The 70,951-nt window shown below is 42.1% G+C and overlaps 6 protein-coding genes and 1 pseudogene across 6 annotated transcripts; 3 read left to right on the forward strand and 4 right to left on the reverse strand.

The window, feature by feature from the left end:
• Positions 1 to 7,010: 7,010 nt before the first annotated feature.
• Positions 7,011 to 7,846, reverse strand: LOC129532194 (small cysteine and glycine repeat-containing protein 9-like). Its single transcript, XM_055380597.1, has one exon. The coding sequence runs from the start codon at positions 7,803 to 7,805 to the stop codon at positions 7,512 to 7,514; it is 294 nt and encodes a 97-aa protein (XP_055236572.1). The 5' UTR covers positions 7,806 to 7,846; the 3' UTR covers positions 7,011 to 7,511.
• An 11,384-nt stretch (positions 7,847 to 19,230) lies between these two features.
• On the forward strand, positions 19,231 to 19,977 carry LOC129532101 (small cysteine and glycine repeat-containing protein 2). The gene has a single exon (XM_055380223.1). The coding sequence runs from the start codon at positions 19,231 to 19,233 to the stop codon at positions 19,567 to 19,569; it is 339 nt and encodes a 112-aa protein (XP_055236198.1). The 3' UTR covers positions 19,570 to 19,977.
• A 9,101-nt stretch (positions 19,978 to 29,078) lies between these two features.
• Positions 29,079 to 29,772, forward strand: LOC129532195 (small cysteine and glycine repeat-containing protein 2-like). Its single transcript, XM_055380598.1, has one exon. It carries the CDS (start codon positions 29,080 to 29,082, stop codon positions 29,395 to 29,397), a length of 318 nt encoding a protein of 105 aa, XP_055236573.1. The 5' UTR covers position 29,079; the 3' UTR covers positions 29,398 to 29,772.
• A 608-nt stretch (positions 29,773 to 30,380) lies between these two features.
• Positions 30,381 to 53,586, reverse strand: LOC101135007 (folate transporter-like protein C2orf83). Its single transcript, XM_004033298.5, has 3 exons — positions 53,235 to 53,586; positions 48,705 to 48,777; positions 30,381 to 31,941 (listed from the first exon to the last, which is right to left on the reverse strand). The coding sequence occupies exons 1-3, from the start codon at positions 53,349 to 53,351 to the stop codon at positions 31,709 to 31,711; spliced, it is 423 nt and encodes a 140-aa protein (XP_004033346.4). The 5' UTR covers positions 53,352 to 53,586; the 3' UTR covers positions 30,381 to 31,708.
• On the reverse strand, positions 34,502 to 35,162 carry LOC129532196 (small cysteine and glycine repeat-containing protein 3). Its single transcript, XM_055380599.1, has one exon. It carries the CDS (start codon positions 35,133 to 35,135, stop codon positions 34,833 to 34,835), a length of 303 nt encoding a protein of 100 aa, XP_055236574.1. The 5' UTR covers positions 35,136 to 35,162; the 3' UTR covers positions 34,502 to 34,832.
• Positions 37,795 to 38,119, forward strand: LOC129532197 (small cysteine and glycine repeat-containing protein 4). The gene has a single exon (XM_055380600.1). The coding sequence runs from the start codon at positions 37,795 to 37,797 to the stop codon at positions 38,086 to 38,088; it is 294 nt and encodes a 97-aa protein (XP_055236575.1). The 3' UTR covers positions 38,089 to 38,119.
• Positions 53,587 to 67,561: 13,975 nt separating the features above from the next.
• Positions 67,562 to 70,951, reverse strand: part of LOC109025871 (thiamine transporter 2-like) — a 3,851-nt pseudogene continuing 461 nt past the window's right edge.

Below are 70,951 nucleotides of genomic sequence, written 5' to 3' on the forward strand. Positions count from 1 at the left end.
TGTTTTAGACATTGTGCCTTTTTTTTAAGAAAGTTTTAACTCAAAATATTCCTGTAAGATTCAATTGTGCTTTTGGTTTGTAGCTTTGCAGCTTTGCTGCTTTGTTTTGGGAGTTTTCTGTGTAGAATGTCTTAGGCCATAAACTTAGTGACACAGCTGTATTTTGTGCTTTAGTGAGAAGGGAAGTGTTAGGTCTTCTGTCTCTGGCCCATATACCTTACATAATACACTGTTCGATACCCATCATCACTGGCCTTGTAAATGGCTTTAAATGGATTCTTGGTGATGTGACCACCTGATGTCATCCTCTGGAAAGAGGGTGAAGTCATTCACTCATCAAATATTTATTGATGCCATATACTGTGAAAGGACCTGGGAATTCAAAAAAAACACATGGTTTCTGCCCTCAAGAACTTCAAGGTCTTGTAAATAGGCATGTGTGTTACAGTGCCAATGTGGCAGGAAGATTAGCTATACCATTTTACATTCCTACTAACAATGTATGAGTGATCGACCCAGTTTGTCTGCATCCTCACCAAAATTTGGTGTTGTCACTATGTTTTAAATTTTAGCCTTTCTGATAGCTGTGTGGTGGTATCTCATTGTGGTTTTAATTTGCATTTCCCTAACATCTAATGATGTCAGACAACTTTTCATGTGCTTATTTGCCAGCAATATGTCCTCTTTGTAATCATTTTCTCACAGTCTGTAGTTTTTCTTCTCATCCCCTCAACAGGGTCTTTCACAAAATAAACATTTTTAATTTTGGTAAGATCCATTCTATCGATTTTTCCTGTTATGGTTCTTGCTTTTGGTGTTAAGTCTAAGAACCACTCACCTAGCCCTAGATCCCAAATATTTTCTTCTTTGCTTTTTTGTCTAAAGATTTTCTAGTTTTATATTTAAATCCATGATCAATTTTCAGTTAATTTTTGTATAAGTGTGAAGTTTAGGTTGAGATTCTTTTTTTTTGCCTATGGATGTCCAATTGCTCCAACATTGTCTGTTGAAAAGACAATCCTTCTTCTATTGAATTGTTTTTGTTCCTTTGGTAAAAAAAAAAAAAAAAGGAAAAATATTATCTGGGCACATTTGTGTTGGTCTGTTTCTAGAGTCTTTATTCTGTTCCACTGATCTCTGTGCCTGTCCCTCTTCTTATCCGTACTGTCTTGATCACTGTATGTGAATGATAATCCTGGACTAAGGTAGAGTGATTCTTCTCACTTTATTATTTCTTTTTCAAAAATTGTTTTAGCTATTTTTGAAAGGAAGGTCCTGTGCCTTCTCATACAAGTTTTAGAATAAACTTGTCTATGTCTACAAAAACTCTTGCTAGAAATTGGGAATTGCATTAAACCTGTAGATCAATCTGGGGAGGACTGATATCTTCACTATGTTGAGTCTTCCCCGACCCATGAATGTGATACAGCTCTGCATTTATTGAGGTCTTCTTTGATTTATTTCATCTGTGTTTTGTGATTTTTAGGATACAGATTATGTTTTTGTTTTGTTAGATTTACACTTAAGTATTTCATTTTTTTTGGAGCAATTGTAAGTATTATTGGTTTACATTTGTTTCTGTGTGTTTGTTGTTAATATGCAGTTCATTTTTAGTGCTCCTTTCTGTTTTCAACCTTTTCTTAGGTGGAAGATTGTACCTTTTTTATGAATGTAAAACACTAAGAGGATTGCTAGTCCCAAAATTGTGATTTTTCAAACATGATTCAAATCCTAAATTTCTGGAATCTTCATCTGGGTAAGGATTAGAATACCTCTGCATCCATGGGAGCCCGTGATATTTGGTTGTGGTTCATTGTGAGTTTGTGTGTGTTGGGGAAGAGGGACCATGGCCTCTAGAGAAAGAGATTTTGTTGTTTTTCAGGCAGCCACACTACTCTCTGAGTTAGGTATTTTTGGCTCTTCTGATGTGTCTAGAACGAGACAGCTGGCCTAAAAGAACTTTCATGCAAGCTATATATCTTTCTAAGCTTTTTTACATTCTCTATAAAAAAAGGACTGAATGTACTTACTCTAAGAACATGCTTTATATTTTTTTACTTATTAATTTAAGAACCGATGACAAGGTAAGTAATTTTGGGGTTATCAACACTGATCATTGAGGATAGGACCAGTGTGCAATTTACCAGCAGCTGTGAAGCCAAGAATTGTTCTTGCATTTCTTGTTGTATAATTGACTGACATCATTAGAAGAGTGTTCAATGCCTGGAGTTGTTAGAGTAAACATACTTCCAAACCCCGAATTGGGCATTATAGTTGAGAAAATGAGATCTGAGTTATTATTTGTTCATATTAAAATTGCATATATGTTATGTGTTCAGATATGAGCCTATAGTCCTTTCCTAATTCCACTGAAAGCTAAAAAAAAATTGGGCTTGTCAGATTGATATGGTTTTGGTATTTGTCCTCTCCAAATCTCATGTTGAAGTGTGACCTCCAATGTTGGAGGTGAGGCCTAGTGGGAGGTGTTTGGAATGTGGGGGCTGATCCCTCATAAATGGCTTGGTGCCTTCCCCATGGTAATGAGTTCAGATGAGATCTAATTGTTAAAAAGAGAAAGAGAGAAAGAAAGAGACTGGGCCCTCCCTCTCTCTCTTGCTGTCTCTCTCACCATGTGACATGGCTGCTCCCCCTATGCCTTCCACCATGGATAAAAGCTTTCTGAGACCTCACCAAAAGAGAAGCAGATGATGGTGCCATGCTTGTATAGCCTACAGAACTGTGAGCCAAGTGCTTTTGTTTATAAATACCAGTCCCAGGTATTCCATTATAGCAATGCAAAATGGACTAACACAAAAAATTGGTACCAGGAGCAGGCTGTTGCAATAAAGATACCTAAAGGTGTGCAAGAAGCTTTGGAACTGGGTAATGGGCAGAGGTTAGAAGAATTAGCAGGCTCAGAAAAAGGCAGGAAGATAAGGAAAAGTTTGAAATGTCTTAGAGACTGGTTAAGTGGTTGTGACCAAAATGCTGATAGAAATATGGATAGTGAAGGCCAGGCTGATGAGCTCTCAGGTGGAAATGAGGAATTCACTGGGGACTGGAGTAAAAGATCACCCTTGTTATGTCTTAGCAAAGCACTTGGCTGCATTGTATCCATGCCCTAGTGATTTGTGAGAGGTTGAACTTAGGTGTCATAACGTAGGATATCTGATGGAATTAATTTCTAAGCAGCAGAGCACTCAAGAGGTGGCCTGGCTGCTTCTAACAACCTATGATCAGATTTGGAAACAAATGAATGACTTAAAGTTGGAACTTAAAAGAGAAGCAGAGTGTAAAATTTTGGAAAATTTGCAGCCTAGCTGTGTGGTAAAAAAGGAAAAATTATTTTCAGATTTTCAGGAGAAGAATTCAGGCGGACCATGGAGCAACCATTTGCTAGAGAGATTTTCATGACTAAAAGGTAGCCAGGTGCTAATAGCCAAGACAATGAGAAAAAGGCCTTGAAGACATTTCAGAAGTCTTTGAGGCAGCTCCTCCCATCATAGGCCCAGAGGCTAGGAGGAAAGAATGGTTTCAGGGGTCAGTCCTGGGGCTCCACTGCCCTGTTCAGCCTTGGGACACTGCTTCCCGAATCCTGGCGGCTCTGGCTCCAGCCTCAGCTCAAAGGGTAAATGGTACAGCTCTGGTCACACTGCAGATGGCACAAACTGTAAGCCTTAGTGTCCTTTGCGTGGTGTTAAGCCTGCAGGCATGCAGAATGCAGAGGTTTGGCAGCTTCCACCTAGATTTCAGAGGATGTATGAAAAAGCCTAAGTTCCCAGGCAGAAGCCTGCTGCAGGGGCAGAGCCCTCACAGAGAGGCTCTACTAGGGCAGTGCTGATGGGAAGATTAGAGTTGGAGCCCCGTATTAGGCTATTGCATCACTGTAAAGAAAACCTGAGACTGGGTAATTTATAAAGGACAGTAGTTTAATTGGCTCACAGTTCTGCAGGCTGTACAAGCATGGCACTGGCATCTGTGTGGCTTCTGGGGAGTCCTCAGAAAGCTTTTACTCATGGCAATAGGCAAAGTGGGAGCAGGCATGTCACACTGCAAAAGCAGGAGCAAGAGACAGAGTTGGAGGGGGAGGTGCCACACATTTTTAAACGACTAGATCTCACAGGAACTCACTCACTGTCACAAGAACAGCACCAAGCCATGAAGGATCTGCACTCATGATCCAATCACTTCCCACAATGCCCCACCTCCAACATTGCAGATTACATTTCAACATGAGATTTGGATGGAACAAGTATCTAAACCACATCAAGCCCCCACACAGAGTCCCCGGCAGGGCACTGCCTAGTGGAGCTGTGGGAAGGGGGCCACCACCCTCCAGACCCCAAAATGGTAGTGCTACCAGCAGCTTACACCCTGAGCCTAGAAAAGCCACAGAGTCAATTATGACCCATGAGAATATCCATGGGAGCTGCACTCTGCAAAGCCACAGCGGTGGAGCTGCCCAAGCCTTGGGAGCCCACCCCTTGCACCAGTGTGCCCAGGATATGAGGAGACCTGGAGTCAAACATTATTTTGGAGCTTTAAAGTTTAATGCCTGCTTGCTGTGTTTTGAATTTGTGTCTGGCCTGTTGCCACTTTCTTTTTGCCAGTTTCTCTCTTTTGGAATGGGGATATTTACCCAATGCCTGTACCACTATTATGTCTTGAAAGTAAATAATTTGATTTTGGTCTTACAAGCTCATAGGAGGAAGGAACTTGCCTTAAGTCTCAAATGAGACTTTGGAATTCTGAACTGTTGCTAGAATGAGTTAACACTTTTGGGGACTCTTGGGAAGGGATGATTGTATTTTGCATTGTGAGAAGGACATGAGATTTAGGAGGCAAAGGGCAGAATGATATGGTTTGCGTATTTGTTCCCTCCAAATCTCATGTTGAAGTGTGACCTCCAGTGTTGGAGGGGGGTCTAGTGCGACGTGTTTGGATCATGGAGGCGGATCCCTCATGAATGGCTTGGTGCCTTCCCTACAGTAATGAGTTCACACGAGATCTGGTTGTTAAAAACACCAGACTGTCCCAGGTCTATAAAGGGTTTTGTTGAGCAGATCTTTAGATGTTGTTCTTTGGTCTACAGAGGACAAGAGGAAACACAAAAGCAGGGAAGATTTCAATCATGTGTATGGAAGACTTTTAAGTGGAGGATAATAGTACATTGAAATCGGCTAGCAATGGAGGGCATGGATTTTCTATACCTGGACTCCTTCTAAAGAGAACAGGCACCCTTTATCCTGAATTTTTTAGAAATTCTCCTGTCTAAAGGTAAATGATTAAGTTATTAAAATGTAGGATATATCACAAAATCGGTGTAGATTAATTCTTTCCAATTTCTAAGTCTACTAGGTGTTGCCATTGAATTCTTCAGTTATGTAGATGTTTTCTTTCTGTTTAATTTTTCTAACTTACTATTTATTTTTCTTTTTTTGAGACAGGGTCTCACTGTGTCACCTAGGCTGGAGTGCAGTGGCGTGTTCTCAACTCACTGCAACCTCACCTCCCCGGGTTCAAGCGACTCTCTTGCCCCAGACATCCAAGTAGCTAGGATTACAGGTGTGCGCCACCAAGCCTGGCTAATTTTTATACTTTTAGTAGAGATGGGGTTTCACCATGTTGCCCAGGCTAGTCTTGAACTTTTGAGTTCAAGTGATCCACCCGCCTCTGCTCCCAAAGTGCTGGGATTATAGGCATAAGCCACTGTGCCAGGCCTCTGTTTAACTTATATTCTGTTAGCTACACACGAGGAACAACTTCCTGGGTCATGAACAATCAGGTACTTATATTATATTCTTAGTTTGGATTGGCTAAGTGTAATTTCAGTTTTTATTTGCATGTTGCAGAGAGACTTTAAAAAATCTTCATGCCCTTGCACGTGAATGCATGTAAATAGTATGGTGGATCCTTGATCAACATCTTAGATCCATTTTGTACTTTTGCTTTGTTCTCCTCATGGGAATGAGGTGAAGAATTGCTCTTAGAAACTGGCAAATATAAAATTAAGCCATTATCACCATTTCTAAGATTAATGCTAGAGTAAAAACAAAGAGATTGAAACCTCTACTTCTTCAGGGTGGGCCTAACCTGGGCTGATTAGACTTTGTCAGTACCTGCATGCACATCTGCTCCCAATACGTCTCAACCCATCCCAGCACAGAGCCAATTCTGCATGAGGCAGATACCTGCTGGCCTGACCTGGTTGTGGCCTCTTCTGAAAATCCTTCTCTGTGATAAGTATTTTGTATCCAAGGTCATATACTTCCTTTTTTTTATTTTTATATTTTTTGAGTCGGAATTTTGCTCTGTCACCCAGGCTGGAGTGCAGTGGTGCAATCTTGGCTTACTGCAACCTCCAGCTCCTAGGTTCAAGCAATCCTCCTGAGTAGCTGGGATTACAGGCACCTGCCACCATGCCCACCTAATTTTTCTATTTTTAGTAGAGATGTGATTTCACCATGTTGGCCGGGCTGGTCTCAAACTCCTGACTTCAGGTGATTCACCCACCTCGGCCTCCCAAAGTTTTGGGATTATAGGCGTGAGCCATTGTGCCCAGCCCTAAGGTCATATACTTCTAATTGGGATTAGAAAAGGAAAGATTTAAGGCAGATTTGAAAATGTATTACATTTGTTTTAAGGTTATTTTCAGGGATGGGTTAGGCTGATTTGGGGTAAAGCACCTGCTATTCTTTTGGCATGTCAGCAACCCAAATTGGGTTCATGCTCCCTTGACCTGACCCAATGAGTGGAAGTGAGATGTAGGCAATTTGGGAGTAAATTACATTAACATTGACTCCAAAGAAATGACTGTCACAAACAGTGAGACAGGGAAATTGAAGTTGGGTAAATAAGGCTTCCCTGAGACCTGCTCCACATGCGAAGTGTTTCTGCCCTGGATATTGAGCCCATAATACATTTTAGCACAAGTTTGATCATAAAAGAAATGAATCTCACAGTAGAGGAAATTCTTCCCAACAGGGTTTCTTTATTTAACTTGCGTGAATTTATACAGCACAAAAAAGGTCCTTTTATAGCAAGACAATAAGTAAAAGAGATGGTTAGCCATCAATATATGGTACATTATTCTGTGCATTTAGTTTTTAGCAGTACAGAACTGCTGGATATGAGAATAGAGTAGAAATAGCATGTAATTTACAGCACAGTGAAAAGAAGGCAGGCACTGAAGTTTGTGTTAAGGAATTTCAGAAATACATAAAAAAGTTAGTAACTATGATTTCATTTTCCATTTCTTCAACCATGAATTGTTTGCAGGAGCTGGGCTGTCCCTTGCTTTCATAGTTTTCATTGTTCACATGAATATCACTCAATATTTTGAAATTATAGATTTGTGATGTGACAGAGAGGAGGGTATCAAATCTACAGCCCTTGCGTGACTCCCAGTCACGTGACTCCCAGTGATGGAAAGAGAACCAGGGCGAGGTGGGGGGAAGGCTTACAATGGGCAAGCAAGATGCAGCAAACTCTTCCAGAGGCAGGTGCCCTGCCTAGCAGCAGCATTGCTTTTGGCAGCAGGATTTCTGTTGGCAACAGCCCTTCCCACAGCCGCAGCCACACGAGCTGCAGGTACGGCGGCAGCAGCAGATCACGGGTGTGCTGCAGCAGCCTCCACAGCAGCCGCGGCAGCAGGGGCAGCAGCTGGAGCAGCAGCCCACCCGGTAGTACCTGCAGGTGGTGCAGCTGCCACAGCCACCACCGCAGCCACCACCGCAGCTACCACCACAGCCACCACCACAGCCACCACCGCAGCCACCACAACTTCCACAACCACAGCAACACATGGTGTCAGTAGAGAGGACTCAGGTGAAGTGAGGAGGGAGGATGTGAGAGGTGACGAGGTCTGATGTTTGCCTCTGCACGGGACCCTTAAATACTGCTGCTGGGGCTTGGCACATGACTATAGTCACTTCCTTGTTGTTTTGGCCACTTTCCGTGGCAAACTTTTGTTTCCTGTTTATTACTTCCTCAGGGGTGTACACAACTTGATTTTTATTTCAATTTTAGATAAATTCACTTCTATTTCAAAAACGGAATCAGAACTGACTTTTTTTTTTTCAGAAAACACTGCATTGTTTCAATCTGTCTACCTGAGGGTAAAATTATTTTGGTAGTAGTCAATGGTCTAAGCCAAAGAAATCCAGCTGTTCCTCGTCTTTCGCAAATCAGTAATAGCTGCCCAGAGGAAAGAGTCCTCTTCAAAATGTATCTGTCTTTTACTCTAAGTATATACATTTTATGTGTATTATCCTTAATCACCCTTTATAAAAACCCCAACACATTAGGTATATAGAGTCTTTATTAAAATGAGTTTTGTCATCAAAGAAGCCCAGGAAATGTTGCATATTGTTTCCATTTGGGAAATTCACATTAATATATTAAAGGTAATAGGAAGTCCTGGAGGAAAAGGGAGTCTCAAAAATCAATATTCAACATAAAGAGATTTCATATCAAATAGAAAATGTAATTTAAAAATTACTTTTTGAATGGGTTTACTCCAAACAAGGATTTAGAGAATCCATTTAAAATAGCAACAAAAATAAAATTAAAGTATAATGATATACGACTCCAATGTCATGCAGGATCTTGATGGAAAAAATTTTTAAATTCTACTGAGGGACATAAAAGAAGAAAGAAATAGAGGTTTGTGGATGGAACATCTCAACTGACATCTAAAAGATGTCAGTCCTTTCCAAATACATTCATGAATTCATTGCAATTCTATTAAAAACACTAAGAGATGTACAAACTTTTCTTGTTTTGATTTAACTTGACAGCTGCCCCCAAAATACATTTGACAAAACAAAAGGTCAATAATATCAAATACATGTTTTAAGAGGAATGAGAAGGACAGTTTGCCCTATCAGATGTTGGGACTCCTTCTAAGGCCATGGTCATTAAAACAGTGAGAAATTTTGTTGCTGAGAGAGATAGACTAACGGAGAGGAATAGAGAGCCCAGAAATGGAATCACATAGATTTTGGAATTTGATATATGGCAGAACAGTTACAAATCAGAAGAAAATATTGACTATTCAATATTAGTACTGAAATAACAGGTTATCCGTATGGATAAAAATAACACTAGCATCCTTCTTCACACCATACATAAAAGAAAGTTCCAGATGATTTTTGAGATCTAAAAGTGAAAAGCAAAGCTTGATATTTTAAGAAGACACAATAAATTCTTTTTCTTTTTTTTTTAACTTTTAGGTTCAGGAGTACATGTGCAGGTTTGTTATAGGTAAACTCATGTCATGAGGGTTTGGTTTACAGATTATTTCATTACCTGGGTGCTAAACTTAGTACTCAATAGTTATTTTTTCTGATCCCCTTCCTCCTCCCAGCTTCCACCCTCAAGTAGACTCCAGTGTCTGCTGTTCTTCTATTCATATCCATATGTTCTTATAATTTAGCTCCCCCTTATAAGTGAGAAAAAGCGGTATTTGGTTTTCTGTTCCTGCATTAGCTTGCTAAGGATAATCACCTCCAGCTCCATCCATGCCCCTGCATGATCTTGTTCTTTTTTATGGCTGCATAATATTCCATAATAGTAGACTGGATAAAGAAATTTCTAAATGGATAAATTTCATTATCCAGTCTACCACTGATGGGCATTTAGGTTGATTCCATGTCTTTGCTATAGTGAATAGTGCTGCAATGAACATGTGTGTATGTATCTTTATGGTAGAGTGATTTATATTCCTTTGGGTATGTACCCAGTAATGGGATTGCTGGGTCAAATGGTAGTTTTGTTTTTAGCTCTTTGAGGAATCACCAGACTACTTTCCACAATGGTTGAACTAATTTACACTCCAACCAACAGTATATAAGCATTTCCTTTCCTCTGCATCCTCACCAGCATCTGTTACATTTTGACTTTTTGATAATAGCCATTCTGACTTGTGAGACAGTATCTCATTGTAATTTCGATTTGCATTTCTCTAATGATTAGTGATACTGAGCTTTTCTTCATATGCTTGTTGGCTGCATATATGACTTCTTTTGAAACGTGTCCATTCATTTCCTTTGCCCACTTTTTAATGAGGTTGTTTTTTGCTTGTGCATTTGTTCAAGTTCCTTACAGATGCTGGATATTTGACCTTTGTTAGATGCATAGTTTGCAAATAATTTCTCTCATTCTGTAGGTTTTCTATTTACTCTGTTGATAGTTTCTTTTGTTGCATGGAACCTCTTTAGTTTAATTAGATCCCATTTGTCAATTTTTGCTTTTGTCACAATTGCTTTTGGCATCTTCGGCATGAAATCTTTGCCCATGCAGATGTCCTGAAAGGTACTGCCTAGATTTTCTTTTAGGGTTTTTATAGTTTTGGGTTTCACATTTAAGTCTTTAATCCATCTTGAGTTGATTTTGTTGATTTTTGTATATGGTGTAAGGTAGGGGTCCAGTTTCAATCTTCTGCATATGGCTAGCCAGTTATCCCAGCACCATTTATTGAATAGGGAGTCCTTTCTCTATTGCTTGTTTTTGTCAGCTTTGTCAAAGATCAGATGGTTGTAGGTGAGCAGCATTATTTCTGGGCTCTCTATTCGGTTTCATTGGTCTATGTGTCTGTTTTAGTGCCAGTACCATTCTGTTTTGGTTACTGTAGCCTTGTAACATAGTTTGAAGTTGGGTAACATGTTGCCTCCAGCTTCTTTCTTTTTGCTTAGGATTACTTTGGCTGTTCAGACACTTTTTTGGTTCTATGTGAATTTTAAAATAATTTTTTCTAGTTCTGTAAAGAATGTCATTGGTAGTTTGATAGGAAAGAATTGAATCTGTAAATTTCTTTGGGCAGTATGGCCATTTTAATGATTTTGATTCTTCCTATCTATGAGCATAAGGTGTTTTTCCATGTGTTTGTGTCATCTCTGATTTCTTTGAGAAGTGCTTTGTAATTCTCATTGTAGAACTCTTTCACCTCCCTGGTTAACTGTATTCCTAAGTATTTTATTCTTTTTGTTGCAATTGTGAATGGGATTGCATTCCTGACTTGGCTCTCAGCTTGACTGTTGTTGGTGTATAGGAATGCTGCTGATTTTTGTTCATTGATTTTTGTATCCTAAAGCTTTGCTGAAATTGTTTATCAGCTTAAGGAGCTTTGGGGCAGAGACTGTGGGGTTTTCTAGATGTAGGATTATGTTATCTGCAAACAGGGATAGTCTGACTTCCTCTCTTTCTATTTTGATGCCCTTTATTTATCTTTTTATTATTATTTTTTGAGACGTAGTTTCACTCCTGTTGCCCAGGCTGGAGTGCAATGGCACGATCTCGGCTCACTGCAACCTCCACCTCCCAGGTTCAAGCGATTCTCCTGTCTCAGCCTCCCAAGTAGCTGGGATTACAGGCATTCACCACCATGCCTGGCTAATTTTGTATTTTTAATAGAGATGGGGTTTCTCCTGTTGGTCAGGCTGGTCTCGAACTCCTGACCTCAGGTGCTCTGCCCACCTAGGCCTTCCAAAGTGCTGGGTTGCCTTTATTTATTTCTCTTGCCTGATTGCTCTGTCCAGAACTTGCAATACTATGTTGAATAGGAATGGTGAGAGAGGGCATCCTTGTCTTTTGCCAGTTTTGAAGGGGAATACTTCCAGCTTTTGCCCATTCAGTATAATATTGGCTGTGGGTTTGTCTTAGATGACTCTTATTATTTTGAGATATGTTTCTTCAATACCTAGTTTATTGAGAGTTTTTAATGTGAAAGGATGTTGAATTTTATTAATAGCCTTTTCTGCATCTATTGGGATAATCAAGTGGTTTTTGTCTTTAGTTTTGTTTATGTGATGAATCCCACTTATTGATTTGCATGTGTTGAACCAACATTTTATCCCAGGGATAAAGCCTACTTGATCATGGTGGATAAGCTTTTTGATGTGCTGTGGGATTTGGTTTGCAGTATTTTGTTGAGCATTTCTGCATCTATGTTCATCAAGGATAAATTATTTCTTAGAATAGAGAAATCCAAACAATAAAGAAAAATATGAATTAAATAGAAAATACTTCAAATGAAAGAGAAGAAAACATTTTCACATAAAAACATGCTGAAAATTGGCTGGGCGCAGTGGCTCATGCCTGTAATCCCAGCACTTTGGGAGGCTGAGGTGGGCAGATCACCTGAGGTCAGGTGGGCAGATCACCTGAGGTCAGGAGTTCTAGACTAGCCTGACTAACATGTTGAAACCCCGTTTCTACTAAAAATATAAAAAATTAGCCGGGTGTGGTGGCACATACCTGTAATCCCAGCTACTCGGGCATCTGAGGCAGGAGAATCACTTGAACCCGGGAGGCAGAGGTTTCAGTGAGCCAAGATCGTGCCATTGCACTCCAACCTGGCAAACAAGAGCAAAACTCCATCTCAAAAAAAAACAAAAAGAAAAACAAAAACAAAAAACAAACCAAAAAAATGCTGAAAATAAAGATTAAAATAAACTTTAGCCTAAAGAACAAATTAATTTTAAAAAGAAAACAACTTATTAGAAAAATGAATGAAGAATATGAATTGAGGAGTTATAGAAGACAAAATTCAACACAGAAAGATGCTCAACCTCACTGGTAATCAGAAAAGTGCAAATTGAAACCACACCATGGTTTTAATTTTATACCCACCTGATTATCAAAATGTTCAAGTCTGACAATGCCAAATATTGGTGAGAATGTCAAACAATTGGAATTCTCATACTTTGTTGGGTGGGAGTGTAAATTGCTATAACCAATTCTGAGAGCAATTAAGCAACGTCTGGCTAGGTCAAAGATATGCATTCTCCTGTTTAATCATTTATATCAATATTGGCTGATCGAACCCTATTCTATTCATTGAGTTATAAATCTGTTACTGTCATTATTCTGATACTCAAGTTGTCCCAAATTTTGCCATTGGTAGCACCTTCAAGCTGGTCTGTGGTTTTAAAAAATATCTCCATAATTTTTGAAGTACTAACTTAAATTCTGGCGCAAGATGTTCAAGGTCCCATTTCATCCTTTTCCTGTCCCAGATCTGGAATCAGCCTGTTCTCCAAGGATTCTGGTTCCTTTTATTGGATAGTGATATTTAGAATCCAAGATCTGGGTACTAACTGCACTCATTGCTAGGATTTTTTTTCTGCACCTACAGTCAGTTCTTCTATAACACAACATATGTGCTCCTAAAAATCATGAGACTGTACAAAATTGTGCAATAAAAGCATAGGACTCATGGCTAACACTGAGCTTTGGGAACAGCACTCAAAAAACTTCATCAGTGACTCATTAAAGAAAAGATGGAGAACTTAGTAAAAAGGGTGCACAGTTCTATACATAACATGTGTGTATATATGTGTGTGTGTGTGTATTACAGGATATACATATATCATGTAATAAATGTGGCATTTTACCTGAAGTTTGCTTATGGAAGTGGACATAATAAGGGTTGCAGCTTGTGGTATTGTCAAGTGATAGGAAGGGAGTGGTATCTGAAATGAAACAGAAAGTTGTAACTGTTATGTGCGGATGGGTTTCATTCACAGCACATTGGTGAGCAGGTAGCTAGTAGGTAGTTGTTTGAAGTATGCATGCGTGCATTTTAGCTGGGTGCAGTTTTCTGTATCTACTTGGTATTTCTCTTGGACAAAATCACATATAAGCAAATGCAAAATTTGCATTATGTTCCAGTTGTTTCTCAATACATCAGCCTCCTTGGAACACATTTACATTTTCAAAAACAAGTGTTACACCAGAACTGACTGTATTACATATTAGGAACCGTGCTAGGCATTGGGAATTTGAATAATTGATCCCCTGTATGTTTTCCACTTGGCTTTCTGTTTCAGGGCTTTTCATATTAAGTTCTTATGGTTTGCTTTTGTGTTTGTCTTATTTGATGGACCTTACATGCTTCTTTAGGGCCAGTTTCATCTCTCATTCATCTTACTCTCCCAAGTGCTACACAGTGTCTGAAATGTATAACAGTATCATTAAACTTTTGGTAAATTGATATCAGTAAGGATAATGTATAGTTCCTCCTTTCAAAGAACTACAGTCTGGAATTGTTCTGTCCAATATGGCAGCCACTTACAATGTAGGCTAATTCAGTTCAAATTAATCAAAATTAAATAAAGTAAACAATTTTGTTCTTCAGCTTCATTAGCTACATTTACGTACTCAATAGACACATGTGGTAAGTGGCTACCATATTGGTCAGCTCAGAATAGAACATTTCCATCTTCCCAGAAAGTCCAACTGGGCAGCTCTGGTCCAGATCCAAGTGGATGGAGAATTACAGCTGCCTTATTATTCAGATCATTATCGGAAGACCTGGTGATGACCTGCCTCCTGTCCCCACAGAAAGAAAAAATGACCCTACATGTAGGAAGATATAATTGAAAATATTTGAGACTGGAGGTCTTCTGAAAAATCAGAATTTTAAAAAGGTAGATCCATGTAATAAAGCCTAAAGTATTCAACAAAGAAGTCAATGAGATCTAAAGAAAGTGAAATTCTCCCAAAGACATAACAAGGAAGACTTACTTACCAAGTTTCAAACCTCCCAGAGTCATTTTCTGCAAAGTGGACTGGAGAAGAATAACAGAAGTAGTAGGAGAAAAACAAGGAATTTTGTCTCGTAAAAGTCAACAGATGAGAATGTGTTAAGAAGGATTTGTCAACTGCATAGTGCTGAGAAGTCATCTTGCAACATTGTCAAAGAGCATATTGTGGACTCCGCCGCAGTGGAGGTCACGGGGGATTTGAGTTAGAGCATTTCACATGCAGGGGTTGTCTAGGGAGAAGTGGGGAAGTTTTGGAGGATTTTTGGTGAAGATTCTTATTTTTTATAGTAAGTGAAAAAACAATGACTCAATATATGTACCATAATCCCCAATTTTGTTTTTAAGTAGTGCAGATGGGTGGACATAAAATTCTGGAAAAAAAATAAAAAGTGAAGAATGGTTATTTCCATAAGGTGTGATTGTGGATAATTTTTTTCTTCATATTTCCGTGTATTTTTCAATTTTCTGCAATAAGCATGTATAACTTTCATAGTAGAAAAATATCACTAATTATACTTAAATAGAATTATAGGTAATATTTTGTTTCTTCATATTTTTTATATTTTAAAAGACATGTCAACACATTTTATTATGTATAATCTTTTAAAAGTTTTTTTATTTATTCTTTCTAAGAGAAGGAGTCTTGCTATTTTGCCCAGACTGGCCTAAAATTCCTGGGCTAAAGGGATTCTCCAGCCTCAGCCTTTCAAATAGCTGGGACTACAGACATGCTCCACTGTGCCTGGCTTTTTGTGTATAAGCTTTGAGATGGAGTTGTGCTCTGTTGCCCAGGTTGGAGTGCAGTGGTGTGATCTTGGCTTACTGGAACCTCCACCTTCCAAGTTCAAGCCATTCTCCAGCCATTCTCCTGCCTCATCTTCCCAAGTAGCTGGGACTACAGGTGTGTGCCACCATGCCTGGCTAATTTTTGTATTTTTGGTAGAGACAGAGTTTCGCCATGTTGGCCAGGCTGGTCTCGAACTCCTGGCCTCAAGTGATCTGCCCGCCTTGGCCTCCCAAAGTGTTGGGATTACAGGCGTGAGCCACTGCACCTGGCCGCTGTATATAATCCTATGTGTACTTTGCTGACTCCTCATCCCACATTCCTGCTTCCTCACCCAACACCTATTTTTTAGTGTCACTGTTCTCCTGCCTATCATCTAGAGGGAGGTTTTTTGTTGTTGTTGTTTTCTTGGCTTTTTTTGGACAATGCTTTCTGCAAGTGTGGCTGTCAAGGGGAGGAGAGACAAAGGCAGTAGCTGGAGGGGCACTGGACTCAACAGTGTGCTTTTTTTGCTTGAAGGTAGAAGAAATGCCACTTACAAGGTTTTGATGTGGATGGAAGAATCTGGAAGGTTGGGAGAGTGTTCATTGCTGTGTTTGTAGTGTCTAGGATGGGTGGCACTTCACAGGTGCTCAGCAAATACCCATGGAGTAAGGGAATGAGAGGAAGAGATACCTGAGAAAGGAGATTTAGAAAGCCAGATGGAGGTGGTTTCAAGTGCGCAGGTGCAGGGGCCAGTCTTGGATGGTGGGAGTGGGATCCACACCCACCTCCTCCTCCATGGTTAACCCAAGAAGAGGATGACCGACTGGATTCCAGCACTTTTTTGCACAGTATGGTAGGAAGTGCCTTCTTGGAGTGAAGGGGTTGGAGAAGGCATCCAACATCTGAAGAAAGGGGAGAAGATAGGAAGTAGTCATTGTAGGAAGAGGGCAGGCCAGCTGATGGGAGAAGGGGAGAGCCTGGAGGAGGGCAGGCAGCTCCCTCTGCTGCTGCCATCTGTGGTGGTGATGACAGATCCCAGCCCCCTCTTTATTCTCCTGCCTCCACACCATTGCCTCCTCATTTTCCCACTGTTGCTCTCCCTTCTTTTGTTATAATTTAATGGAGATATGACCAAAACAGAAGGGGGAGAAAAAGAGACAGCTAAGTTTCAATTGGGGTGATTGGGGATTGATGACATTTGAACTGTGTCTTTGAGGAAGGCTTGGGACGTCCCTGCTGGAAGAGGGCCCTTTAAATTAAGGCACAGCCACAAGGGAGGTGGGGGAGGAGGCAAGTTCAGGTTATGGAGATGTGGCTGGCTGGCGTGTTTCTTGTGTGAAAGCAAAAGGTCTGTGTCAGAGGAGCAACCTGGTGCCTGCCCTGCATTTGCTCCCTTACTCCCAAGTGTCCTTTGCTTTGTTGGTTTCGTTCCTGACCAATGGCCTGTCCTTTGGTGAATCTTGCCCCCTTCATTGTTCTTGTCTCTGTCTCATTTCTAAGAGTGTGGTACAGTGTTGAACACGTGGTACCTGCACTGTAGATATTAACTTCTACTAGTAGTCATGATGTTAATTACAAACTTGCCCTTCTCATGCAGCCTTGGGCTACTCTAGAGACTCAGACAGGAGATTAAGCTGCAAAGATAAATTGAAGCTAGATTATTTATTATTATTATTATTATTTGAGATGGAGTCTCGCTCTGTCACCCAGGCTGGAGCACAATGGCATGATCTTGGCTCACTGCAACCTCTGCCTCCCAGGTTCAAGCGATTCTCCTGCCTTAGCCTCTCGACTAGCTGGGACTACAGGACTGCACCACCACGCAGGGCTAATTTTTGTATTTTTGGTAGAGACGGGGTTTCACCATGTTGGCCAGGCTGGTCTCAAACTCCTGTCTTTAAGTGATCCGCCTGCCTCGGCCTCCCAAAGTGTTAGGATTACAGGCATGAGCCACTGCACCTGGCCTGAAGCTGGATTGTTGAGGGCATTTTAATGCCATACTAGTGAGTCTGAATTGTTGAGTAGGAAAGAAATGTTGAACATTAGAATATAGAGCAGCACAAGATAGCTTTTAAAATACAGAAGCACAAAAATTTCATAAAATTGTGTTAACATCATTATACCATATACTGACCATGTATAAGGATTTATACTTCATGAGGTCATAGTTAATAATAGGGACTATTTTAAAGTAGTTTGTTTCCTCAAGGACCAAAATCTTTCCAAGTCTCTGCTCTGGCAGTCTTCAAAGTGTGATCTAAGGACCTCTGGAGGCCCTGAGCTTATTAAGATACTCCTCCTTTTTCCAACTGCATATCTGTGTCAGGCTGGATTTTTACTCCAGCCAAAACACTGTAGGATAATAGATTCATCACAGAAGGAGAATGAGAATCCAGCTGTCTTTGATCAAGACAGACATTAAAGAGATTGGCAAAAATATAAAATAATGGCCACTGTACTCATTAATTCTTTTTTATTTTGGAAAATGGAGTTTTTTTCCAAAATGTATTATGTGTGTGATCATGTAATGGGCTTATATTATTTTAAAATGAATTAATAAACTTTTTAAAAGTCTTAGTGTTAATTTAGAATGCAATAAATATCTATGGATTTAAGCCATATAACAAGGACAATTTGGAGTTCTCAATACTTTTTAGGAGCATAGGGATCCCGAGAGTAATAAGTTTGAGAACCGCTGCTCTAACCTTTCTCTTCTCTTTGGTCAATGTGTGAATGTGCTTTTCCAAATCCACCGTTAAAATCTGAACGTAGGACGTCCTGGGACTCCACACCTGAGAAGTAAATGAAAGCCTTGCTTTCCAGACTGAAAGGAAGTTCGGGGCGGGGTGAGGGGTGCGGAGTGCGGTACTCCCCCTCCCACTTAGAGAGTCACAGAGCACGTGACAAAGGCAAGCCACTGAGGACAGAGTCAAAAAGCCTGTCTGGCTTTATTTAAATTCATTATTTCTCAAAAATAGCCAAACCTTTTTTGTGTGTTGCCTTTTAATGTCCTGTGGAACGAATCTTCTACCAAATGTGTTTTGGGAAGCCTGGCATTGAGTAGTCCCCTTCGTCCTGAGTTCTGAGCAGCATTGCAAGGCCAGATGAGGGCATCTCTGGGGACAGTGGAGCTTCCTGGGGCCTCTGGACCCTTACTTTGGGGTTGCCTTGCTGCCAGCTCTGTCATTAAGGTGGGACCTACAAAGCGTGACTCGTGCGAGAAGAATTCATTAGGAGGCAGAAACCCGAGGACCAGAAGGTACTGAAGCCGGATCTGAGGGCTGTGGGCTTCTCTAATGAGGCTGATCTTGATAATTCCCTAAATGAGCTCACTGTGTGTGCTGAGGGCTCTCCCAGGTAGAATAATCAGACATAGCCACTAACCTAGATGCAGGTGGCCTCTTTGAATTGTGACTTCCAGACCAGTGATAGAAAATAGCAAAGATTGGGAACTTCCTTTATGTTAGCTTCTGTGTTCTCCTTCTACTCAAGTAAACCCTAGGAATCTTTTTTGGAGAGATGTCAAGGGAAATATATGATTCTCCTGGGAAAATATTAGTAAGCAAGGAAACCATCAATGACAGATATATCTCTCTGGCTCATCTATTCAAGACTGGCTGTATTTGAAAATAGGGATAGGTCCTTGGCTGAATATTCCCACTGGATGGAACAGAGGTTAATTTAGCTGAACTGAAGATAAGTGACTTAATGAGATGAAAGTTGCCTAATAGGGACATAAACAGGAGGTTTCCCTGTGGAAACTGAAATAAACAATAACAAGGAAGTGGTCATGTGTCTTCCCTCTCCTCTCCCCAGAGTTGGTACATAAGGGCCTCCCCCAGCAGAAGGAGGCATCAGACCTCCTCACCTCTCCTGAGTCCTCCTCACTTCACCTGAGTCCTCTCTACTGACACCATGGGTTGCTGTGGTTGTGGAGGTTGTGGTGGCTGCGGTGGCCGCTGTGGTGGCTGTGGTGGTGGCTGTGGTGGTGGCTGCGGTGGTGGCTGTGGTGGTGGCTGTGGTGGTGGCTGCGGTGGTGGCTGTGGTGGTGGCTGTGGCAGCTGCACCACCTGCAGGTGCTACCGGGTGGGCTGCTGCTCCAGCTGCTGCCCCTGCTGCCGCGGCTGCTGTGGGGGCTGCTGCAGCACTCCCGTGATCTGCTGCTGCCGCCGCACCTGCAGCTCGTGTGGCTGTGGCTGTGGGAAGGGCTGTTGCCAGCAGAAATGCTGCTGCCAGAAGCAATGCTGCTGCTAGGTGGCCGGCCTGGTTCCACCCCTGCCCAGGAGCTGTGGGAACCCTCGCTGTCTCCTGCTGGCAAGGCTCTGCTTAACCCCATTCTGTCTAATCCTTTTTCTAACCTATCTGTCACCGGCAGATCCCCTTGGCTTCTGCCTCATGTGCCTTGTGCTTTGTCCTTCTGGGATCTTCCTTTGCCCACACATGGCACAAACTTGCCCAGACCACGCAATGTGAAACAAACAGGCAACCGAGCAGCCGGTGATAACCAGATAAAGTCAGAGCCAACCAGGAAACTTAGTATTTTATTATTTTGTAATGTTCAATCTTTCCTAAATAGTCAGTCCTGGATTTCACCATTTTTCTGTTCACTGCCTGTGTGCAATCTTTTCCATTGCTTTTGTCTATATTTGCTCTTTAAAATTTCCCAATAAAATGACTTGGTATGTCACAAAAATCTCTTCATTAGTCATTTTTTTTTTTAGTCGGTTCCTTTGTTGGCTTATCCATCCCTGTGCTATGAGTCCAATTCTGGCCCTCACACTCCTGCAACCTCCTGAAGCTGGCCATGGGCCCAGCCGCTGAACTTGTAGCTGTTTATCAGAGAGGCACAGAGCTCCCTGTGCTGCTGCTGTGACATGATGTCTTACCTGTGGGGTCTGTGTACTCAGACTCTCCCAAGGATTTTCTAGGGTGGGATGAGGGTGGTGCGAATTGATGGTGGTGATAGGTCTCTGTTTCTCCTTGAAATTTATCTAGGAGGCTGGGTGTGGTGGCTCATGTCTGTAGTCCCAGCACTTTGGGAGCCCAAGATGGGCGGATCCCTTGAGACCAGTTGTTTGAGACCAGCCTGGGCAATATAGGAGACCTCATCTCTGAAAAAAAAAAACAAAATCTTAGGTGGGTATGATGAAGTGCTCCTATAGTATCAGCTACTTGGGAGGCTGAGGCAGGAGGATCGCTTGATCTCAGGAGGCTGAAGCTGCAATGAACTGTGACAACATCACTGCACTCCAGCCTGGGTGACAGAGTGAGACACTATCTAAAACAAATTATGTAGGAAATGAAAAATGAGCCCCAAAGGAGGGGGGAATGGATGTAGCCTCTACCTTGCTGTGCTCAGTGGTTTCTGAAAAGACTGGAAAGTGTTTGCTAGGACAAGGAGGTTGAGCACTGTGTGGGGTGGGGCAGTTCCATGTAGCTCATGTCCTTGCCGGTGTTCTCGGCATGGCCTCTGAGACCACTACTAGGCATCAGTAGTCATAAAGACTTGTAAATAAATAAGAAAGTTGGGGCTGGGTGTGGTGGCTCATGCCTGTAATCCCAGCACTTTGGGAGGCTGAGGTGGGAGAATCACCTGAGTCCAGGAGTTTGAGACCAGCCTGGGCAATATAGTGAGACCCTATCTTTACAAATAATCAAAAATTAGCCAAGCATAGTGGTGCACACCTGTAGTCCCAGCTACTTGGGAGGCTGAGGCAGGAGAATTACTTGAGCCCAGGAAGTCGAGGCTATAGTGAGCCATGATCACCAGCAGTCAGCTTGAGCAACAGAGTGAGACCCTGTCTCTAAATAAATAAATAAATAGGAAAGTCATTCTAACCCTGGTTATGGCAACGAAACAGATTCCACTTAGGAGGGAGGTTGGCTACAAAAGCTTAGAAAAGTGTCATGCTCATTCAAGGTGGGAGAAAGAACAAACTCGCCAAACTCGTATTAGATTGGAGCTCACCACAGTGTACCAGGCCCAAGGCAGTTTGCTTGCACTCAAAAATCTTTTTTTGACTAAATGTTCTTCATGATCTAGACTACGCTTTGGCAATTTTTTTTGTGAAGTATCAGATGTAAATATTTTCAGCCTTTCAGGCCACATGATTTGTTGCAACTTGTCAACTCAGCCATTCTACCTTTAAAACAGCCACTGACAACAATTAAATGTGTAAGTGGCTGTGTTCCAAGAAAATATTGTGTACAAAAGCAGGTGGCAGGCCAAAAGTGGGCATCAGTTTGTTGACCCCTGGTCTTGACATTGAACGGTGAAGATGAGTGCAATGTTGCACAGTGGTTAAGAGGGCTGGCTCTGAGGTCAGCCTGCCTGGGCCTGTTTTCCAACTCTCCCATTTAACAGTATATGCTTTGCAAAGTTATTTCAAGAATTAAATCAAATGATACATGTAAAATACCTAGAATTGTGCCTGCAACATTAGAAGACCTCAAAAAGATTTCTACAGAGAACCAGAAAGGTTTAAGCATTGTGGAAGTACTCGTAATATAGATTTGACTTTCTTAGCGACTGGGGGAACACGTTCTCTGTGCTCCAATGTCCTGGTAGACCCTGATCTTGGCAGGACCACGTGGGGCGCCAGAGCTCTTTCAGGGAGTTGGTTCTCCTCTCCTTCCTCAGGGTTCAGCTCAGATCTCATCTCCCTCCATAGACAGGGCCTGCGACTGCTCTCCCAGTGACCAATGGGCCCCTCACATATCTTTAGCAAAACTTTTTCGCTGGGCGCGGTGGCTCATGCCTGTAAGCCCAGCACTTTGGGAGGCCGAGGTGGGCGGATCACAAGGTCAGGAGATCGAGACCATCCTGGCTCACACGGTGAAACTCCCTCTCTACTAAAAATACAAAAAATTAGCCAGGGGTAGTAGCGGGCGCCTGTAGTCCCAGCTACTCGGGAGGCTGAGGCAGGAGAATGGCGTGAACCCGGGAGGCGGATCTTGCAGTGAGCCGAGATCGCGAGGCTGCACTCCAGCCTGGGTGACAGAGCGAGACTCCGTCTCAAAAAAACAAACAAAAAAAAAACCTGTTTGACGTTGGACTAGGAACATCTGCTCAGTCTGCCCTCAGCCTATGAGAACCATTTCCTTTTTCCGTTTCCTCATTTCCCATCTTTATCTTCCCGAGTTCATGCACACACGTGCCGTCATGAAGCTGTCTCAGTCACCTTCGTAGATCATCCCTCTCACTCCCACCCATGCCCAGCGCCCAGCACAACACCTGGCAAAGAAGCCTGCAGCATGGTGTGATTGTTCTGTCGGCAAAGAATAACAGGGCACATGTTCAGCTTGTGTTTCTGTTGTTGACTGTAATCGCTTTGGGGAATTATCTTTATTGTATTCATTACTGTAATATAGTAAGATGAACAAGAATTTCAAGAAGACTGTTGGCATTTGAGAATTTTTAATGGGAATGAAGTTCTCTAAAGCCATCTAACTGACCCATCTCTAGGTTTTCTTTTTTAATTTGATCCTACAAGCTGCTGTCAGATATATCTTCCTGAAATGCTATATATTCATTTTTTATTGTGCTATATAATTCACTTGCAAAAGAAACATCAAAGTCTTCACAGTCTAAAGTTCATAACTACTCTCAAATTTTATTTCCAGCTTAAATATCTATTAACTCCATTGGATAAACTTTCTACTGTAGGTAAATTGCTTTCCTTCCTGTTTCCTGAATAAGTCTTCTATTTTCCCTTAACAACGTGTAGCCTACGTTAAAATTCTAATAATAACTAACATTTATTGAGTGATTACTATGTCCCAAGCCCTATTCTATGTGTTTTATATGTGTTATCACATTTCCATTTCATAGTAACCCTATGATATAGATACTATTTTTCCATCAGGGAATTGAGGTATAAAAAGATCAGGTCACATCTTTCTAGAAGCAGAGGATCAGTTTACATAGGATAATCCCAGACTGCACTGCACCATACCCTCTACCCTCTGCTTCTCCTTCCTCTCCACCTATTCAAGTCCAGTTTTCCATTCAAGAAGGCTCTGCCTTCTTCATAAAACCTCCCTTTCTTCTATCTAATTGGAAGTAATTTGTCTCTTCTCTTGTAAGTCTTGATATTCACCAGCAACTACTTTGAGACAACTCTTATTGGGCTATTAGTTAAATCTTTTTTCTTCCTTACTTTTCCCAATTATTTCTTCTCATCTCTCTTTTTTATGTATTTATTTGAGACCGAGTTTCACTCTTGTTGCCCAGGCTGGAGTGCAATGGAGTTTTACTCTTGCCGCCCAGGCTGGAGTACAATAATGCAATCTCGGTTCACTGCAACCTCTGCCTCCCTGGTTCAAGTGATCCTCCTGCCTTAGCCTCCCGAGTAGCTGGGTTTATAGGCACCCACTTGTATTTTTAGTAGAGACGGGGTTTCATCACGTTGGCCAGACTGGTCTTGAACTTCTGACCTCAGGTGATCCACCCCCCTTGGCCTCCCAAAGTGCTGGGATTACATGCGTGAGCCACCATGCCCGCTATCATCTCTCTCATTAATTTGAAGTAATTTAGACATATATATCTTTATATCACCTGTATTGCCTTGCACATTACAAGGTTTCAGCAAATGCTTGTTGATTAGGTTTGATTTTGCCCAAATGTTTATCTTTCACAATAGGATTACAAGCAGGAAGTTAATGGATAGATGCACTGAATAGCATCCTCTATTTAGGACAGCAACACCTGGTTATATTTAACTGGCATGCTTATGCACTTGAACCATGCTTTATGTAGGAACTTATGCTACTGACTAATAGGTCACATATTTGAATCCCCTGTGGTTTCCAATGACCTGGATTTTACAGGTTGGCTGATTGGGGCTTGGGACCGCTGTGTATCCCCAAGAAGCCGAGCAGAGCTGCCTGCCTGTATGTAGGTGAATCTGAATGTAAATACACTTTGAATGAGTTCTAGTTATTGCCCAATATAATTTTTTTTTCTAATTTTGGTTTAAAAGTTCAAGAAAAGCAAAGAACCTATTAGATGGTATCTGTGATCTGTGTAGGAGTCTAGTCTAGTCTTTGGGTAATTAGTCTTTGGGATTCCTCTTATAATGGAAGGCATTATTGTTAGTATTAAATACGGTGGTGGGCAATATATCCATGCAACAAACCTACACATGTAACCCCTACATCTAAAATTAAAAATATGTGCATGGGGCTGAGGCAGGAGAATCACTTGAACCTGGGAGGCGGAGGTTGCAGTGAGCCGAGATTGTGCCATTGTGCTCCAGCCTGGGCAACAAGAGCAAAACTCTGTCCATATATATACACACACGCACACACACACACACACACACACACAGACACACACATATATATACACACGCAGATACATATATATGTGTGTGTATATATGTATATACACACATATTTATACAACATATAACATATATATTATATATGTATATATATGTGTGGTGGTCCAGGATTCACCAGAATGTTGGAGTGCCCTGAGTCCACATTTCTTCACCCTCTGTCTACCTTTTCTCAACTTAACCCGTCCAATCCATCATCTCTTTGGCTCTGTGAAATGTCCCTAATGGACATCCTTTTGCCACATCCATTGATGTCTATTTTTCCTCTAGGGCAGTGTAGCAGTGTACAGAACCCTTCTTTCCTTTCCTATAAGAAGGAAAGAGAAGCAGATTACTTTTTTTTCTTAAATAAGCGTGCTCTCCCACTACTTACAAAATATAGAAAAAGTACACAGTTACAATGTTCAAGGTACAAACAAATAATTCAATTTTGTTTAGAGAAAACAAGAAACTTTAAATTGTTGTTAATCCATTCGATATTAATTCAGTCAAGAGCAGAGCCTCTGAATGGCAATTTCCACATTACTGTGATACTTGTTCATACCTCATTAATTATCTGAATACCTAGTTTGAAAGTTGGCTGTGGGGGTGGGGAAACCTAATGAAACAATTCTCGCTACTTGACTTGTAATAAATACACTTTCTAGCACGTTCACTGCATGTAGAAATTTACATTTTGACCTAATTGTATGGAGCATTGGTAGGAAAACAGTGAGCAGTTGCAAGTAGGTGATTCCCGACTACTCCTCATATTTCCCTGTCTCCAGTCTTTTTTTTTTTTTGAGATGGAGTTTCACCTAGGCTGGAGTGCAATGGCACAATCTTGGCTCACTGCAACTTCTGCCTCCTGGGTTCAACTGATTCTCCTGCCTCAGCCTCCCAAGTAACTGGGATTACAGGTGCCTGCCACCACGCTTGGCTATTTTTTGTATTTTTAGTAGAGACAGGATTTTGCCATGTTGGCCATGCTGGTCTCAAACCCTGACCTCGGTGATCTGCCTGCCTTGGCCTCCCAAAGTGCTGGGATTATAGGTGTGAGACACCACGCCCAGCCCCCTGTCTCCAATCTTTACTGAAGCCCTTTCCTGTGATAGACAGTCCCTGTCAGAGTTCCTCCAATTCCCCTTCTCCCACAGACACTCAGACTTGATTTATTTTTCCCCACACATCTAAGAAAGTCATTCGGTAGGGTTCTTGTTGCAGGTGCTTTTATTGGAATCTCTTTTCATGCATTTCTTATCAGACCGGGAGCTTGTGGATTCATCTTGTTAGGTCCTCACAGTGCCCTGCGGAGCCACTTTCTCCTAAGAGGAGGACAATCCAACAACTGTTTGTTAAATTGACTACACTGCTCCCTGCAAGTTTATATGATGGGAAAGTATTATGGTGCATCAAAGTAGAGGTTCATGGGCCTCTTTAAGTAAAAACAGACAAATCCTGGAGATTAGAAGGTTGGAAAGAAATGTATACTAGGTGAAGGCATGGAAGAAATGCTTGTTTAATGTGTATTTTACAATATGGTTATTGAAGCAATTTAACTGTTCTGTCTTTAATCTTGAATATTGGAAAAAATTACCAAACATTGGCAGGAAATTATTACATTCCAAAATTTGAGGGAAAAATATGAACCAAAAACTAACTATTTTACACAGGGGCTCATCCTTGAAACATGGTACCTGAAGCCAACTAAGTATAGGCAGGACTTAGAGGGCTGTACAACAGAACCACAGTGCTGAACCACTTCATTATCTTTCTGGATTGAAAAGTAGTACGCAGTTGCACTCTCAAAAAAGTAATCTTTAAGACTTCTTGTACAGTAACTAAAAATTAATCTGAAGAAAGGCCAGTGTTAAAGATCTAGCTCATATGGCTGAGTGCGGTGGCTCATGCCTGTAATCCTAGCACTCTGGGAGGCTGAGGTGGGTGGATTGTCTAAACTCAGGAGTTCAAGACCAGCCTGGGCAACACACTGAAACCCCATCTCTACTAAAGTACAAAAAATTAGCCAGGTGTGGTGGCACGCGCCTGTAGTCCCAGCTACCTGGGAGGCTGAGGCATGAGAATTGCTTGAACATGAGAGGCGGAGATTGCAGTAAGCCAAGATCACACCACTGCACTCCAGCCCCAGTGACAGAGCAAGACTCTAACTTAAAAAAAGATCCAGATCATAATATTATTCCAGGGTATTATTATTCAGAGGTCTCCTGAGAAACGGAACCAGTAGGAAACATGCATAGATAAATGAGATTTATTATGGGAATTGGCTCATGTGATTATGGATGCCAAGAAGTCCCATGATCTGCTCTCTGCCAGGAAAGCCACTGGTGCAATTCAGTCCAAGTCAGAAGGGCTGAGAACAAGGGCAGCCAATGGTGTAAGTCCCAATCAGAGTCCGATTGAAACTCAAGAACCAGGGTGCTGATGTCTGAGAGCAGGAGATGGATGTTCTAGCTTAAGAGGAGGGAGAGAGAATTCCCCTCACTCTATCTTTTGTTCTATTTGGGCCCTTAATGGACTGGATGATGCCTTAGTCCATTTTTTTGTTGCTATAACAGAATACCTGAGACTGGGTAATTTATAAAGAACAGAAATTTATTCTCTTACAGTTTGGCTGGGAAGTCGAAGATTAAAGCACTGGCATCTGGTGAGGCCTTTCTGCAGCTTCCCATGATAGAAGGCAAAAGGGCAAGAGAGAGATAAACTATGTGCCCTCTCTTGGCAGAAGAGCAGAAGAGGGTGAACTCACTCTCACGGGCCCTTTTTTTTTTTTTCTTTTTGAGATGGAGTCTGGCTCTGTCACCCAGGCTGGAGTGCGATCTGGGCTCACTGCAACCTCCAACTCCCAGGTTCAAGTGATTCTCCTGACTCAGCCTCCTGAGTAGCTATTACAGGCACCCACCACCATGCCTGGCTAATTTTTGTACTGTTAGTAGAGATGGGGTTTCACCATGTTGGCCAGGCTGGTCTCGAACTCCTGACCTAAAGCGATCCACCCACCTTGGCCTCCCAAAGTGTTAGGATTACAGGCGTGAGCCACCACACACGGCCTCACAGGCCCCTGTTTATAGTGGTATTAGTTCCTTCATGAGGGCAGAGTCCTCACGATCTAAACACCTCCCATTAGGCCCCACCTTCCAACACTATTGCATTGGGATTATTTCCAACACGTGACTTTTGGGGAGCACGTTCAGACCATAGCAATGCCCACGGTGAAGGTGATCTTCTTTACTCAGTCCACTGATTCAAATGCTAATATCTTTTAGAAATACCCTAACAGACATATCCAGAAATAATGCTTACCAGGTATCTGGACATCCCTTAACCCAGTCAAGTTGACACATAAAATTTACCATCATGCAGGGGAATCAGAGTTCCTCCAACTCTGGGGCCTGCGGGGACCTGAGAGGACTCTTGGGTTCTCCTTGTCTTGTGCTCCTTGGCATGGCCTGGGGTGAGTGATAAGAGCACTATATTCTGAGAACAGATACGCAGGGCTAGAACCTGTAGATTTCATTGATGGCCTTCACTATTCTATTTTTCATTTTCATTTTTCCTTTGACAGGAAAGAGTAGTCTGCATAGGGATGGCCAATTGGAACTAATCATTTCAAGTCAGCATTCCATGGGGGACTGGTCCAGGATCAACCAGGCTCCAGGGGACTGCCAGAAACATGCCTTCAGCATTATCCTCCTTTCTTAACAGGCTGATGATAACAGAAGCCTCTTTGAGTTTGGAAAGTGACTTGGAAACATTCTGCTCAGGATATGCTTTTATCATCTGCACAACACGAAGGATGCCCTGTCATAACCCTTGATAATGCAGGATCCCCTCTTCTCTGAATCAGAGAGTCCTGACTCATGTTACAGGGCTAGCAAATAGCCGAGGAGCTCTGCCTGGGGAAGACAAAATAACATAACCTGAGACCACTCTTTCCTTTTCCATATTCCAAGTGCTCTCCTCCATCTAAAGGGATGTTTTGCAAATTAATAAATAGTTACAAATAACGTTGGAATGAAAAAATCTTTGTCCTGGGCTGATACAATGGAGAAATGTACAATAGCTAAGGGAAATTGTAACCCCACTCTGACTTTTCCAATCACCAAAAAAAAAAAAGGGAGTTGTTAGATGTTTACTGTTCTATATTATAGATGGCTTTAAAAAAACAAGTGAAAGCTAAATTTAGCAAATTGTTGAAGTCAGAAGGACCCATTAAGGAAGTGTACAAAAGGCCACGTGAGATTCTGCTTTGGATATTTGCCAAAGGGAAGTGGCAACAACAGAGAAGTGGCATTGAGTCTTAGGTCAATATTCTCCCCCAGAGTTAGTATATAAGCTCCACCCCCAGCAGAAAGAGGCATCGTATCTCCCTCACCTCTCCTGAGTCCTCTCTTCTCACTTCACCTGAGACCTCTCTACTGACGCCATGGGTTGCTGTGGTTGTGGTGGCTGCGGTGGCCGCTGCAGTGGTGGCTGTGGTGGTGGCTGTGGTGGTGGCTGTGGTGGTGGCTGCGGTGGTGGCTGTGGTGGCTGTGGTGGTGGCTGTGGCAGCTACACCACCTGCAGGTGCTACCGGGTGGGCTGCTGCTCCAGCTGCTGCCCCTGCTGCCGCGGCTGCTGTGGGGGCTGCTGCAGCACACCCGTGATCTGCTGCTGCCGCCGCACCTGCCGCTCATGTGGCTGCGGCTGTGGGAAGGGCTGTTGCCAGCAGAAATGCTGCTGCCAGAAGCAATGCTGCTGTTAGGTGGGCTGGCCTGGCCTCCGTCCTGTGGTAGGATATGCTGGGGACTTTCCTTCACCCCATTCACCTGCCTTACCCATCCTCTGGGTATCCTAGCACTTATGCTCTTGGACTGTAACTTTGCTCCTGTATTCTGGGTTCGTGTATTTTCTGCTTTGGGTGTTTCCAGTCTGCCTACATGAAAAGTTTCCTCTCTGATATCAAGCAGCCAAAACAAAGACACGAGGACAACCTACCTCTTCAGGAAGAGTCCACATCACTGAGCTCAATCAAAGAGGATCATGATTCCCAACAGACTTTTTGATGTATATGATCATTTCATTTCCATTAGTGTGCTTTTCTCTGCTCCTTTTCTACCTTGTATTCCTATTTGTCAATAGCTACTTTCTAAATTTCCTAATAAAATAAAAATATATTATTAAAAGTTTATCTTTGCCTTTTTTTTTGGTTTGAACATATCTCACATTCTAGAAAATCTTAATCTCTCTTAGAAAGCCTTTGGTGAATGGGCAGTGATCGTGGAGCAAGTTAAAGACCCTGAGAGTAGCTTCCTGCCTCTGTTGTTTGTGCCCTCTAGTTACCAAACAGAATACTTGAATGTCCAGCTTCTCTCTACAGTTCGTATTCAATTTTGAGATGTGAGGTTCCTTTAAAAATAGACAAGCTGGGCCAGGCGCAGTGGCTCACATCTGTAATCCCAGCACTTTGGGAGGTCGAGGCGGGCAGATCACCTGAGGTTGGGAGTTCAAGACCAGCCTGGCCAACATGGCAAAACCCCATCTCTACTAAAAATACAAAAAAATTAGCCGGGCGTGGTGGCGCACACCTGTAATCCCAGCTACTCGGGAGGCTGAGGCAGGAGAATCGCTTGAACTCGGGAGACAGAGGTTGTAGTGAGCCGAGATTGTGCTACTGCACTCCAGCCTGGGCCACAGAGCGAGACTCTGTAAAAAAAAAAAAAAAAAAAAAAAGACAAGCTTCCTGAATGCATTCAAAATCCTGTTTTGTTTACAAAGAACTAATTCAAACAAATTCTCAGAAACACACCTATTTGCAAAATGCAGGTGATTACATTTGCTGTAGTTTTCCATCTGCCGGGGCCATTTACTCCTTGCCTGGAGGGCAGAGTCCCATCCTTTCTCAGAAGCCTAATTTTTATCACCTTCCACCACACCATAAGTTCAGCCAACAGTGCACATTTAGAACTGTGGTATTACCGATTTCACTGTCACATTTCCCCAACCACAGAATTAATGCCATCAGGTTGTACTGAATGTGTAGGCATTGGCGAACATTGGATTTGGGATTTATCTTAGCCCTCCTGGATTTCTTGTATCCACCTTCGGCCCCACTTCTTATTTTCAAGTCAATTGCTATTTGCTTTTCTGTCTAAATTAATTTAACTGTGATTGGAGTATTGTTAAGGCTTATGGTTTCTTTCTAATTCATTTCAGATATTACTTAATAACAAACTGTGATTTATGTTTTTGTTCATTTCTTCTATTTTTTTTTTGAATTCATAAGCCTAAGGGGCCTTGAGATTAGAATAATCTAATCTGTGTCCTTTTGCCAGGCGAGTGAGTCCATTTCTGATAGAAAAACCATTTTTGTGTGTATAGGATCTATGGTGTTTTTTATACCTAGAGAGAAAAGTAGATAATAATTAGATAATCCTCAATAATCATATTCACTTGGAAGGTATAAATTGAAAGGCAAATGATGTTTTATGACTCAGACTATGAGTAGTCTATAAAAGCATTAACAATTTTTAGAAGAGACTTCTTTCTGTCGACCAATGCTCATCAAGAGACTCCTAGATATAGGCTGGGCCTGGTGGCTCACACCTGTAATCCCAGCACTTTGGGAGGCTGAGGCGGGCGGATCACTTGAAGTCAAGAGTTTGAGACCAGCCTGGCCAACATGGTGAAACCTCATCTCTACTAAAAATATAAAAATTGGCCAGGCATGGTGGCACGTGCCTTTAATCCCAGCTACTTGGGAGGCTGAGGCACAAGAATCACTTGAACCCAGGAGGTGGAGGTTGCAGTGAGCTGAGATCACGCCGCTGCAGTCCAGCCTGGGCAATGGAGCGAGACTCTGTCTCAAAAAAATAAAATAAAGAAACTCCTAGATATAAAGGCAGGTTTAAGGGGGTAAGACCAGTTCAGAGATGGAGCAAGTCCTGCTGTGGACTGTCTTTGGGATGGGATGCATTGTGCACAAAGAATTATAATCCTAGGCAAAGAGTGGTATTTGCCATGGTATCCCTGTCAGAGGTGGGAAGCTAGTTACCCTGAAACCATCTAGAATGGCTTCAGAGCACCGAATCTTGTGGCTTCTTGTTCTCTGTGGACTTTTCATTACATGCTCCCTCCCTCACACTTGGTCTGTTTAGGGCAGTGCTGGAGAGAGTTTCGGCTGAAGCCTGTGCAGTTGGATGGCAGAGGCCATGGCCCGCAGGGTGAATGAAGGTCAGCCCGCATGTCTGTACAGTAAGTTTCCTCATCCCTGGGTCCCAAGGCTCTAGTTTCTCAGATGGACTTAATACTGAAAAAAGAAAAAAAGATAGTCAGAATTTAAAGAAGATATTTCTGTAGTTCGATTGTGCCCAACAAATTGTTTTCATTTTTCAATCTGCTAGTATTCTCACTTGCTTTGCAAATCCCTATAAGCCCTGCCTATAAATTCCCCTACAGTAAGGGATAGTTGACTACATTTGTGCTAATTATTCAGACAGCCTAAACCAAGACTCCAACTCACAATTGGATTACAGGGAGGTACCTACAGCCACTCCTCTGCGGAGGTGAGATGCAGACAGGTGCCCCCAGTGCACTGCATTGTAAGTTTTGTGCATCTCTCCCAGGTGAGCCCCAGCGTGGTACGTTTAGCCCCTGCCACAGGTTCACCTCCCTGTCCTCCCCTGACTGAGACCCAGTAACATTCAGATGCACTGATGGACACCCTGCACCTCTTGCTCATATATTCCACCCTGACACCCGTGAGCAAGCCTATGGGTCCTTTCTCCCTGTCTGCCTGGCTGAGACCACTCCCCCGGTGCTGTCTCCCATGTGACCCCCTCTTGGCATGCAGTGACTCCATCTCTTTAGGACCTGTGATGGGAATACACTGTTTTCCTGAACCTATCCTTTGTCTCTTCTTTTTATTTATTTATTTATTTAATTTTTGAGATAAAGTCTCGCTCTGTTGCCCAGGCTGGAGTGCAGTGGCACGATCTTGGCTCACTGCAACCTCCACCTCATGGGTTCAAGTAATTCTCTGTCTCAGCTTCCCGAGTAGTTGGAACTACAGGCACATGCCACCGTGCCCAGCTAATTTTTGTATATATATTTTTAGTAGAGTTGGGGTTTCACCATATTGGTCAGGCTGGTCTTGAACTACTGACCTCAGGTGATCCAACCACCTCGGCCTCACAAACTGCTACGATTACAAGCATGAGCCACCGTGCCCAGCCGCCTTTGCCTCTTCTTGTGGCCGTGCCTGACGGACCATCTGACTATCTCATAATATATGTACATATATACACACACAACACAAACCCCATACCAGGCCACCTGGGTTCTTTTTTCACAAATCTATGTCAACATGAGTATTGAGACCCAGCAAATCCTGGCAGACAGCCACGTCTTCTATTTACGCTGACTGGAAACAAACTCACATTTTCAGTGAGTGGGACAGGAGGAGCAAGTGCCTAAGAAGTGTTGGGTCTTGGTGGCTGGAAAAACCACATGTCCCAGAATTCTGCCCATTAGGTTGGTCAACATTACTGGGAAAAGTGACTTGAGGGCTCCTCCCTCAGTGGGGAAAAGCGGATGCCACTTGCCTTAGCGTAAGATGGATGAACTGGCACTTCTCTCCTGACCCCGCGCTTCCAGCTGAGAACCATCACAAGGGAGGGGGCAGTTCTACAGGTGAAGCCTGGGAGGGAAGAATGAGTGAGAGGGTGGAGCCCCAGAGGTAATTCCTAAAGGCTGAGAGTAACTAAGGGGCTTTGGGTAGCCTGAGGGTATTAGAGGCTCAGGGCTCTTGGAGCTGGAAAGGGAATAGAGACAGAGCCAGATGAGTGCCCAAAACCACTTTGTCAACTTAGACTTCAGAGGGCTCATCTCGCACCTGCCTCCAAACCCTCTCTTCTGAATTTCAAGGTGGAAGGAAAACTGTCTTTCTGTGACAGCATCTTCCCCTCTTTGGAAATCTTATTTGACATGGTTATTTGACTTGTGTTCCCTTTGGTTATAACATTCATTTGGTCAGTTCAACCTGTTTAAGCTTCTGTCCAGAGCCAAACTCTGCTTAGAGTAACAAGGAAACACCCTAAGTGGTCCTCGTGGGGCTGGTGCAAGAACCAGCTTCTCCGGGAGACACACCCAAGGAGCTTGGCTTCCCTCGGCCCCCGCCCCACTGCTCACCCAAGCTGGGATTCCCCGCTCTCTGCCTTGTTTCCTTCTCACTTTGCTGCTAAACTAGCCACAATAAATCAAGAATCTGAAGTCTGCAAAGAAAAGGATCAGGGAATCTCTATGAAAAATTAGCAAAATGGGTGTTTGGGGACATTTTTTATTGTGCATGGGGACACTCTCAGTAGGGTGTATGATTATTTTGATTCTAATGCTGATAGTCTCACATTACAACTGAAAGCTAATTTTGTAGTTTGAAGTGGTTGATACCACAGACTTCCATGATACCTAACATGGCTAAGAGCCAAATTTCATCATTGCCCAAAAGTGATCAGGCTCCTGAATGATCATATGACCATTTGGAGTCTGAACAGGTATTTATGAGTCCAGACTTCTGTTTCTAAGACTCTATCAAGAGAGAGATTTGGGGAAAGTTTTGGTTTATGATAATGAAGTATCAGGCTGAGTATGTGCCCCCCAAGTCCCTTCCTTCTTTACAAACCCACAGTGGATTAATCATCCACAAATCTATGTGTCTAGTGTAAAGAATTCATCTAGTTTTTTATTCTTTGATTTATCTTTTGGGATAAAACTCATTTTTCCCCATGGACAGACAGTTTAGAGACTGGAAAGAACAAAAGAGATAGCTCTTTGAGAATGATTTAGTATAATTTATTAAGATAAGTGTTGCTTTGTGTATACAAATATACCCAGGCAGCGGTAAAAACAGCACAGAAATGAAAGCAACCTTAGAGGCATTTCAAGGTCTAACTATCTTCACTCCATTTTGTTGAGGTCATGACTTGAGTTGTAATCAACATAGAAGGCTGCATGGTTGTTATTTTTGTTGGTGATGATGATTGAATGCAGGCAGAATCACAAAAAACTATAGAAATGTGAAATACTCACGGGCAGGTGACAGGTTCAGGTCATGCTTGTGTCCTATTAGTCAGTGGCAGCCAGAATGGGAAAGCTTACCTACAGCAGTTACCTGCAGCAGCTGCCAGAGGCTGAGGGCCCTACCTAACAGCAGCATTGCTTCTGGCTGCAGCACTTCTGCTGGCAACAGCCCTTCCTACAGCCGCAGCCACATGAGCGGCAGGTGCGGCGGTAGCAGCAGATCACGGGTGTGCTGCAACAGCCCCCACAGCAGCCGCGGCAGCAGGGACAGCAGCTGGAGCAGCAGCCCACCCGGTAGCACCTGCAGGTGGTGCAGCTGCCACAGCCACCACCACAGCCACCACCGCAGCCACCACCGCAGCCACCACCGCAGCCACCACAGCCGCCACCACAGCCACCACAACTTCCACAACCACAGCAGCCCATGGTGTCAGTAGACAGGATGCGGATGAAGTGAAGAAGGAGGACTCAGGAGAGGTGAGGAGGTCTGATGCCTCCTTCTCCTGGAGGAGGCCCTTATATACCAACTCTGGAGACAGGAGAGGGAAGGCACATGACCACTTCCTTGTTGTCATTTGACTTGATGTACATGGAAGAATCCCTCCATCTCATATTGACTTTCCTTTCAGACATCTTTGTCTTCACTACATTTTTGGTTTTGTTTATTTTTTTCATAAAACTATATGCCAGTATAAGTTAAAAAGGCCTTAAAGTTCTAGGGAAGCATTCTGGGAGCTGACGTGTGGTGAGGCTGTCCTTAGTAATGACAGCCTTCTCCTCCTTCCTAAGATGCCCTGGGAATACGCACCATGTGCATAGGTCCATGAGTTGTTAGCAGGGCTTACAAACCCCACACAGCACCAGGCAGTCCCTGCACTGAACAGTCTGAGAGCTTCTCAGCGATAGGTACAGTGATATTGAAGGCAGAGTCCCTGACTTCAAAGGGCTTGCAATAGTAAGTAACAACGCAAGCTGGGAGGTGTAAATGGCCACAGATTCAAAGATCACTGCCAAAGTCAGATGCCATCATCCCATTTATTGACCAGTGAAGGCATTGGGGCTGCTCCCTCCCTCCTCATCTGAAGCACATCATTGTGATTTGTCTTCTGCACACCAGGTCTTAATGATTATTTCAAAAGCAGAAATCAGTCCTCTTAGGAGTCTGCATTTTGGTGATGTAATTCTTGGTCTGGTTCACTGTAAACTCCACCTCCCGGTTTTAAGCAATTCTCCTGCCTCAGCCTCCCGAGTAGCTGGGATTACAGGCATGTGCCACCATGCCTGGCTGATTTTTGTATTTTTAGTAGAGACAGAGTTTCACCATGTTGGCCAGGCTGGTCTCGAACTCCTGAGTTCAAGCAATCCTCCTGCCTTGGCCTCCCAAAGTGCTGGGATTACAGGCACGAGGCACTGCGCCCAGCCAGGAATTCATTTTTGTCCTTGATTAGGTGATGTCAATTGATGGCTGAGAGAAAAAAGTCTGTGCTAAATAGCCTGGCCTGGGCTCCCTAGAGAGCAGGCTCTTGGGCTATTGGGAGAGCGCAGGGTGGGAACATCGAGGGACACATGGTCCAGAGGTCAGAGAAGCTTGCTGAGCTGAATGAAGGCCCAGCATGGGGAGGAAAGGAGTTTATGGCTCCAAGGAGAAGCCTGTGGCTGTGGATCATGGTGGAGTGTGAGAATTTGTGACCAACAAGAAGCCTGTAAAAAAGGCAAGAAAAATATGAGTGCAAGCAGGGTCTTCTCCATGCATGCTGAGGTAGAGGCTTCTGGCGATCAGTCAGTGCTCAGCAGACAGCAGTCAGCATCTCTGCTGCAGACGAGATCATCCTCCAACTCATTTTGTAACAGGCTCGCTGCCCAAAGCCTGTTTTCCCAACTTGGTAAAATTGTTCTTCAGAAATTTGAGCAAGAGAAAGTGCTGCCACGTCCCTGTGGCGGATTAGAGTTGTTTATTAATGACCCCAAGCTGTCTCTGTGGTATATGGACTAAACAGAGCATTTTCAACTTGTCAGGGAGTTGCTTGAACTGGGGTTGCGGGGACAGTGGAGCTAGAGAGACGTGAATAGGTTTGAAGTTATTAACGAGGCAGAAGCAACAGAATTTGGTGAAAGACTAGAAATGGAACTAAGAGAAAAGAAAGATTCAAAGATAATTTTTAACATGGATTCGTATCTTGATGGATACGGAGCAGTGGAGGAAAAACACAGTTTTATTTTGGTGGCTAGTTGGTGATCAGGCAGGGAGAATTATGACTTGAGTCTGGAGCATGTGACCATTGGAGGTGTCCCTGAAACTCCAAGGGGAGAAGATGGAATGGAGAGTGGCTATTGATGGATTTTGTAGTCTGCAGGAGAGTCTGAGCTGGAGGCACCCCGTGGAGAAACTAACCAGGGAATATGCATATGGAAATCTACACCATGGGTGTGAATGTGAACACTCTGGGAGGCGGGACAGAGTGAGAAGGGAAGGGAGTGTTGCCTCAAGCCTTATCATAGACAATTGTGAGCGGAAACAAAACAGAAAAAAGAGTCGTTTACTATAAAGATCCCTTCAGAAATATAGTTGGCAAGTGAGCATTTTTGCAAAAATGACATGTTTTATTTGGATGCTCTTATTTACTCTTTTGCATCTCGGGAATTTCCATGAAAGCAGGGTGATTTCCTGGAGAGAAGCCATGGCAGAGAGATGGAAAAGCAGCTGGCAGCCACCTTGGGTTCCGGCTTAACCCGAAGTCTCAAGGATTCAAGTGGTTTCTGAGAAAATGAAGATCCTCTCCTACATGTTAGCATCTCTTGGCTTGCTTTTAATCTGGTTTTAACAGAGACAAGTGAAAATTAGCAAATGTTTTGGGTCAAATATAGTCCATAAGGATGTAAACAAGGAATAGTCCTAGATAACCTTATCATGGAAACTGCAGTAGCAACGACAAGGAAGTGACCACTGGTCATGTGTCCTGGGTCACTCCCTCTTCCTTTCCCCAAGATGGTACATAAGGGTGTCCCCCAGCAGGAGGAGGCATCAGACCTCCTCACCTCTCCTGAGTCCTCTCTGCTCACTTCACCTGAGTCCTCTACTGACACCATGGGTTGCTGTGGTTGTGGAAGTTGTGGTGGCTGTGGTGGCCGCTGCGGTGGTGGCTGTGGTGGTGGCTGCGGTGGTGGCTGCGGTGGTGGCTGTGGCAGCTGCACCACTTGCAGGTGCTACCGGGTGGGCTGCTGCTCCAGCTGCTGCCCCTGCTGCCGCGGCTGCTGTGGGGGCTGCTGCAGCACTCCCGTGATCTGCTATTGCCGCCGCACCTGCGGCTCGTGTGGCTGTGGCTATGGGAAGGGCTGTTGCCAGCAGAAATGCTGCTGCCAGAAGCAATGCTGCTGCTAGGCGGGCCCCCGGCCTCTGGGCAGGGGCTGCAGGTATCTGTCCTGTAGGTAAGACTCCCATCCTTCCCATCCTGTCTGGTCTCCCCCTCCTCTGTGGTCTTGAACTCTGTTGCTGTTTTTCTTTGGTGTTTCATGTCTTTCCGTCTGAAAAGCTTCCAAACTAATAAGAACGATCTCATGGAAAAATATGAGAACAGTGCAGCAGCTGTGAAACTGTCCAGGTCACTGACCTCAGGGAAATGAAATCACAACTCCTCGTGTTTGGTCTGATGGACATGCTCATGGCGATGCAGCTCCGTCTTAGTTCCACTTTTCCCATCGGCATGCGATGCTTCTTTTGTTTCTTTGCTTTTGTGTTCTTAGTTATCACATAACATTGTCCAAATTTCCTAATAAAATAAACTAAGTGCCCATAAAAACTTCTCTTTTTGCCTTTCTTCCACTTGATCACACTGAATTCTGGTTTGTCTGTTCAGAAACTGGAGAGATATTTTATCTTTTTTATCTTGGAACAAAGCCTTTGAAACACTTATGCCCTGGCTCATCCCTGTACTCCCATCACTTTGGGAGGCCAAGGCAGGAAAGTCCAGGAGTTCAAGACCAACCTGGGCAACATGGTGAGTTCCCCCGTCTCTACAAAAAATACAAAAATTAGCCAGGTGTGGTGGTGCGTGCCTGTAGTCTCAGCTACTCGGGAGGCTGGGGCAGGAGGATCACTTGAGCCTAAGAGGTTGAGGCTGCAGTGAGCCGAGATCACGCCACTGCACTACAGTCTGGGTGACCCAGCAAGACCCTGACACACACACACACACACACACACACTAAACAATAACCAAAAAAAAAAAAAAAAGGAAAAAGATGAAAAACACTTGCTATGGCAGCAATGCAGCAAAGGATCATGTAAGAAGCTGTGGCCGGGCCTCTGGGGACCAGCCCTGCTCAGTGACACATCATGTTGCCTCAGAACAAGCCTGCAGTGTGTCTTCCTCCCTGGAGATCCAGGGTCCCTGTTTTTGTTTTTGTTTTTGTTTTTGTTTTGAGATAGAGTCTCACTCTGTTCCTCAGGCTGTAGTGTAGTGGGATGATCTCGGCTCACTGCAACCTCTGCCTCCCAGGTTCGAGTGATTAGCCTGCCTCAGCCTCCCAAGTAGCTGGGACTATAGGCATGAGCCACCATGCCCAGCTGATTTTTGTATTTTTAGTACAGACAAGGTTTCGCCATGCTGGCCAGACTGGTCTCGAACTACTGACCTCAAGTGATCCACCCGCCTCAGCCTCCCAAGGTGCTGGGATTATAGGCATGAGCCACAGGACCCGGCCTGGGGCCCCTGTTTTATTGATGTAAGACGACACAGCCCTTCAGTGATAGACCCACATGCCAAGCTCAGGCGTTGCAATCAAGAACAAATATGGAATTTAATGGTGGGGTAAGCTCAGCTGGGTTTCGCCGGATTTCTTTCATTCATATGTTTCATATTCTTCTTTCTTCTTCCTCCCTTTCTCCTGTGTGTGAGGTTTTCTTCTTTTCCTTTTTTTCCATACACTGCAACATTTTGTGGAAGATATTTGAAACCTTTTATTTATTTATTTATTTTGAGACAGAGTCTTGCTTTGTCACTCAGGCTGGAGTGCAATGGCGTGATCTTGGCTCACTGCAACCTCCGCCTCCCAGGGTCAAGCGATTCTCCTGCTTCAGCCTCCTGAGTAGCTGGGATTACAGGCGCCTGCCCCCATACCTGGCTAATATTTGTTGAAACATTTTAAAACCAAATACATTCGATTGTGGAAAAATTCTCTCAGTGACACCGTCTTCTGTATTACCTTTAGTAAAAGTAAGAAATGAAATCAGGGCCTAATAAAAGAAAGCCGGTGGGAAGGGGGTTTTCAAACTTCTTTGAAGGAGGAAGTCTTTTCTTCAGTGCTTCAATTTAACGAAGAGCATGTTGCTCTTTCCTTTCCCTTCCTTTTTTCTTGTTGATTATTTTCTCCAGCTTCCACACTTTTTCTGACTGTCGAGATTCTATGGTTCTGTTCGCTGAAGAGACTTCAGGCTAAGGAGATTTGGGATCAAGATGGTTTCATGTGTTCACACATTGATGCGGCCTCTGTTCAAAACAGGAAAAAGAAAGTTTGTTTTTGTGTTATATACACAGGATGGATACGTGTATATAACATATAAAAATAAAATAACAACATAGCTGAACTCAAAAACAAGACATCTATTTCTGTGGATCACAGACTGAAAATGTAAAATGCAGGGCTGGAGCTGTGGGCTTGCTGGGTTCTGGGTCACAGGCATGACATGCGTAGGATACAAGAGAGGCCAAACACCTCATGAGAGTGGGGGATCAGAGCCAGTCTCACTTTTGAAGATAGGTGTCAGAGTGGGGCCCCCTTCGTCTTGGAATAAACCTGCTGTCCTTGCTGCCCAGGGCTGTGGATTCTGAACTGCTAACCCCTTATACCAGGTGTCCCCAAACACCAGGCCACGGACCAGGACTCACAGCAGGAGGTGAGAGCGGTGGGCAAGTGAGCGAAGCTTCATCTGTATTTACAGCCGCTCCCCATCGTTCATATTACCACCCAAGCTCCGCCTCCTGTCAGATCAGCAGCCACAGCATTAGCTTCTCATAGGAGCACAAACCCTATTGTGATCTCCACATGTGAGGGATCTAGGTTGTACATACCTTATGAGAATCCAATGCCTATTGATCTGTCACTGTCTCTCATCACCCCCAGATGGGACCATCTATTTGCAGGAAAACAACCTCAGGGCTCCCACTGATTCTACATTACGGTGAGTTGTACAATTATTTAATTATATATTACATTGTAATAATAATAGAAATAAAATTCACAGTAAGTGTAATGTGCTTGAATCATCCTGAAACCATCTCCCCACTTCCCATGGAAAAACTGTCTTCCACAAAACCAGTCCCTGATGCCAAAAAGTTGGGGACCACTGCCTTAGAGAGACTGGAAGATACAGGCACAGTCTTTTTTTTTTTTGAGACAGAGTCTTACTCTGTCACCCAGGCTGGAGTGCAGTGGTGGGATCTCAGCTCACTGCAACCTCTGCTTCCTGAGTTCAGGCGATTCTCCTGTCTCAGCCTCCTGAGCAGCTGGGATTACAGGTGCCTGCCACCACACCTGACTAATTTTTTCTTCTTCTTATTTTTAGTAGAGACGGGGTTTCACCATGTTGGACAGGCTGGTCTCGAACTCCTGATCTCTGGTCATCTGCCTGCCTCGGCCTCCCAAAGTGTTGGAATTACAAACATGAGCCAACACGCCCAGCCCAGACACAGTCTTAGGCTACAGATTGACCTAAATCCTCCGCAGGCTTGAGAATAATCTATTATTATCCCCATTAGCACTACGGGATGGGGCCTGGGGATGGGACAGGAAAAGACAACTGCAAAACTGCTAGATGGGTAGAGGCAGGTGGTGCTGGGTCGGGGTGTGTGTGTGATTGGGATGAGGAGAGAAAGTGAGAGCTATGGAAACAAAAACACCTTGCACTGAAAATTATGACACTCATGGACTTCATCTGCCTCTCATGGCTTCCTGAGCCCGGCTTCTTGATCATGATGAATCTCAGGCTTCTGATGCCCCTTGCTGCCTGCCTATAAGTAATCAACCTGCTTCATGTCATTCATTGTGTGTGTGGGTGTGAGCCTCCCTGGACTCAGAAAAATTGGTAATCAGTGCACAGTGAATTTGCTCCCCAAAACTGACACAGCAGGCAGGGTCCAGTCTGACAGAATCATGGCTTATTGGTGAAGCAGGGGGCAAAACCCCCGAGTACCTGATTGAAGGTGGAGACGTCAGCCTGGGGGCACAAGAGCTGGACGGTACTGCTGGACATGTTATGGGTCAGGAGGGGTTATATGTGGGACTCCTGGATGTGAGTGAGCTGGACATGGACTGAGGCTGCCAGGACGGCACGTGGAAACGAGATTGTGGCACACGGCCCTGATTGTTGGGCACTGATGTGATCCTTCATTCCTGGGGCTGCAGATCTCAGGAAGAGAATGCTCAGATGGACCCTGAGGCACCTGAGAAGGATGTGGTCCTGAGGCATCTGAGCAGGAACCAACCATGCAATGCAGGCCGCCACAGAAGAGGAGACTCTCTAGCTAAAGGACAGGTATGGAGATGGTTCAGAGACGCCTTATGCAGCCTGGTTGATGTGTTTGTTTGATAAAAGGACGTTGCAGACCCGATGTCTCAGGCTAAATGGTATGGTTAGATTGAGGCCAAGGTCTCTGGGTCTCCACTGGAGGTCAATGGCGCTATACTCCAGTCCATACAGAAAGGGAAAGAAGGGGAATTCAGACTTTTCTGGGGTTCTTGGATACTGGAATCCATATGGCAATATTTCCAGGTCCCCTTAGGGGAAAAATTAGCCTGGTGACATTGGGATGTTTGAGGACAAACATGATGACCTGTGGTGCTTATCTGCTTCCAGGTGGGGCCCTCGGGCCATTTTGGGTGCTGGTGACCATGGTTCCTACCACTTCGTGTATTACAAGCACTAACATAGGCTGCTTGTGGCACAGACCATCACTGTGGCCTGAGGGGGTACAGCCCCCTACAGCTAAGAATTTGAGCTGTAATAGTGGAACATATCCACTGCTGCTGGCTACCTAAGCTCCCAAGCCTGATGGATTATTCAACAAATTAGTGCTACAAACTAAGTGAAAGAAAGTACATTACTTGTTTAAATCTACATCAGTCAGGGTTCAACCTGAGATGCAGAACACATAGGAGATATAAATTAAGAAATTAATTTTAAAAAGTTGGCTTCCATGGTGATGGAGGCTGGTAAGGCAGTCCAAAATTCACAGGACAGGCCATCAGAATGGGTGAGCTAGGACTCACAGGCATAGGCTGAAGCTCCCGAACACAGACCAAATCTCCCTTTTCAGAGGAACTTCAGCACTGCTGGTAAGGCCTTTCCCCTGACTGAATCAGGTCTACCCAGATTATTGAATCAGGTCCTCTAGGATTGTATTTAAAATCAACTGATTATGGACTTTAATCACATCTGTAAAACACTAGCATGACCGAGGTTAGTGCTCTTAGATGGTCCCACTCTTTTGGTTTCCATGTTGTTTTGGGGGTGGACTTGAATGTGTTGAAACTGTATTTTGGGTTTCGTTTGCTCACTGAGGCCATGTAGATGGTTTGTTTCAATCTGTTCCATTAAATAATTTGATTGTGCCCAGTTCACTGGCTGATGGATGTGGTTTCGATGGGGCTCATGATGGCCCAGTCTTTCATGGTACCCAGTTTCATCAATTATCAACTCATGGCCAATCTAGTTTCATCAATGACCCAACCATTTACCCTTTCCCCCCATGGGTTAATTTGAATCCTGTATTATATAATTTAATAATATTTATTAATTTAATATTTAATATTTAATAAATATTTCAGTTTGTATTTTTAAAAATAAGGACCCAGAATGTAGACACAAAGATTCAGAAAGACTGTATTACAAGGTAAGAAGAGATGCAAATTTAAATATGATCATCATGGCAGGCCTCATTGAAAAGGAGACATTTGAACAAAGACTTAAAGGAAGTGAGTCACAGAGCAATATCTGGGGGAAAGAGCATTCCAGGGAAAGGAAGCTAAAGTCCAAAGATGGTTTCTGAAATATTTAAAGACTCTCAAGGAGCCCAGTGTAGCTGAACTGAGTGAGAGGAAGAATAGTAGAAAATGAGACCAGACAGGTAAAGGAGAGGGCAGGAATATCAGGTGGGGTTTGCAGGTTATCCTCAGGCCTGTGGTTTTTTTACTGTGTATGAACTGAAAAGCCATTGGAGAGTTCAGAGCAGAAAAGTGACATGATCTCATGTATATTGTATGAAGAGCTCTGGCTGCTATTTTGAGGCTAGGTTGAGGAGGGCAAAGGATTAAAGCAGAGATGAGTTAGAAGGTCTTGCAATAATCCATGTGGAAAAGATAGTGACAACTCAGAACAGAGTGGTAGCCATGGAGGTGATGAGAAGCAACTATCTCCTAGAATTACTTTGAAAATAAAGAAAAGAATACTTTTTGACACATTATATCTGAGATGAGAGAGAACAGGAGGAGTCAAGGAGTCAAGTCAACAGGAGGACTTCAAGGTTTTGGGCCTAAGCAACTTGCAAGATGGGGAAAAACCGTAGATAGCACCGTTTTGAGCAAGATGACGATTCCATCTGGAGCATGCTGAATTGCAGGTGTCTACTAGACATCCCAATGGAAATGCTGAGTAGTAGGCAGCTGGACACAGTGGTCTGAAGTTCAGGGGGAGAAGTCAAGGTCTGAGCTATCATTTTTTTGGTGTCATCGGTATACAAATATAGAGATTGCATGAAACCATCAAAGACTATATAGAGAAAAGAGTTTGTAAGCACTTAACCTTAGGAGCTCCAGGGTTAAAAGCCTCTGAAAAAAGAGGAGAGGCCAGCAAAGGAGACAGAAAGGAGCATCTAGCGAAGAAAGAGTAAAATTAAGAATGCATGGTGCCCTGGAAGCGAGTATGGAACTGTTTCAAGGAGGAGAGAGTGATAATGGTGACAATGCTACCAAAGGATGAAGTGAGATGCGTGAAGTGAGGTGAGCACTGATGAACGACTGCTGGATCGACATCGGTGATCTGGACAGGAATGGTTTTGGCAAAGTATTGAAGATGAAAGATGGATATCAATGGGTTTAAGAAAAAGTGTGAAGAGAGGAATTAGAGCGACAGGAAGTAGATAACACTTCCATAAATTTTTGCCTTAAAGGGAAGCAAAGAAATGACTTAATTTCACAAACATAATGTTAAGCAAAACAATCTATGTAAGAATGCCCAACAATATTCATATAAAATATTTTTATATATGTGTATGGGTATAAACACATATACATATACACACATTTTAGAGACAGGGTCTTGCTCTGTTGCCCAGGCTGCGTGAACCCTATAGTGAATTGTGCATGTGAGGGATCTAGGTTGCACACTCCTTATGACAACCATAGCTCATTGCAGCCTTGAACTCCTAGGCTCAAGTGATCCTCCTGTCTCAGCCTCCCCACTAGCTAGGACTATAGTGGTGGTGATGAAGTGGTCTTCCCTAGGTACAGGCAGTAAGGAGGAGAATTACCTGTAGAGAATTTAAAAGCAATAGTAAAACTGATGAAGGGCCTGTCTGCATTTTATTGTTGCCATGTACCAGCAATTCTAAATAATGATGGTGATAAAGTATGCTCCCCACCAGGTGGGCTGCTACCCCTCCTGGCTTGGCATGCCACCCTGGCAGTGTCTAATTAATAACTTTTACCTTCTCCAGAACAGTACAAAAATCTTTGGTTTTGAACATTCTTCTAATTTCTAATTTATTATTGTCCAGGATGTTAGTCTTATGTTTTTCAAAACTGTTCAAGATATAAAACGTTACTACTGTTTGACATGGCCAGTGTTGAGATTTACTCACGTGTTTTCCGTTTCACACTCCCTCTTGCATCATGTGCCTTCCTTTTGGGGTAATTTTCCTTCTTTCTTGAATGCATCCTTTAGAAATTGCTTTTGGAAGGGTCTGTTACACTCTTACAAAGCGAGTGTGCCTCACTCACTCCATTTCTCTTTGTCTGAAAATGTCTTTATTTTATTCTCAATTTTTGAAATGTTTTTCTCTTTGTGTACAACCCTAAGCTGGCAATTATTTTCCCCAGCACTTTGAAGGCATTATTCCATGATCTTTCTGGCTTCCCTTGTGTGCCATTGAGAAGTCATTTGTCAATCTAATTATCATTTTTCTGTAGGTGATGCTCTTTTTATTTTTCTGACTGTTTATAAGATTTCTTTTTCTTTGGTATTCTGCAGTTTCACTACGGTGTGTTTAGATTTGAATTTCTTTTCATTTACTCTTTTGGAGAGCTGTTAGGCTTCCTAAATCTAATTTATGCCTTTCATCTCATCTGCAAAATTCTCCATGGATATTTCTTTGTCTGTCTCTCACTTCTATCCTATTATCTCCCCAAGGAACGTCAAATAGACATTTGTGAAACTTTCTCACTCTAACCTCCATGTGTGTTAATTTTTTCCACTTTCATCTCTGTGCTATATTCTAAATGAGTTCTTACAGTTTAATATTTTCTTCTTTATTGCTCTTAACTTCTACATAGCTCTTAACTTGTTTATTAAGCTTCTATTCTTGACTACAGTAATGCATCCTTAATAACAGGGATATTTCTTGAGAAATGCATTGCCAGGTGATTTTGTCATTGTGCAAACATCATATGGTATACTTATACAAACCTAGATGGCATAGCATACTACATACTTAGGCTAAATGGCATAGCCTATTGTTCCTAGGCTGTAAACTTGTACAGCATGTTACTGTACTGAATGCTGTAGACAATTGTAACACAATGGTAAGCATTTGTGTATCTAAACATATTTACACATAGAAAAGATACAGTAAAAATACACATAAGAGATAAAACATGGTACACCCATATAGGGCACTTACATGAGTGGAGCTTCAGGGCTGGAAGTTGCTCTTTCAGGGTCTTGATCCATCACCCAGGCTGGAGTGCAGTGGTGCGATCTCGACTCACTGCAACCTCCACCTCCCAGGTTCAAGTGATTCTCCCTGCCTCAGCCTCCGAGTAGCTGGGATTACAGGCACCTGCCACCATGGCTGGCTAAGTTTTGTATTATTTTTTTTAGTAGTGACAGGGTTTCACCACATTGGCCATGCTGGTCTCAAACTCCTGACCTCGGGTTATCTGCCCGCCTCGGCCTCCCAAAGTGTTGGGATTACAGGCGTGAGCCACCGCACCTGGCCATTTATTATAATTATCAAGTATTATATACTGTACGTAATTGCATGTGCTAGACTTTTATAAGACTGGCAGTGCAGTAGGTTTGTTTACACCAGCATCACCACAAACTCATGAGTAATGCTTTGTGATACAACATCACGATGGCTACGATGTCACTGGGTGATAGGGATTTTTCAGTTCCACTACAATCTTATGGGACCACTGTCCTATATGCCAGGGGTTCTCAACCTCCAGTCCAAGGGCCTGTACTAGGGTCCATGGCCTGTTAGGAACCAAGCCACCAGCAGGAGGTGAGTGGCGGGTGTGCAAGAGAAGCTTCATCTGTATTTACAGCCACTCCCCATTGCTCACATTACTGCCTGAGCTCTGCTTCCTGTCAGATCAGTGATGGCATGAAATTCTCATAGGAGCAGGAACCCTATTGTGAACTGTGCATGCGAGGGATCTAGGTTGTGCACTCTTTATGAGAATCTAATGCCTTATGATCTGTCACTGTCTCCCAGGAAAACAAACTCAGGGCTCCCACCGATTCTACATTATGGTGAGTTGTATAATTACTTCATTATATATTACAATGCAATAATAATAGAAATAAAATGTACAAAAATATAATGCACTTGAAACCATCCTGAAACCATCCCCCTGCCCTGGTTTGTGGAAAAATTGTCTTCCACGAAACCAGTCCCTGGTATCAAAAAGGGTGGGGACTGCTGATACGCATGGTCCATCATTAACCGAAACATAGTTATGCTTCCCATGACTGTAGTTCTATTTTTTCCCCAAATTCATGATTATTTTGTTCTATTCTTATGATGTTCTATTTACATACCTTGTTCTATTCTTATGATGTTATTTTCCTCCATGTGTAAACATATTAAACATTTTATTTTATATTCTAATACTGATAATTCTTCTATGTCAAATCTTTGTTAGTCTGATTTTGCTATTTATTACTTCAGTTGGCTTGTTCATGAAACTTTATATCCTTGTTTGATTCTGAATTTTTAAAAATCATAATCTCATATTCGATGGAATTTTATTTGTGGCAATATTTTGATTCCTGTATTGAGGTACATTCTTTCAGAAACCATTTGCCTTTGTTACATATAGGTGCCTGGAGACACTGCCAATCAGGACCACTTTAAACTAAATTTTCAGCTTGGAAAAAAAGTTTAGCCTATAGGAATAGGACTCCAGAATTACGTGAGTGCTGGTTTATAAAGGCAAATGCTGAGGGTATATTCTCCAGACTCCACCCAGATTAGTCTTCTTCATGAGGGATTTTCCCCCTGTCATTTTGTATTTTGTTCTGATTCACCATTCACTGAGGATGTGACCCTTTGGGGTTGCCACTAAAACCAAAACTCTAGGTTCTAGGGGAACCAGCAGATGCCTTGAGCACACCACAGAGTCAATGCTTCCTTAGCTATCTGGCTTCGTGTTCTTGCTTTGGCATCTGAGGATTTTTCTTAGTTTCTTACCAGTTCAGCCGTTTATGTTTTTTAAATTAAATTTATATCCATGAAATCCAAGGGTTTTGTGGTGTAAAGATTTTTCTGATATCCAGTCTCTTGTTGCCTAATGAAAGTAAGCTTTTCTTACTTTAATATTTTTTAAAAAGTCTGTTGCCTTTAATAAATAAGCTTTTCTTAATAAAAAAATTTAAAAACATTTACTGAAATTTGTTTAAATTTCAAACAACCCTAAAGTCCCCATCTTAGTCCATTTTCTGTTGACTGAGAATACCTGAGACTAAAACATTTGTTTAAAAAAGAAGCTTATTTAGCTCACAGTTCTGGAAGCTGGGAGGTCCAAGATCAGGTGGCAGCATCTGGCTGGCTTTTGGCGAGGGCTTTGCTTTGTGCTGTCATAACATGGTGGAGAAGGAAGGGGAAGCGCATGTTTAGAGACCAAACATGAGAGGCAGCCTTGCTTATAACAATTCACTCAAGTGGTAACTAATCCATTCCCAAGCGGGCAAGAGCTTACTTTCAGGAGAAAGGCATCGATCCCTCTTGAATGACCTAATCACCTCTTAAAGACACCAATTCTCAACACTGCCACATTAGGGACCAAGCCTCAGCACGAGATTTGGTGTCATATTCCAGCCATGGCACCCCTTTCTCCTTTAAGCTCAACCCCTCAATCCCATTCCTCCTAAGGTAATTGCATGGAGACCATCTCCATTAGGATAGAAAAGTAAGAAAACAAGGCAATGTCTAAATGATCAGGACCCAAACTCACTCAAAATCCTTTTAAGGAGTTTATTTTGTTTGATAATGAAAATGTGGGCCACGTACGATGGCTCATGCCTATAATTGCAGCACTTTGGGAGGGCGAGGTGGGTGTATCACCTGAGGTCAGGAGTTCGAGTCCAGCCTGGCCAACATGGCGAAACCCTGCCTCTACTAAAAATACAAAAATTAGCCAGGTGTGGTTGCGTGTGCCTGTAATCCCAGCTACTCGGGAGGTGGAGGTGGCAGTGAGCCGAGATTGCACTCCAGCCTAGGCGACAAAGCAAGACTGTGTCAAAAAAGAAAAGAAAAGAAAGAAAATCTGGCCTTTGACTTCAGCTGTCCTTTGAGTTAAGACACCAAAAAATAGTTTGTGAAATAGTGGAACCTAAGCCTGATGGACCACACACAACCTGCATTTGAGTCCATGAATATGAAGTGAGAACACTCATCTGGGCTATCTGGAATGTCAAATAGCACATACTCCACACACACTGAAAAATATCCATTTTGATGTATGTGAGCCTATTCCAAATCCAGACGAATCCCCATTTCATGCACTTAAAATAATATCATCACTGTGTTTGACGTTTCGGGAGGTAATCTTTCTACGCAGAGTGCCCCTCTCCTTACTAATCCCTTTGGGGTTGCAACTAAAATTCCATTTTCATGATTCTAACTTTTATTTAATTAAAGGTAGATTAAAGTACCAGTTATGCTAACTGGTTAATCCAATGGAGGGTGCAATCAGAGGCCATCAGCTGGTCCCAGAGTGGCTGAGTGCAACGGCTGCTGGCTGTGAGCACTGGGCAGGGTCACTGTGTTATTTCCCAGTGAGGAAAATGAAGGCAGAGGAGCACAGCAGCTGCGGTTTCTGTGATATCAAAGGGGCACCTGGCGCCACTGGCCTTTCCCTTTTCTTTTTTGTGTGTACTCCCCAAACTTGGTGATAAGAGTTGCTTTTCATGTCTTAAGCCTCAAGACCATCCAGGGAGGAGGAGGGTGAAGGCAAAGAAATTAGTGAATGACGGAGGAGTCTTACTGTCAACTCCCTTGATCAAGAAGAAATGGGCACTTAGTCTGTTTCTCATTCCAAAAGTTATCGCTGCAAATTGGGGGGTGAAAGTGGGGAAGTGGGGGGTGATGAGAGGGATGAAGAGGTCTGGTAACACGTAACCAAGAGGTGGGTGTACTGGTGCAAACTTGTGGGGTGTTATTACTTCATTTACCTAATTAAAGGCTTATTTTAAAAAATTAACCTTATTTGAGATGTTGTATGGTTATTTACCCACCCCCTCCAAATCCCTCTTATATTCAAACTTGTGAATTTCATCTATTTTTGGAAACAAGATTCTGCCAGAAAATCATTTTATATCATTAGTCAACCACAGTATAGTCTTATGCCTTCAGTAAAGACAATTATATCTACCACTCTCTCCATAACCGGCTTGGTGATTATTACTAAATTACTCTTCAGCTTTTTCTAGTTGAGATAAAAATCCTTCTTTTAGCTTTTCTCATGGGCCTCTTCCCTTAATCTTTCAGTCATCTTCAAAGATGTGTCTTGAAGCCCCTTTTTAAGATCTTCATAAATCCATTAAGACCTTTGAAACTCCATAAATAGCTTATGTTGTGACAGCAGTTTGAGAGATGCTGGGAAAATGAAGGAATCGCTTCTGGAAGTCTCGATGCATCCTACTCTTTGCTGAATCTCTGTGTCAGAGAAAAATGCTGATTCAGTTTGTATTTTCTACTTTTTAGATTCCAATTTTTAAAAATGGCTTTTGGCATCCTATTAGTGGAATATCATGAGTGCAGACAGAGTCAATGATGAATGGACATTTATGATTGAGATTTGGGAGTTACTAATCAATGCACTTCCATATTACTGGCTCTTAAAAACTTAATGAAAGCATATTTAATTAGATTCCTACCAAAAATCAATTTTTAAGAAGCACAGTTTTCAAAACCAGCCATTCATAATAACATCTTTTTTTCTTGGTATATAGGAATAGGGTTTGTCTTCTGTTATGCCTTTGAGCTGTACGTTTTTGCTCATCCTGCTCTGTACCTGGGTCAACTGTTCTCTTCTTTAGCAACTAAACTTTAAAATAGCTTTCCATGGAAGAACCGAATTGAAAGTTGTTCCAGCATTGAGGATGTCAGCAGAGACTAGCAGAGAAGATACGGTAGCAATACAAAGATTTTAAAGGAGTGACTTAAATCTATTCCTCTTGGTCAAGAAGGTAAAAGGATTCGGAAACATTGAAGTATCAGGGGATACAAAAGGTAAAGCTTGAATTTTTCTGCCAAATTTTAGATTTGTTTTCAGCTGTTCATGCCTGTGTGACCCCCTGCCTTTTGAAGAAAGAGCAAAAGGTGTTGATCTGCCAACAAAGAAGACACTGAAATTTTAAATTAGGTTACACAAAATAGTGGCAGAAAGGAGAATAGAAGGATTAATGGGTCGTTTTTATTTCTAGTCCTATTTTACCTAATTCAGTTATAGGAATTCATTCATTTCAACTTAGGATATAATGGATTTGTTGAAAAGTAGGGGAAATATCTGGAACTGATTAATGTAAAAGTCTTTAGAAAAGGTAAGTGCCTCCTAACCATGTTGATTAATGTAAATAGATGTTATTTTTTCAATTAGGAAAACAGAGATGTTTGTTTATTGACAACACTAAAGGCCAGGAATAGTGTGGTTTAGAGGCCAGCACTTAACCTGTGTAAGAACTCATGCAGTAAGTCTTATATTCTCCATTTTACTCATAAGAAAATTGAGACATTAAGAAAATATTACATCTTTAGGGTTTACTTTAAAATAATTTAGAAGCAGGGGTGAGAAATTTCACTGGGAGTGGAGTACAGATGAAACAAGATTGGCCACAAATTGATATTTGTTAAAGTTGAGTAAGGAGAAAATGAGGTTTCATTATACTATTTTTTCAAAATGTTGTATGTATTTGAAATTTTCCAGAATGAAAAAATTTTAATATGTCACTATAAACATCAAGATTCAAAACCAGATTTTGCTGATTTCAAGCTTGTTCTCTCGCTAACATATGATACACAGAATAATTTCTGAAAAACTGAAGAGCAATTTGCCAACCAGATGGTAAATTAGGAATTTACATTTTATTTTAGAAAGTAATGCTTACACGTCGAATAGCCTCAAACAAGCATATTGTATCGAACAAGTGTGTAGTACTGAATCTACATGAATCTTAGTGTTAAGATTTATTAAATGGAAGCAATCCTTTCCTCTGTTGAACAAGTGCGACTACAAAATAGATTTTTAAAAAATGTCCTGGCATTACTTCATTTAATTTTGTATTCTGAAATGATTTCTTTTTGCCTTTTTGCTTTTAAACAAGATAGCTTCTAAATATTTTGTAGGAATTCTTATCTATTTATAGAGAGGTAAGAATGACGATTTTGTCCATGAGACAGAGTAGATTTACAGAATTTGGGAACTAAGCTTTAATAAGATTGAACTTTAGCTAGGGCAAGGAAAAACCTTCAGCTGTAGCTAATGAGAACCACTTCCACTGGAATGACTTCATGGCTTTAATTTTACGCAGTTCTTTCATTCCTTCACCTCTTTAGTGAAAAGGTCACCTGTTTAATGAAAAGGTTTCTTAAGAAATAGAACCTTAACTACACCATATTTCTATTTCTCAATATAAAATTATTCTATTGAAGACATCAAGCTAAAGGAAAGAAACCAGAAACAAAAGGCTATATAAAAAATAATTCCATTGATATGGCATTCTATAATGACAAACTGTATGGATAGAAAACCAATCAGTTGTTGCCAGGGACGAGGGGTGGGGAGGGGATTGCTGGCAGAGAAACACAAGGGCACTGTTTGGGTTGATGTTTATCTTCATTGTGGTGGTGGTCACACAGCTGTACATTTGCCCTAATTCATAGAACTGTACATAAAAAGTGTGAACTTACTGCAAGTATATTATTTATCAATAACTCTGATTTTTAAAAGTATAAAGATAAATAGATATAGATATATAGTTTTGAAAATATGCCTCTTTGTCCATGAGAGCACAGTGGCCCATGCACTTACCTGAATGTCAACAGGAAGCCCCAGTCCTTGGTTGTCAACCACAGTCATCGTCACGATGGGTTGAATCATCAAGGCAATGAAGGGATTAATTCCAAACGTCAGGGCATAGTCTTCCATGCTCAGATTAACTCCAATCTGAAATCTGTCATTGTACAAATGGAAAGAGTTTTAAAAGGACACACACATGTGCGTTCAAATACAAAACAGCGAATTGTGTTCTTCTCAAGGCTTTGGTCTGCTGAGGAAGCCCAGGTTTCTATTGACAGTTTCTTTCTGAAAGCTCTTTTAGCAGAGATAGACTGAAGAAATAGACAAGTGGGATGGTGCAATGTATTTTAACATTCCGTGGAATGGGATATAGTATGCTAAGAATTTAAAACTAGTTAACCAATTCTAAAATTAAACCAAATTTTCAAAATACTCTGCAACTAGAAAACATTCAACATTATTTGAGATAAATATGGCTTAGCAAGTCACTTTTAAAATCAGACGTATCAGGCCGGTCACTGTGGCTCAGGCCTGTAATCCCAGCACTTTGGGAGGCTGAGGCAGGCAGATCACTTGAGGTCAGGAGTTTGAAACCAGCCTGGTCAACATGGTGAAACCCTGTCTCTACCAAAAAATACAAAAATTGGCTGGGTGTGGTGGCGCATGCCTGTAGTCCCAGCTACTCAGGAGGCTAAGGCAGGAGAATCCCTTGAACCTGGGAGACAAAGGCTGCAGTGAGCTGAGATCGTGTCACTGCACTCCAGCCTGGGAGACAGAGGGAGACTCTGTTTCAAAAAAAAAAAAAAAAAAAAAAAATTAAGCTTATCAATAAGTGAAAACAGGTCAGCATGAAGAATTTTTTACTTATTTAAAGATTTAATCACTGGATTATTGATTGAGTTAGCAATTTCAGAGTCTAATTAGTGAATATTTCTCTGCAAAATCCACAAATTATTTCCTTTCATAATTCATTCAATCTGGTAATTAATTCATTTTAAATAATTGTACTGGGATGTTAAATTTAGTCAGTCAAGACTGACATATATAGTTAAAGTTCTTCCATGCAATTTAGCTAAAACATTTGTAATGTGAATCTATTTACAAAATGAACCAAATGAAAAATGTTAACTATTTTTATGTCCCTTCCAAAATTCTTTACATAAAAAAACAAATACAAGCAATTTAAAACTATGTGATTCAACGAAAGGCATTATTTCCATGCAAGATACTACCAACTAAACATAGCAAAACCCACAAATGACCTTAGGTCCCACGCAGTGAATATGACAGGTGGTTCAAATGGGACTTGTAATTTCAGGTCTTTCTTGTTCAGCTAACAGTTTTTCCCTTGAACAAATGTGGAACTACATTGATGCTTTTGAAACTTAGATGAAATCAAATGGCAGATTCCCTTTTAGTATGCAAATTATTTCATGTTGGAATCTTGATTTAATCCGTTCAGATGCCTAAGCAGCTTGACAGTGACTTATTTGGTTTTGGATAAGACCTCTACATGTGGTGGATTAGAAAAAAACACAGTTCTGATGGTGGGCTGAGAGCGGCTTTGAATCCTAAGATTTTTAGTCCAAACCCCCAAATTATTTCCAAGATACCTGAAATTACATGTAATCATACTATTTAAAATCTTATCTTGAAGCTCCGGCTGGGTTATTTCACAGTGGCCTTCACTTGGTCGCTGTGGAGACATTGAGCTACCACGCAGAGAACATTGCCTAGGACTAGCAAGTTCTTAGAAAAGTAATTGTTGTATTTATATTCTTCCATTGGGCATTTGGCAGTAAGTACCGATGAGCCTCTGGGGGATTGTCTGTAATTTAAAAAATAGAAATACCTTGAAGTTTTATTCAATCATTTATATATCGTGTATTATGGAAGTATGAGATTAGCATTTCCCAATTTACTCTGTAACTTAAAGGAAAGTAATAGGAACATTTGCTGAAGCATAAAAAAATTAGGTTGTGCCTGTATCACAATGAAATTGTTAAATTAAAAAAATTTCAGGCTGGGCTCAGTGGCTCATGCCTGTAATCCCAGCACTTTGGGAGGCCGAGGCGGGCAGATCACGAGGTCAAGAGATCAAGATCATTCTGGCCAACACAGTGAAACCCCATCTCTACTAAAAATACAAAAATTAGCCAGGCATGGCGGCACGTGCCTGTAGTCCCACCTACTCGGGAGGCTGAGGCAGGAGAATCGCTTGAACCCGGGAGGCAGAGGTTGCAGTGAGCCGAGATCATGCCACTGCACTCCAGCCTGGCGACAGAGAGAGACTACGCCACAAAAAAAAAAAAAAAAAAATCAACAGCTCAAAGTTTTACTTTCATATTGCATGTATTTATTTTTTATTTTTTGGAGGAAATGCTAACCAAGTACCTACATAAAGCGAGAACTGGAGGAAACACCAGGGGGCATAACAGGGAACAAACTAGACAATGAGGGCACCCACGGAGCTTGCACTCCATCAGGGAATAAATTAGGACCAGATAATTGCTTTGATTAATTGTTAATTAAATTTATCAGTTTTTATGTCATGAAAAAATGCAAAGTAAATATCTTTTTATATAATAATCACAAATTAGGCCAGGCGCAGTGGCTCACACATGTAATCCCAGCAGTTAAGAAGGCAGAGGCGGGCGGATCACTGGAGGTCGGGCGTTTGAGACCAGCTTGACCAACATGGCGAAACCAACATGGCGAAACCCCATCTCTACTAAAAATACAAAATTAGCCAGGCATGGTGGTGCATGCCTGTAATCCCAGCTACTCAGGAGGCAGAGGCACAAGAATCACTTGAACCCGGGAGGTGGAGGTTGCAGTGAGCTGAAATCGCACCACTGCACTCCAGCCTGGATGATGCAGCCAGACTCCAAAAAAAAAAAAAAAAAAAAAAAAATCACAAATTATTTTATGTAAACTTCTATCACATAATGATTGAAATCATGGATGGTCAACAGTCTTAGAATTTCTTCTAAACCTCAATACTAACCCTTTGCATGAGATAAATTTATTCTACACTTGCTAAATTTATAAGTTGCCTAAAAGTTGGAGCAGTAATTAGATGTAAATGAACTTGCAGAGATTGAATTCACATATGTAGAAAATGATATTTTGTCAGTATGTTGAGTTAGATATGTAAATGATCATTTTATTTAGTGCCAAAGTTCACACAACTATTTGGTCAAGTTCCCTTTGTTTCTCTACTGAGTATGTCTCCAGACACTAAAATACTAGGTTTATTCAATTCTTGCCCAGTAATTAATTTTAAAAATGTAACCCAAATTAATTATGTCTGAAATAATTTTTCTCTTCACTAAACTTACTGACCATCTGACTGAATTGACAAATTAGATAAAAGATGATTGTGCAGGACTTTGGTGGAAAGCTCTGAACATATTCTCTGAGAAAACCCTAACAGTCAGATAACGAGTCTCATTTTACGGCCTCTTAGAATCTCAGGATTCTCGCTATTCACGTGGCTTAACCTTTCACCGCTTTCGTGTCCATAACAAAACATTCTGAGCATTTCTTAATTCATCAAAAGATTTTTTTTCTAAATATTTCACATCCTGACAGTTCATTATTAATATTTTTCCAATTTCCCTATTTGTTTCCTCAGTAGAATGATGTTAACTTGCATCCATCAGTAGAATGAGATTAACATGCAATAGAAACGCAATACGGCTGTGAACCAATATGTTCTGAAATATTCAAGAATAATATACATTTATCTTTTAACAACATGGAAGTTATAGTCATGAATAGTAAAAATAACTGAAAAATCATTATCATTTTTACTAACTTTCAGGTTCTCCTTCCCAAGTATAGCCATTGACCATGAAACGAAACTGATTTAGGTTTGGCTGGAATTATTTTTTCCTAATCAAGAGATTGCTAAGTGAAAACAAAATATTTAGAATGAATATTGGGGGAAGATAGAGATTTGCTTCCTGTTACAGTAAGAAAATAACAAGGTAAGCTAAAAATCATATTTTCCCATAAAGAGAAAATAGGCATAAACTGCTGAAAATCAAATAAAAACAGAAAATCTAAAAGCAATTGCAGGCTGGGTGCGGTGGCTCACGCCCATAATCCCAACACTTTGGGGGGTGGGATCACCTGACGGGGGTGGGATCACCTGAGGTCAGGAGTTCGAGACCAGCCTGGCCAACATGGTGAAACCCCATCGCTACTAAAAATACAAAAAGTAGCCGGGTGTGGTGTCTCACACCTGTAGTCCCAGCTACTCGAGAGGCTGAGGCAGGAGAATTGCTTGAACCTGGGAGGTGGAGCTTGTAGTGAGCCGAGATGGTGCCACTGCCCTCCAGCCTGGGCAACAAAGTAAGACTGGGTCTCAAAAAAATAAATAAATAGTCCGGGCACGGTGGCTCACTCCTGTAATCCCAGCACTTTGGGAGGCCGAGACGGGCGAATCATGAGGTCAGGAGCTCGAGACCAGCCTGGCCAACATGGTGGAACACCGTCTCTACTAAAAATACAAAAAAGTAGCTGGGCGTAGTGGCGGGTGCCTGTAATCCCAGCTACATGGGAGGCTGAGGCAGGAGAATTGTTTGAACCCGGGAGGTGGAGGTTGCAGTGAGCCGAGATCATGCCGCTGCACTCCAGCTCCAGCAAAAGAGTGAAACTCTGTCTCAAAAAAATTAAATAAATAAAAATAAAATAAAATAAAAGCAACTGCAACAAAAACAAAAATTGACAAATGGGATCTAACTAAACTAAAGAGCTTCTGTACAGCAAAAGAAGCTATCAACGGAGTAAACAGGCAACCTACAAAATGGGAGAAAATATTTGCAAACTATGCATCCAATAAAAGTCTGATATCCATAGTCTATAAGGAACTTACACAAATTAATGAGCCAAAATCAAAGAACCCGATTAAAAAGTGGGCAAAAGAGGCCAGGCATGGTGGCTCACACCTGTAATCCCAGCACTTTGGGAGGCTGAGGCAGGCAGATTGCTTGAGCTCAGGAGTTCCAGACCAGTCTGAGCAACATGGTGTAACCCTGTCTCTACAAAATATACAAAAATCAGCTGGGTGTGGTGGCACGCACCTGTGGTCCCAGCTATTTGGAAGGCTGAGGGGGGAGAATCACTTGAACTCTGGGGGCAGAAGTTGCAGTGAACTGAGAAAGAGATGTAGTCATCTCCCTTTTTTCATTTCTGATATTGATAAATTGTATTTTTTTCCATTCTATGCACGAGCACTCTCTCTCACATTTATTAGACTTTTCAAATGACTGATTTGGCTTTGGTAATTTTTCCTATTGTACTATTTTCTATTCCATTGATTTTATTTTTTGTTATCTCTAACATTTTCTTCTTTTCTTTGAGTTTCATTTGCTGTTCTCTTCTAGCTTCTGAAGATGAATGTTTAAGTAACTTAATTTGTGTCCTTTCTTTTTTTAAAAAATAAATTCATTGGAGACTGTATGTTTCTCTCCTTGCACTGCTTAAGTGCATCCTATAAGTTGTGATTTTTCATATTTTCCTTGTCATTCAGTTCAAATTATTTTCTAACTCCAAGTATAATTTTTTGACCATGTTCTATCTTTAATTATAAAATATTTGGGTATTTTTAAATTACAATTTTGCTAACAATTTTAGCTTAATTATGGTTGTCAGAATACTTTTTCCATATGATTTCAATCTTTTGATATTTATTGAGGGCTACTTTTTGGCCCAGTCCAAGCCTGTTTTTGGTCACTCTTCTATGTTCACTTGAAAATAATGTTTATCCTGCAGTGTGTACAGTTTCCACATATCCATCACTGCAACTTTATTCGACATGTAGTTTCAATCTTCCTAATCCTCACTGATGTTTTTTGTCTACTTGTTATTGAGAGAGCTGTGTTCACATTTGCAACTGTGAGTGTGGACTTTTTTATTTCCCTAAAATTTTTTTGGCATTTTGCTTAATACATTTTGAGGCTGTATTTTTCGTGCATACAAATTTAGAATAGCTTTATTGGCTGGGCACGGTGGCTCACGCCTGTAATCCCAGCACTTTGGGAGGCCGAGGCGGGTGGATCACTTGAGGTCAGGAGTTTGAGACCAGCTTGGCCAACATGGCGAAACCCCATCTCTACTAAAAATACAAAAATTAGTTGGGTGTGTTGGCACACGCCTGTAATCTCAGCTACTCGGGAGGCAAAGGCAGGAGAATCGCTTGAACCTGGGAAACAGAGGTTGCAGTGAGCCGAGATCGTGCCACTGCACTCCAGCCTGGGTGACAGAGCAAGACTCCCTCAAAAAAAAAAAAAAAAAGAAGAATAGCTTTATTTATCTAGTTGTTGATGAACGCTTTTATCATTATAAAACGACTATGAAACTTGTAATGCAAAGACAAATCACTCTGGTGTTATTGCTTATTTCATCTGATATTGGGATACCTAAACTAGCTTTCCTTGTATTAGCATTTGTACAGTTTATCTTTTCCCATATTTGCACTTTCAGCCTTTTGGAGACCTTATTTTCAAGAAGTGTGTCTTGAAAGCAACATAATTAGGTTTTGAGTTTTAAAATCCATTCAGCTGACTTTTGTCTTATAATTGGAGTAATTAGTTCAGGTACATTTTAATGATTTTGCTGCTATATTGGGTTTTAAATTTACCATTTATTTGTCCTGCCTGATTTACGTTCCTTGTTCTGTTTCTTGTCTTTTGTTGCCTTAATTAAGTTTAAAAACACTTTCCCTCCCTTCATTAGCTTGTTAGTACTATCTTATTGTATTATTCTTTTAGTAGTTACCATATATATTATAGCATGAATTTTTGACCTAGCAGAGTCTACCCTAAAATAGTACTTTCACCACTTCTTTGACAATATAAGGATTTTGCAATACTTTAAATTTATTATTTCCCCTTCCTTTTGTGCTATTACCATCATAAATTTTAACTGTACATATATTTTTATTTATTTATTTTCTTGAGATGGAGTCTTGTTCTGTCACCCAGGCTGGAGTGCAATAGTGGGATCTCGGCTCACTGCAACGTCCGCCTCCCAGGCTCAAGTGATTATCCTGCCTCAGCTTCTACAGTAGCTGGGATTCCAGGCACCTACCACCACGCCCAGCTAATTTTTGTATTTTAGTAGAGATGGGGTTTCACCATGTTGGCCAGGCTGGTCTCAAACTCCTGACCTCAAGTGATCTGCCCACCTTGGCCTCCCAAAGTGCTGAGACTACAGGTATTAACCATCGTGCCCAGCCTCTACATATATTTTTAAAACTAGAAACATTAGGCCAGGTGCGGTGGCTCACATCTGTAATCCCAGAATTTTGGGAGGCTGAGGCAGGTGGATCACTTGAGGCCAGGAGTTGGAGACCAGCCTGGCCAACACGGTGAAACTCCTTCTCTACAAAAACTACAAAAAATTTAGCCAGGTATGGTGGTGCACACCTGTCATCCCAGCTACTTGAGTGGCTGAGGCTCGAGAATTGCTTGAACCTGGGAGGCAGAGCTTGCAGTGAGCTGAGATTGCACCACTTCACTCCAGCCTGGGCGACTATGTCTCAAAAATCAAGATTTGCTTAGATTTACTTATATGTTTATTCTTTCCAGTATTATTTTTCCTATATTATTGCAATGCTAATGGTGATCATTTTCATTCTGCCTAAAGAATTCCCTTTGTATTTCTTTTAGAGTAAGCCACAATAATTTTGCTTAATTTTTTTGTCTTAAAAATTCTTTATTTTGACTTAATTTTTGAGGAATATCTTTGCTAGTATAAAATTCTAGGCTAGCAGTTCTTTACTTTTCACACTTTAAAAATATTCTTGGGAGGAGGGCAAAAGTTGAAAAACTACCAATTGGGTACCATGCTCACTAGCTGGGTGATGGGATCAACTGTATCCCAAACCTCAGCCTCAAGCAATATACCCATGTAACAAACCTGCACATGTACTCCCTGAATCTAAACCAAAAGGTGCAATTATTTTTAAAAGATAAAAATAAAAATAACAGGCTGGGCTTGGTGGCTTACGCCTGTAATCCCAGCACTTTGGGAGGCCAAGGTGGGCAGTTCATGAGGTCAGGAGTTCGAGACCAGCCTGGCCAATATGGTGAAACCCCGTTTCTACTAAAAATACAAAAGTTAGCCGGGCATGGTGGCATGCACCTGTAGTCCCAGCTACTTGGGAGTCTGAGGCAGAAGAATCGCTCGAACCCGGGAGGCAGAGGTTGCAGTGAGCTGAGATCGTGCACTGCACTCCAGCCTGGACAATGGAGCAAGACTCCGTCTCTAAATAAATAAATAAATAGAAATAAAAATTAAAATGTTGTTTCATTGTTTTCTGGCTTCCAGTATTTCTGTTGAAAATTCAGATGTCATTATTACTAATACTCCCTAGAAAGAAACGCATCTCACCTTCGTTTTATAGACAAACAGACTAGAAAACTTTAAGGCCACAGAGCATGTCAAAGATTATGCTGCCAGTAATGTTCAGCCAAGGAAAATATTTTCAGATGTTTATTTCGGATTAACTTGGTATATAGAATGAAATACATTGTTACACAGGAAACGAGAAGCAACATCGAATTCCTTGAAGTGTTCTCCAACCAGCGTCCGCCACCTCCTTAGCTCATTTTCTTTACTTTATGATTAATCTAAATCAAATAGTTCATATTTTTAAACTACTGTGTGATATAGTATTTAGACATAGTTTTATAGAACAGCTTCACTTCTGTAACAGGCCTCAGAATATTTGATAAGTTGTTTCAAAAAGAAATAGATACGCTCTGACTATACAAGCAGGACAATTGGGAGTGAAAACTAAACTTAGTCAAAATTAGAATCGCATCCTATTATACTGTGTCGCTAAATCAGACAAAATAAAAGCCTAACAATATATTATTGCTTAAGAACTTCAGGTATCCTCCTGATTAGGAATCTTAGTCAAGTCGTAAGAGAAAGTTGATTCAAATGGGAATATAGTTTCATTGCCTCTTGTAGGAAGCCTTAGGTATAACATTGCAAAATGCTATTCAGAGGAACTGGAAGAATAAATAAACATGTTTTGTTGTTTCAGGTTTAGGTAGTTAAAAGAAAGAAATGGTAAATACTTACACGGCTATGGTTATAAAGAGCATAAAACTTGACTTGAATATCAAGAGACCAGCATAGCGCACCCAAATATTAGTTGTGAAATGCATGGGACATAGAGAACCTCCATCTGCTCCTGAGAAGATCACCAAGGGCAACTCACCCAGAAGATCCCAGATGACTTTGATGTAGCTGCTGTGAAGGCTGCCACGGCTCCTAAAATAAAATAAAAAAAAAATAAACTACATCTTGTTAATCCATGTACAGTAAAATAGCACACAGTTTTGTTAAAATCCACAGTTACAGAAGCACTGAAGCGTTTTCAGACTACAGTAAAAAATAATGCTGACTTATTGTGAACTTTGAATGAAAAATTGCTTGATCCACCTCCGTGCACTGTACATATCATTTTCTCTTAAGGGTTGAAATAGACCAATTGAATTTAGTCTTTCATAAATCATAGACTGGAGAGGACCCATGGAGAGGGCCATTTTTTCTTTCCTCTTCTCTTTGCAGATGTTAAAACTCAGGCTTAGAAACCTGGTGTCAAATAAAAAAAAATATATGTGACTTAGATAGGAGAGGCTTTATTTAGAAGAAAGGCTATGGCAATAAAAAAGAACTCTCTGATTGCAGAAATCTGCATGACTCAAGATCAAACAGAAAAAGGATTTTCTTTTATAGGGTAAAGAGGGTACAAGCAGACATAAGCAGAATCTCTGCAGAGGAAGCTGGATTCACAAGGGGAAATGGTCAGTGGCGTTTGACAGGAAAGTATCCCACTGTGGTCAGCCAATTCCCGTTTGGAGCTGATAAGGGGGACACATTGCACATTTTTTTGTGTTTGCTCAGGGTTTGGAGTAAGCAACATTTAGGGGTCTGTAGGAAAGCCAGGAGCCTGACTAAAGTCTGGTCAAGACAAACAGAGGGTAAGAAATGGGAAACTGAATGCTTGGTCATTGGCTTGAGGTGCACAAGGTCTGCAGCCTAAAGTTTCCTAATGTGTGGTGCCTGCTCTTTTCTCCCACGCCCTTTCTGTGAGCCTATTACCAATACCCTAGGAAGGATGGCCTCTCTCTCTTTGCCCTTGTCTCTCTTTTCTCTTTCCTTTCTGTAACACCATTTAAACATTTTCCTCAAGATCCCTGGCAGATGCCAAACTTTTCTCTCTCTCTCTCTCTCTATAGAAATATATAGAAATAAATAAATAAATAAATATATATATATATATATACATGTATATATATATATATATATACATGTATATATATATGGAGAGACAGAGAGAGAGATGGGGTCTCGCTATATTGACCAGGCTGGTCTCAAACTCCTGGCTTCAAGCAATCCTCCCATCTTGGCCTCTCAAATATTAGGATTACAGGTGTGAGCCACTATGCCTGGCCTGGTCATTCCCTTCTTTATTTGTTCCTTCCTTCCTTCTTTTTTTCCTTCCTTCTTTCCTTCATTTGTTAAACCAGCAAGTACTTTTGAGGTTCTCTGTGGAACAACATAGTGGTAAATTTTGGGTCCTTGCTTTGAAAACAATGCAGCCTAGTGGGGAAATTAGATAAATAAATTTAAGTTAATAAATAAATAAATAAATACAGTATGATAAACATTATAAAAGAGTTCTGTTGGGATGCCGAGGCGGGTGGATCACCTGAGGTCAAGAGTTCGAGACCAGCCTGACCAACATGGTGAAACCCCATCTCTACTAAAGATACAAAAATTAGGGGGGCTGAGGCAGGAGAATTGCTTGAACCCGGGAGGCGGAGGTTGTAGTGAGCCTAGATCACGCCATTGCACTCTAGCCTGGGCGACAAAGCGAGACTCATTACCTCCCTCAACCCCCACCCAAAAGCTCTGACCCTAATCCAAATCTGATCTAGTGGTTGTGAACCAGGGGTATTTTTGCCTTCTAGCAGACAGGTGGCAATATTTGAAGACAGTTTTGGTTGTCACAATGGGGTGCATCCTGGCACCTAGTGGCTTACAGGCATACAATGTTGCTGAACATCCTACAGAGCTCAGAACAGTGCCCTCGACAAAGAATTGCCCAGCCCAAGAGGCCAGCAATGCAGAGGATGAAACAGCGATCCGATCCCTGACCTAATCAACCAAGTGTTAGGAATTTTCAGGGAGGGAAATGACAAGAATGTGAGCTCAACAATGGGCCCCGCCATGTTCAATAAACAGGTGGGTGTGGAACAACCTAGCTTTAAAATAAACAGCTTCAAAGTCTCATTTGATGTGAAAGCTTTGTTTTGTCAGGAAAATACATGCAGATTGTTGGGCTAACTTCAAAGACAGCTCTGCGGCCTGCCCTTTGTACCCTGGAGTATTAATGCCTGTGTCAGCCCACCTCTCCCTCCTTGCACCACACTGCCTTTGGAAGAGTGTTTTAAAGCTCACAAAGTATATTCTGGGAGAGACGAGGAGTGCCTGGACAAGCATCTCAAACTCTCCAAACTACTGTAGCTTCTGAGCCAGGAGGAAGGTTTTGCCCAAGCGGAAGGCCCAGGATGGGGCTTGAAGGGTGAACCCAGGAGTGGGAGCTGAAAACCCTCAATACCCCAGAGACCTCCCCAAGATTTCTCTTGGTTGCTCAGTCTTCCTGCCTTTTTCCTGTCAGACAACACACAATATCAGAAATTCATCTTTAGATAAGGAGGAAGGAGACACCAGCCAACTCAAGGGACAGCAATGATACTCAGGCTGGGAACCTTGATATTTATAAGATAGCTCCAAGAGCAGAAGCTTTCAAACTTCTTTGACCATAGACTGAGAAAAATATATTTTATATATTAATTAGTACATATATATGTGTGTGAACAGAATTTTTGCAAAACAAAATGTATCCTTACAAGCTGATATGCTCCCTATTCTATACTAGACAAGTCTACTCCGATTTAAAAATGCTGGTCAGTAACCCACTATACTGAATTCAAGATCCACAATCTCTAAAGGGCCAGATAGTGAATACTTACGGCTTATAAGCCACATATCCTGTTTTACAAGTCTTGTTGCATATTTTTTTTTTCTACAATCCCTTAAAAAGGTAAAACTATTAGCTGCGGTCAACTTTGGCTTAGGTCAGTTTATGCATATCAGGTTTGAAGACCATTACCGTGATTGTGCCCACCTTATGGTAACATAGTCTGCAAACCACATTTTATTATTATTTTTTGACACAGCGTCTCACTTTGTCATCCAGGATGGAGTGCAGTGGTGCGATCTTGGCTCTCTGCGGGCTTGACCTCCTGGGTTCAAGTGACTCTCTTGCCTCAGCCTCCTGAGTGGCTGGGACAACAGGCGAACGCCACCAAACCCGGCTAATTTTTTTACGTTTTTTGTAGAGATGGGGTTTCATCATGTTGCCCAGGCTGGTCCACCTGCCTCGGCCTCCCAAAGTGTTAGGATTACAGGCATGAGCCACCACACCTGGCCTTTCAAACCACATTTTAAAGACTAGAGTTATTGAAAGATTCCAGAAAGAAAAAAAGTTTTTTTTTGTTATTTTTTTTCCCAAGACAAGAGTCTTGCTCTGTTGCCCAGGCTGGAGTGCAGTGGCAAGATCTCAGCTCACTGCAACCTCCACCTACCAGGTTCAAGTGATTCTTGTGCCTCCCGAATAGTTGAGATTACAGGTGCATGCCAGCATGCCTGGCTAATTTTTGTATTTTTAGTAGAGATGGGGTTTCACCACGTTGGCCAGGCTGGTCTTGAACTCCTGACCTCATGATCCACCCACCTCGGTTTCCCAAAGTGCTGGGATTACAGGTGTGAACCACCGTGCCCAGCCTGTTTGTTTTACGAGACAAAGTCTCACTCTGTCACCCAGGCGGGAGTGCAGTGGCACAATCATAGCTCACTGAAGCCTAGAACTCCCGGGCTCAAGTGACCCTCCTGGCCTCAGCTTCCCCAGTTGCTAGGACTACAGGCACACACCACCATGCCCAGCTAATTAAAACAAATTTTTTTTTTTATATATAGAGACAGGGTCTCACTATGTTGGCTGGGCTGGTCTTAAACTCCTGGCCTCCCCACCTCAGCCTCCCAAAGCTCTGGGATTACAGGCATGAGCCACCTTGCCTGCCTGAAAAGAGTTTTGATAGTTTAACCTTAAACCATCTAACTCTTCATGGTCAAACCATATTTGCCCAGCAGGACACCAGTTTGTAGCTCCTGTTTTTAGGGATGAGTGTAACTTTATCTTCCATGTATACCTTTTTCAATGTTTTCTTACATTAGTTGCCTCTTTTAAATTTGTGACAAAACTCTTCTTTTTCAAACAACTTGGTAGTTGGTGTTGAAATCACTGCAACAGGATTATTGAAGAATACAATTTGAAAGTTGTGTTATTTATTTTATGTTCAAGAAAATTAAATAAAAACAACTATTTTTTACCTAAGATACTACAGTACACAATTACTTCCGAATGCATGATATCTTTTGATCTTTAAAGCAATCCTGTGCGGCTACCCAGGAGGCTGAGGCAGGAGAATGGCTTGAACCAGGGAGCTGGAGGTTGCAGTGAGCCGAGATCGTGCCACTGCACTCCAACCTGGTGACAGAGCGAGACCCATCTCAAAAAAAAAAAAAAAAAGAAAAGAAAAAAAGCAATCCTGTGAAATAATCTAGTAGATATTGTTCTGGCCTTTTAAGAGAAGAGAAAATGGATTGCTAGAATTTTCATTGATTTGCCTACTTGGCAAATGATAGAACATAGATAAAAAAAATTGAGCCCAGGGGCCAGGCACGGTGGCTCACGCCTGTAATCCCAGCACTTTGGGAGGCTGAGGTGGGTGGATCACGAGGTCAGGAGTTCAAGACCAGTCTGGCCAACACAGTGAAACCCTGTCTCTACTAAAAATACAGAAAATTAGCCAGGCGTGGTAGTGTGCACATGTAATCCCAGCTACTCGGGAGGCTGAGGCAGGAGAATCGCTTGAACCCAGGAGGTGGAGGTGGCAGTGAGCTGAGATGGTGCCACTGCACTCCCTCCTGGGCGACAGAGCGAGACTCTTTCTCAAAGAAAAAAAAAATTGAGCCCAGTGTTTTTTTGTTTTTATTTTTTAATCTAGTCATTAGCTTCATTATAAACAGCAAAAATATCAATTAAATATGTGTTGTATACTTGACGTAGCGTAGGTCTTGTGATATCAGTTCTTACTATCCTACTTTTTTCAGGGCTCTATTGCACTGAAATGCATTGATTGGAGTTACTTCCGAACAGGTCTAATTTTTTACTATGGAGTATCTTACAACATGGAGCAGCACATTTTCTGCACACTGATGAGATAAAGTCTTATATACCTAGACCCAAAGGTTTCAAGGGCTTCTACTGCTCCATTATATATTGATAGGGTTTGACTGTATCCCCATCCAAATCTCTTCTTGAATTGCAGCTCCCATAATTCCCAAGCGTTGTGGGAGGGACCCAGTGGGAGATAATTGAATCATGGGGGCAGTTTCCCCCGTACTGTTCTCGTGATAGCAAATAACTCTCATAAGAGCTGACAGTTTTATAAGGGGTTTCCCCTTTTGCTTGGCTCTCATTCTCTCTTGCCTGCTGCGATGTAAGCAGTGACTTTGCTCCTCCTTTACCTTCTGCCATGATTGTGAGGCCTCTGCAGCCATGCTGAACTGTGACTCAATTAAATCTCTTTCCTTATAAATTACCCAGTCTTGGGTATGTCTTTGTCAGCAGCATGAAAATCGACTGATACATGTATTGTGAAACTTTGAGATGGTGCCTTGTAATCCCATAGGATTTGAACATAGTTTAACATCTGGTTAAAACCTGTTGTGGAAAAAGCCCACCACAGGGGTCAGTAAAAGAGATGCTTCGAGGAGTAGCACTCCTGCAAATCCCGGGACCACTGCACAAAATCTCTCAAAGCCACATTGCTTGGCTTTGGGGTGCCCCACTGCTGGCATCCAGGTCCCCTGAAACAGTGAATAATTCCGAGTGAACTGCTTTGTGATCCTTTTGAGATTCCTCTAAGATGGCGTCCTCTCCCGGTGGCTTTTGAGGAGTTTCTTTTTTGGGTTTTGCATGAAAAAAACATGCTCTTCTTGGGCATTGGTAGAAAAGGTGAGAAAAGGAAGGCCACGGAGACAGAGGCCAAGGATATGACGTTGAGGTAAAAGTACGACAGGTTCGCCAGGGATACCAAGAGTTGGGCCAGCACGGACCCTGCCGTGTAGGCGGCCAGCGTGACACTCCTGCAGTAGCCGCTCACTCTCTGGTAGTGCTCGGGGCTGACCACGCTGTATGTGTAGGCGTAGTAGGCCACCTCGGCGGCGGTGACCATCCCGTAGAAGAACTCTACAACCTGCACGGTCTTCACTCCTTGGCCAAACAACAGCAGCAGCCAGGTAATGATGAAACTAATACTTTGCAAGATGATGACTGGCTTGTAGCAGACATAATCGGTGAGGACAAACACAGGCAGCAGCAGCACCAGGTAGGAGTATGTCTAAATGGGGAAGATCTCATTTGTTATCTGCAAGATTAAGTGGGGAGAGTGCAAAGACAAAAAAAATCAGGACTTGAAATACACCCTGGGCCTCTGACACTTAACATTATCAAGATGACATGTATCAACCCTAGGACGCACTGCTTGGCCTTTGCCAAAGTGGGTCTAGTTTCATGGTTTACATGAATTTCTAACAATACTTTGGAAAGCAATGGAAAACTGAAATTCAGGGAAACAAATTGAACGACAGATATTCATAAGGTGTGAATTTATACTTCCAGGTGTAAAAGACACAGCAGCTATTATCTTAGTTATCTGCCTTTTAAACTTTATAAATGTAATTTGATCTGCAATAAGCTATGGAGGCTAGGAAAAGAGGCCATAATGGATAAATTAATCTTTTTACACTTGACAGGATTTCCAGAACAATCTAGGGCTGCTCAGATACTGTTGCTTACTAGCATGTAACAAAATAGTTTATTCTTCTTCACAGTGAGAACCCAAAGGTCAAAAAGGATGTTTCAGTACTAGAAAAACCTGACCGCCTTCTTTCCCTTTGATATCCATCAGTACAAAAGTGAGGAGCCCATTGCGATACCATCTCGGTAATCAGGAAAATATGGAACAAATGACCAGTTTGAGATTGAATGTCAGAGGAAGAAACGTGTGTGTTTATCTTCTACTCTTCCGTTTTCTTCACTTTACTTTTTTGGGCTGCCCTGGAGGAACCATAAGAAACTACTTAGTAGCTCTCTCATTCAAGACAATTTTGGCCACAGTTCCTCTTGGAACTGCTGGCACTGGCCAATTATCGGAGCCCATCTGTAGTAAGTGATTATTTCACTTTCTATAAGGGGAATGTACAGTGGGTGGAGGATGACATAAAGGCGGTTGGGGTAGACCTTCTCAAATCCCTGTCCTCTGAATTTCTAGACTACCAAAATAAATCCACAGATTTACTGAGCCTGAGAATGCCCTTTGCTATGACCTAATCTGTGTCCTCCTGCTTTGGGTTCCCAGGTAGACTTTTACCCAAGCACTCTCGAAGTTTGGTAGAACTTTATTCTTGCTGTTTTTGGCTTTTGGGTATAGTCACTAACATGGTAAAAGCTGTATGCCAGATATGCTTTTTGTGACAATCTCTGGTATTTGAATCCAGCCCAGTCATAGCTTCTAGCTAAACCAGTTTGTACCTAATGGGATGTACTGGTGTTTATTGTGAAGAAAGAAGGTGGATTGATTTAGAAGGCAAAATCTACTTGGTGTGAGGTGGGTGAATGTAGATGGTGGCTAGGAAAGAGAGGCAAAATAAGATAAAATTGTTGGGTGCAACGGCTCATGCCTGTAATCCCAGCACTTTGAAAGACCAAGGTGGGAGGATTGCTTGAGCCTGGGAGTTCCAGACCAGCCTAGGCAACATAGTGAGACCCTCTCTCTACAAAAAAAAAAAAAAGTAAAAATTAGCCTGGCACCTATAGTCCTAGCAGCTTGGGAGGCTGAGGCAGGAGGATTGCTTGAGCCCAGGAGTTTGAGGCTGCAGTGAGCTATGATCATGCCACTGCACTCCAGCCTGGGCATGCCATTTAAGACCATGGATTCTGCAGTCAGACAGTCAGGTCCAAATCCTTCTCTGCTGCTTACAAACATGTGACCTTTGGTAAGTTACTGGACCTCTTTATACCTTAGATTCCTCATCTGTAAAGTGGGGATGATAATATGTTTTGAGGATTCCATTTGCTAGTACATGTTAAAACAATGCCTGGCACACACTACGCAGTCATCAGTCATAAGCTATACAATTTGCCATACTGATGGCTTTGAAAGGTATTGATGTGCTGACACGCACATCTTACCACTAGCCTGGGATCTCCTTGAGAGCAGGGATTCAGTTTTGTCACCTTAGAGTCTAGCACAGTGTCTGACCCATCAAAGGTATCGAGCTGGGAGCAGTGGCTCATACTTATAATCCCAGCACTTTGGGAGGTAGAGGCAGGTGGATCACTTGAGGCCAGGGGTTCAAGACCTGCCTGGTCAACATGGCAAAACTCTGTCTCTACTAAAAATACAAAAATTAGCCAGGCATGGTGGCACATGCTTGTAGTGCCAGCTACTCTGGAAGCTGAGGCACAAGAATTGCCTGAGCCTGGGAGGCAGAGGTTGCAGTGAGCC

The sequence above is a fragment of the Gorilla gorilla genome, chromosome 11 (genome assembly GCF_029281585.2).
Source record: "Gorilla gorilla gorilla isolate KB3781 chromosome 11, NHGRI_mGorGor1-v2.1_pri, whole genome shotgun sequence".
In the NCBI taxonomy this organism is placed as follows: Eukaryota; Metazoa; Chordata; class Mammalia; order Primates; family Hominidae; genus Gorilla; species Gorilla gorilla.

Bases quoted from the DNA above. Each gene is read 5' to 3' on its own strand.
- LOC129532194 (XM_055380597.1), bottom strand. From the start codon at position 7,805: ATGTGTTGCTGTGGTTGTGGAAGTTGTGGTGGCTGCGGTGGTGGCTGT.
- LOC129532101 (XM_055380223.1), top strand. From the start codon at position 19,231: ATGGGTTGCTGTGGTTGTGGAGGTTGTGGTGGCTGCGGTGGCCGCTGT.
- LOC129532195 (XM_055380598.1), top strand. From the start codon at position 29,080: ATGGGTTGCTGTGGTTGTGGTGGCTGCGGTGGCCGCTGCAGTGGTGGC.
- LOC129532196 (XM_055380599.1), bottom strand. From the start codon at position 35,135: ATGGGCTGCTGTGGTTGTGGAAGTTGTGGTGGCTGTGGTGGCGGCTGT.
- LOC129532197 (XM_055380600.1), top strand. From the start codon at position 37,795: ATGGGTTGCTGTGGTTGTGGAAGTTGTGGTGGCTGTGGTGGCCGCTGC.
- LOC101135007 (XM_004033298.5), bottom strand. From the start codon at position 53,351: ATGGAAGACTATGCCCTGACGTTTGGAATTAATCCCTTCATTGCCTTG. The intron at 48,778-53,234 runs GTAAGTGCATGG...ATGTTATGACAG, and splicing joins GGCTTCCTGTTGACATTCAG to CACAAAGCAAAGCCCTCGCC. The intron at 31,942-48,704 runs GTGAGCTAAATA...TTCTTTTTTCAG, and splicing joins ACCTCCCAGCTTCCAGAACT to TATTAAGTCCATCTGAGAAA.